Genomic DNA, 72089 nt, shown 5'->3' with positions numbered 1-72089 from the left:
GTACTTTTTTTAATAACAAATATATAAGCAAGACGACAAAACTTAAGTGACTGTAAAGATGGAAAACAGTCTAGAAAAAAACCTAAAAAAATAATTGACCTCATAATTCGCTTTCACACGCGTAAGATAGTACAGAGAGAATATCAGTCATGTTAAGCAAGCCAAATTAAGTTCCAAAAACACAACACTCCAAAGATATGTTTAACGACAGAATTGTGTTTTGAACGTGGCAGTAATTGAAAAACACATTCGCAAAGAAAACGGAATTGTTTATAGTGTGCAATTGGTGAACTTTACCCTTTGATAAGAACAGCAAATGACAAAAAATTATAATTGATGCAAGCTATACTTTATTGTAGTTTTAACATGGGTAGGCATTATTTTTGCACGAGCGCAAGTGAAGGCTAACATGACACGAATATAATACCTACCCAAGTTAAAACTGCAATAAAGTATAGCTCGCATCAATTATTTAGATTCTGATTAGGACAAGTAAGGTAATTTCTATGTCCGATGTGTTTAATTGTAGATCGTTTGTGTAGGCTCTTCTATGAACCTCCTTTTTTATTGTTATGAATTAAACCACTGACACTGTGATTTTGCAGAGGGAGGAGTTTGAACAGCCAACATGAACAGGTTGTCGTATCTAGGTCAAATATGTCAATTTCGAAATGCAACACATTACAGTCATAATAAATGAATTAGTAACAACATGTTCATCATTTAAGAGTTTGGAAGTGTTTTGAGTTAATGAAGTAATAAAATACATGCCAATTTGATAAAATTTATTATTCTGCAGTAGTCAATATACAAATGTGCAAACAAATTTTATTCAATTTAGAGTAGGGGTTTGTTCACCAAGCGAAATAAGCACGTAATATTATAATTGGAGACAATGTTACAGTGCAAATAGAACACAGAGGTGTGATTGATTGTAGACATATAAAAGGAGCTGTACTGAATATTGCCGAAAATTAAAAAATAGGAAAAAAGTTGAATCATGAATGGTTTAATGAGTTGAAATTAAATCGAAAAGATTCAGATAAAGGATTTGACAATTTTGGACATACCAGAGAGCACTGAGGTTGATGTCATGGATACTACCCTATCCAAAGTCAGACTCGCTCAAAAACACTCGGGATTTATTTAGTATTGGGATGAAAGAGTAACCCCAAGTAATGTAAAATTCTTCAACCTAAACACCAATTCCTAAAAAATTGAACCCTTTAACCAACGAAACCTCCCATTACTTACCCAAAACTACAGAAAATGTTCCCAACCCTCAACACTTTTCCCAAATAACCCTTAACATCCATGACGTATCCCCATATTCTTAGTTTTATTATATGATATTATCAAATAGATAAAATAAAACTTTCAAAATGACACATTTATTAGCAAAATATAATTTTCCTTTAATTATATTATATAAACATAACTACCAGTACACAAAATTACAAAGCTAAAATTACCATGTGTAAAAGTTAAGTATAAACCTGAAAGTTTGATTATGCTAAAACAGTCTCTACATGGGTGTGTGTTAAAATATATAGTATCAAAAGTGATTTAAACAAATGGTGTAGGTTATCCGTAAATACCTCACATTTAAGTTTCCAATTCTACAAATTAATAAAAGAAATACATATATAAATGAAGGCAAACAATTTACGTTCATAGTTAACTTTTACACATTGTATTACAATATTGTCATACTATCCTACTTTTTAAAGGCTTGGGGTAAATCAGGGGATTCCCAAAACTTGTGAAAAATGTTTCCAGCATCAGAAAGATTAGAGTCTGCAACTTTCGAAAATAAAGAACTTACTGACCCTGCATCAACTTATCTATTCATTCTTGAATATTTATCTAAGGAACGTTTGCTAAACCAAACACCATGTTCCATAATCTCCTTACTAGAAGCTATACCCGCAGACATTATAGTTATAGCACAACCTCCTCTAATGCCATGTATAGTTTCACCCTAAAAAAAATTGCAAACGGAGGCCCATTCCTAAAGAAGAAACTGGAGATTCTATAACACGAGAGTGAGAAGGGTCTAAAGTTCTAAAAAGATAACCTACTGATAAATCGATATCCATTTCTTCTGCTCCAGAAACATACTGATTTAAATTTTCAACAGGACAAATCAACTTATCGGAGACTGGTGAAATCACAAACTCATTGATTTTGCCATTCCCTAAAGTTTTGCCTACTGTATGACGAAATAAAAGAGCCTCAGAATCTGTCAACGTTTTCACCTCTTGAGCTTAACACTTGCATAAAGCACTGGCCCTATCTCCCGCAAAAAAACACCAAAGTAAAAAATGCTCTATCTCTTAAATATACAAAACGTTTACCAGGCTTTAACGTATGATCATTCAACTGTTCTGTTATGTAAACACTGATTATTTGTCAGCTTGTCTAAAATATAGGTTTTGCCTGCACAATAGGTACATGGGCTACTGCTTGTTCTAGTTTTACTGCTTCTAAATAGCGCTTTACTATAGTACTCGACACAGGGTTTCCGAATTTGACAAGACCAGACTCGGTCCATTCGCCCTTTCTTCCGAAAGAATAAAAAATAACCTTCACCTGACTCGCTTAAGATGATACAGTGCCAGAAGCTAGTCTACAAGGATAAGAACAATCCTTAAATTTCTGGTTTTATAAAAATGAACAACATAAATCATGTATTTTCGTTGTCCCTTTCGTAGCACGGTCAATCAAAAACAATTTTATGTCTTCTGGAGTGTCAGAAGGCAGATTTTTAGCACGACCTATTAAGAACGATTCTAAATCTTTCTTCAAAGAAACTTTTTTCATAACATTATGAAACTTCAACCTAGCTGCCCAAAGATCACATTTAAGTCCCCTCTTATCAGGAACAAAACCTTTCTTAGACGGTACAAGAAGGACACCGAACTCTCCTATTCTACCAAGAACAATATGGTCTATCAACGAATTAGACATCAATGGCCACCAAATGGGTCTAACATCCTCATCAGGAATAATCATAGTGCAAAATCTCACCTTTTGATCTCTCAGAAAACTCAAAACCGGAAGGATAATAGCAAAAGGAGGGAAAACGTACAAATTATCAGATAGACACAAAATCTGAGAAAACACATTGCCACCCGTAGAACCTGGAGTTGGATACGGGGTGAAATGGCGCAAAGGCACATCTACAGTATCTCTCATCACATTAGAGTCTAAAGACATAAGATCTATATGGTGCGGGCCAACATTTGCTCTATTAAAAGAAACTTATCTCTATTCAATATACAATCCTGGACAGACAGACTTCTAGAAAGTAAAACTGCAAGATTATCTTTAAAAGGAATGTAAAATAACCTCAAATCAACATTAAACTCAACGTGAAATTGAAATAATCCTTCATCAATTCATTTAAAGCCAAATCCTTAAATGTCTGCTTCTCCCATGCCTGCACACACGCCATATTATCAACAAACGCGTCCACCCTATGATCCTGGTTGGAAACCGAAACTGATTTAAGACCATTAATAAAAGCTTGTGTTTCCTTTAAATGAATAGCCCGTTCATCCTTTTCATCCTAAAAGTAAGAAAACTCAGTAGGATTGTCCTGTGAATAAACTAATGCTCCCCATTTTTATAAAGACGAGTCAGTCACCATAGAAACCTTGTAAATGATTTTCACCTCTCCAAGGGAAACACCCCTTCCAGCTTTGTAAGAAAGTCCAGTGAGAAATTTCATTTCTTAAATCCTGAGAAAGCTTAACATAACCACGGGTTTTCCCTGCTATACTTATAGCTTTGTTAACCTCCTTAGTATAGAATTTAGCACTAGGCAGCGCCAACAAGAAAGTGACACATTTCCCAGCAAACTTTTGTAAAGTATTCAAATCAACTTCCTGTGTAGCTAAGATTTTATCTTTCAATACTAAAAAACTGTCAACTTTATCTTCAGGAATCAGAAAAGCCAATCGGTCTGAGTCAATCAACATACCCAAAAACCTAATTACCGTACTAGGTACAAACTTATATTTTTCAATACTTATGAAAACACCTAACCTAATTAAGACTTCGCAAACAACATACAAGGACTTAAAAGCATTCTCCTGCCTAACTCACTGTACCTCATGAGGTTTCCCTATCAGCTCTCCTATTCATCTATCATCTATATACTGTAAACAAGGTACGCACAGGGATCTGCAAAACCCTGTAGCAGTCAGTCCAGTCATCTGATATATATATGCACTTGCCTTGAAACTTAAAGATATAGTGTTAAAGACAAAATAATACCAACCAAATTGCAAACCAAAATATTTTCTACTCTTCTTATCCAGAAAAATATGATCACAACCAGATTTGTCATCTAAACAAGACATCAAGTCGCATTAATATAAGAGGAGAACCTTGAAATAACACTAAAATGTACCACACACAGAAACGCATCGAGCATCAGACAAAATCCCACGAGAATAACAAATATAACATCAAAACCAAATACATGAAAACATTGAAATACGGTAATTATTTATTTAAACAAAGGATGTCCCCCTGTTTGGTAGGGACGAGCAGCTTAATCATTCATTACCTCATTCCTTTCAAAAATTTACAACACAACAATGTGTTGCATGCGCATAACTCATCTGTAGCTATAATAATGCTTGGAAAGTTCATGATGGGATTATCATATTTGATGCATTTAAGACAGCTACATATTTTTTAATCGTACTATAGTAGACTTAATATCATTTAAAATTATTAAGCTTCAATCATTAATCGTGTCATATTGTCGAACAGTTGATTCTTTCCTTTCAGTGCATAGCATTAGCAAGTACCCTTTTATCCCCATTATTCAGAAAAAGTATTGACTTTTTACCACGATAGTCCCTATTGTGTAACTTTTCTCGATGTAATAATTAAAGAGATATTAAACCATTTATAGATGACACGACAGTAATATTCGTGTTTCAACAGAGATAAATGTATCATACTTCAGATTCAAGTGTCAAGTTAATGGATTGTAGTCTTGAATTTGTTATACAATAACTTTGATCAGCACTAATATCTATATCGCAGATTGTTATCTAAAATATTTGTTGTTTGTACAAAAATCATGCCATGCATATTTGTTACTGTCACTAATTCAGTCAACATCATATATAATGATCCAAAACTTGAAGACACCTGGTGTTTTCTATTATCAGATTATCATAAATCAACGAGGCATTTAACCTTAAAATGTTATACAAGACGCCTTTGTTGTTTGTCAAAATTGAAATATAAGTATCCACCATATAGATGGTTTTTGCAAAACTATATTACTGTCATGACTTCACTATTTAATTGTGATTGGTTTGAATATGATACGTTGTAATACAAATAATGCAATCAGATAAATGAAATGATATAGACAGGAAGCCGAAGTCAAAATAAGTTTTGTCAGGAATAGTTGCATCGTTTTATTTTTATTTTCATTTTTATAGTTACTTGTGTATTCATCCATACCAACATCGGTCTTGCGAAATGAAAATAACCAATATACACACCAGTACTTCATAGGTATAGGAAGATGTGGTGTGAGTGCCAATGAGACAACTCTCCATCCAAATAACAATTTAATAAGTAAACCATTATAGGTTAAAGTACGGCCTTCAACACGGAGCCCTTGCTCACACCGAACAACAAGCTATAAAGGGCCCCAAAATTACTAGTGTAAAACCATTCAAACGGGAAAACCAACGGTCTAATCTATATAAACAAAACGAGAAACGAGAAACACGTATATATTACATAAACAAACGACAACTACTGTACATCAGATTCCTGACTTAGGACAGGTGCAAACATTTGCAGCGGGATTAAACGTTTTAATGGATCCAAACCTTCTCCCTTTTTCTGAAACAATAGCATAACATCACAACATAGAAAAACATACGATAAAATATTCATGTTAGTATATTGATGTAAACAATTGGAAATATAGTCAATAATGTGAATAGAGTTCAAATGTCATCGTAAATACTGTTTTGATTAAGATATGTACTTTAGTACTATTTTTCTGATTCGTTTCAAACCAATAGGGAACCCCTGTCAGACATCACAGAATGATTGGACTTTTCACTGAAATTTGGTACATTTTGCGTATATAATGCTTTTTTGTTATCGAAACTAGGCAATGCAGGGAAGAATACAGTTTATAAACACACACACAAACACAAAGTCTTCATTAATTGACAAATTTAATTTACAAGATGTCAATCAAAAAAGTTGCATCGGATTATTCGTTCGATGCTACAAATTTAGATACATGCATTGATTTAAGAAAAGCCTTGAGCGATGTTGAAACTTGCAAATCGTGTACTGTAAGGCCTACTCTAGTAAGTTAAACAATAAGCACAGAAACAAACCATGATGGAAGGTTGTGTGTCATATTTGGTTTAAGTTTTACGGGTTGAGGGTTAAAGGAGAAAAAGCAAATTGCTACATTTTGAAGAATTTGAAAATCAAAACAACTTTATATCACCGATACACATTAGCTAAATTATTGTGAAAATGAGTTTGTCCTTTTTTCTTTTTCAAGACAACAAATCTCGCAGTAGCATTAGAGTCCACGTTCAGTCCATATCCTTATGCAATTGTCAAATATGTCCTCTTCAATATATATTGCTGTGTACCTATTTTCAGCAAAGCAGTTGGTGGAAGATACTTCTTAATAGTTTCGATTGCAGCTTTTTTATCTTTAGCTCACCTAGCATACGAATGCCGGTTGACCTTTTCACACAAATTATGGTCCATCATCTGTTGTTTTCTCCTGTAGTCTAACAAGCAGTTACAAAAATCTTACCCTTTGAAACTACTAAGCCTAATTTAACGAAACTTGGCCACAATCATCATTTCAGAATCCAGTTTATTGTCCGATGATCTCAATTTGTAGATCGTATCTAAAGTTTGAACACAAGGCAAAATGCAAGTTTTAAAATACCTATGAATAGAAAAATCTTAAAGCCAAGAATGTTCATATTTTTTAGATCAACCTATTGTCTATTTACATCAAAACTGTCAGACAACTTCTTAAAATAGAGTAAGTGTCCCATCAATGCCAAATTTCATCAATTTCATGTCTGCTGATTGTTTCGAAAGTCATTCTAGATAGAGAGTACATATAGGTGCATGATCAGCTAGACAAAACCTACAAAAAATTGTACATGGTCGTTTTTGTCCTATTGGACATATGCGCTTCGAATCGTAAAAACTATAACAGATACATAAAGACTAAAATTAACAAATATAACTACCAATACACAATTTACACATATGTCTTACCACCAAAGTCCTCACTCGACTCCTTATTTAAGAAATGGACTTCAAATGACACATTATTGATCACTATAAATGATAGTAAAAAAATCATCAGCTAAAGATCTTAAAACAAGTTGAAATAGGCCAAATTGCCAGTCAACGTCTTTTCTTACTCATTTAAGGAAGTTTTTTTGGCGTTCTTGCTTATTATCTTGCAATCTGTAAAGGATAGATATTTAAAACAATGAAAATTATATGGAGGACGAGATCCTCGATAGTTGACTCTTTATATGAGTGTTTGGTCTAAAAGAGGGGAGGGCGGAGTGGGGGAATATAAACTATTTGTTCTTTTAAGACATGCTTATTTCCACAATTTTAATTCTAAAATGAAATCAATTAGTATATAAAGTCTGTATAAATGACTACAATATCTTATAAAGCCAACGATTCGAGCATGTGATAGATTCAAATACAATTGTCAGAATGTGCTGTCTGATATAAAAGTATGTGGGAAAAAATCCTTAATACTGTGATGAATGTTAAAAGATGAACGAACGATACCAAAGGGACAGTCAAACTCACATATCTAAAACAAACTGACAACGCCATGGCTAAAAATGAAAAAAAACAACAACATAAAAACAATAGTACACATGACACAACATAGAAAACTAAATATAAACATCACGAACCCCACCAAAAACTAGGGGTGATATCAGGTGCTCCGGGAGGGTAAGCAGATCCTGCTCCTCATGTGGCACCCGTCGTGTTGCTTATTTGATTACAAATCCAGTAAATAGTCTAATTAGGTAGGTCACATTCATGAAAGGGAAGAAGATTGTAGTTACGACGTTAGGAACATATCCGATATCATTTGTGAAACAGTTATTCAATAACGGTCAGCCAACTCATGATGGCGTCCGTAAACTTTACGAAGGGATGATTTCAACTTTACCATTTGAAACTCTTGGTTTAATAGTTGTGAGCAGTAACCCTCTATCGAGAAATTCATGATAGGAAATGCAAGCACGGGGATATCGTTTCAATTGGGACATATATACCCCGTATGCAGGTGCTGCTGGAATGTTGCTACTTAGAAATGGAAAGTTCACAATAGGAAAGCTGAAATCATCTCTTTTGTCGTAAAGTTTTGTTTTCAACTGACTCTCATTGTCAATTTCTAGATGTAAGTCAAGATATGAAGCCGACTTGACTGTATCTGTAGTATCCTTTATCTCCAGGTCGATGGGATAGATGCGTTCCACATAGTCACCAAATTTTGAATTGTTTAGTGAAAGATATTGTTAACTTCTTATCTGTCTTCCTAAGAATTTCCTGCATGAAGTCAGCCTCATAATAATAAAGAAACAAGTCGGCAAGTAGAGGGGCACAGTTTGTTCCCATTGGAATGCCGACTGTCTGTTGAAAAACACGTATAAGTATATTCTATTCAACACAAGGCAACTCTTAGTTTCTTTATTAAACATTATTATGTGGCGACAAAAAGTTATCATTTTTTTTCGTATACAAATTACTCTTACATGCGTACATATCTGATGGCATTTTATGGCATATTATTTCTTTAATATATTTATTACTAGCTTTTGAAAGAGTTAAATACTAAAAATAAAAATTGCAATGCAAAGTTTTTCTTTAAAAGAATAAGAAAAAAATGTGCTATGCCTCACTCGTCAAATATTTTCGTAAACAATGTCAAAGGGACTTTTGACTATTTTTTTTCTTTCGGCAAGGATTGTTTCATTATAAATTAAATGTTAAACTTTTTAACAGTCACATATAATCTATATAAATAAAAGCAACAGTAGTATACCGCTGTTCAAACTCATAAATCCATGGACAAAAAATATAATTAATAATAAAAAATCAAACAATACGTGTGTCCTTGATAGCAATGTCATTTGACTACCAAATCACAAAATCGTTCATCAAGAATAAGAGCAATTTTTTTGGCAGAGTGCATGTTTATCTTTTTATTGATGATTTTATAATGCAAGGATATAATAAAAAAATATTGTCTTATTTATTACTATGTGAGGATTTTTTCTTTACAATTAAAAAAAATAAATAAAAGTATGTGTTTCATTATATGATCGTAGGTCAAAAAGTAAGATATGTTATCAGATGTTAAGGTTCAGCTGTTTATCTAACCGTTACTATTTTATATTTCTAAATGTTAGACGTTCAGTTTAAATTCAAAACACACAAATTCCTTTTTTTTATCCAAACCTTGTAGCGAATGGTTAGTTGTAAGTAAAACAGGATGTTCTAATGTTTCGATTCGTTTTCGAAACTTATTTTGTAATGAAATTAATCGTAAGGCTAATTTTAATGAGGCAGACAACTTGAAAAGATATCCTTCCAAACAAAATGTCGACATTTTGACAGGCTCGTGTTATCTGTTCTTCGTAGTATTTTTGACCAGACATATGCAGGCTAATTTTTTACCTATTGTCCATGATTATTTCTACCCGCCTTGTTATTATATAAAATATTCATAGATCGAATAAGCTTGTCTTTTGTTTATGTGTTACATATTTGGTTTTCGTTAATTTTTTTACATACATAAGGCCGTTAGTTTTCTTGTTTGAATTGTTTTACATTGTCTTATTGGGTCCTTTTATAACTGACTATGCGGTATGGGCTTTGCTCATTGTTGAAGGCCGTACGGTGACCTATACTTGTTAATGTCTGTGTCTTTTTGGTCTTTTGTGAATAGTTGTCTCATTGACCATCATACCACATCTTCTTTTTTGATATAAGCATAAATAACTGTTTAAGATTCCGTTACTATTTCTGTGATAAATACCAAAGTTATTATAAATAACATTCTTTTCATATCAAGCTTTAAAAAAACATGTATACATTCCTACTACGTGAAATGCATTTCACAGAAATGAACAACAAGTCAGTTACTGGAAAATATAGGATTTCTTTTAATATTATAGTTAAAAAATAAACGTATGATCGTTAATACTCAACGTTAGACAACCAACATTTGGAATTCTCGTAGATTTATTATGAGTTTGCAAACATGGTAAAAATGAATGGGGTATCCAAATATATGACAACGGATTAAACGTTTATGTGTTAATTGTTTGTTCCACTAACCTCCCTCTTAGCATGAATAATAACGCAATATGGGAGAGTTAAAAAGTTCATATCTATATTTCCAAGTCGACCCTATAGCTACGATGTTTACATAATTCAACAATCGCAAATACACTGTGTAGAATAAATTGGTATGCTAAGGTTTCTATTTAGTTCTAGTCTTTTCAAAATTTGCCCGATCCAAAAAATAATATTTGTCAATCGAAATATTTTCATATCATATCAAGTATATTAATTAAAAAAAAAAAAACATTTACTGTACATACAAAAAACATTTACTGTACATACAAAAAACATTAGAAGAATCCTCAAAACTAATTTCGAATATATCAATATAACAAAATGATAACTTGGGCATTGATAGAAGGCTTCGTTTTTTTAGTAAAATAATGCTTCACTGCTGTTTCATCAGATCCTTTCTAGATAAATATTTATCAAGTAAATAGAGCAGTTGATGAGTCATTCGAAAACAATATTCAAGCAATGACATGTAAAATAATTGCATTGACATTTTATTTGAAAATTAGTAGACAACTCTCATAGATACTAGGAAACATGGAAGTTAGCTACCATAGTTTCCTGAAAAGCCTTGTTTTACAATGAGAAAAATCCATAGTCAGCCATAATAGACCCACAAATGACACATGTAAATCAGTCCAAACGCGTATAGTATTTGACAGGGGTAAGAATGATGGTCGGCGGCCAACCTTCCCCCTATATTGAGACAAGTTGATATTAATTTTGAAAAAAGAAATAGAAATATAATCTCTCTGTATGATATCCGAGGAATACAATAATTCAAATGAATAAATACCTTATTCGTGCTTTCATCATGTTAATTACGTAAATTGTTTTCAATTAACAATTTCCCAGTACACGTATACGTATCTATACCTTTATTTTATCTTATGCATTTTTTTATTATCAATTTCTTATTTCACCTACGTTTGTGAATACCTTATATATTCAATACCATTTATAATTGAATCATTCCAAAACTGAAAGTAGCTATATTAAATAAAAGTTAGACTGCTTTGAAGTATGTTCAATTTTTTTGTCTGATTCATAACTTAATTTTCTCAACATTTAATCATGTCATTATATTTCAGACTTTTTTCAATCATGATGGTTGGTAAAAAAACAACTCATGATATATGTCAAGATTAAATATTGTATTTACACCAGACGCGCGTTTTCAAAAGACTAATCAGTGACGCTCGAATCCAAAAAAGTTAAAAAGGCCAAATAAAGTAAGAAGTTAAAGAGCATAGTAACGTTCTTTTACATATAAGAGGGAGCCGGTATGCAGTCATCTGCTTACTCTTTACAGATATAGCAGAAGTCGTTGTTGAACAAAATATTCTCACATGACGTCCTTTAAATGCTTTGAGTACACACCCGTGGTAAAATATGGATATATTGTTAGGGCTGTTCCGATTGTACTCCCGATATGCTTTTTGTGGAGGAGCTTCCGGACGTCAAATAACAATGAACTCAGCATATAAGCATTTTACGTTAAAATACACGCATGTGAAACCGAAAATCATCACAACCAAGGAAACGTAAACATTGGTCATATAGGCAATTTTCTGTTCCGTTCTTTTACGTCAATTTAATAGTGCGTTTATTTATAGGAACGGTAAATAATGCCTTCAGCTTGAGGGCTTGGATCCAAAAAAATTGCAGCATTTGTCCTATAAGAATCTAAATAATTCGTAGGGGCTTGATTACATCGTGATTTAACCACGGGTTGTCCTTTGATGCCATTATTTTAACCCATCGTAATCGCTCATGGTAAAACTTTTGTCATAAAGGGCCAAGCCGTGGTAAAATCACGATATATTCAAGCCCACATGCATTATTTCTTTCATTTCGTATTTATTAACCTTTTTTAACAGTCTAATGAAAAGGTGTCTAAAAACCAATGAACTAAAAAAAACTACTTTGAAACGAAACAGAGAAAACGTGATCTTTTTTATTACAATATTAAGAAGTTGTGGAAAAAAACTATTTGATTAAAAGGATAAAGCAGAAACATTTCGACAATATCTAAACATGTATATGTTAAAACATTCAAACTTACCGCAGTCATGCTTCAGTCCTACGATAAAATGAATTGCGTGTATACAAATTTGAAGAAAGAATTGCGAACCAAAAGGCCAATCAAAGTTATACGCATTAATATTATTTCTCTTTCATCAAATTTCTAATTTAAAAGTGTTTTTTATAATTATACAGCAGATGATAATAGCAGTTTATTAAATATTATACTAGTATTAAGATGAAATACAAATCGTTAACCATTTAAAACAAGTTCGTCTACAATATGACACCCTTAAGTGCCTCAAATTGTAAATTGAAATAGAAAAATAATCTTATAAATGTTTACAAATTTCATTTTCAGTCACGATGATTATAGGCTTTGAAAGAATACATTTACGTAGTTTTTTGAAGCGTGAAACTGCTACAAAACTAAACAATATATATACCCGTGTGTTTTATTAGTTATCATTTCTGATTTCTACGAATCAAGGTTTAATCAAGATTATTATTATTTAGAGGGGAAAACTCAGATCAAGTTTCTAGAGTTCTGGATACTTACTCATTGATAACTGATAGTCAAGAAGGTAGTTCATAAACTAAAATACGGATGTTTACATTTGAAAATATTTTTTGAAAAAAAAGGAATAATTTTCCAGAAAGTGTGCAACAGGTGGTAAGATGAGAGGAAAAGCAAAGAAGTATAGATAAATAGAAGTAAGATTCACAACTTTAAAGGAAACCCTACACAATGGTACAACAGACTATATTCAGTATGGTGATGCAGATTCTTACATCCTCAAACTTAGAAACTAAATTAACCTTGAACATTCAAATGTGTATATCAGTGCCTTGTACTTGTATGATATTTGTCTTTATTTATTTATTAAAATATGAAATGTTCATGTCGAATTTGTCATCTCTAATAAGACTTTATATAACACATTAGTAAAAAGAAACACTCTCAGGAAAAAAAGAGCAACTATAAAAAGTGGGACATCAAAAATGAAAAAATATATCTTTCCTTTAAAAAGTATTTCATGGTAGAATTTAACATCAAAATAACAGATATCAACTAATTGCAATACAAACAAAACATAACTTATTTTATTGTTTACAGAAGCTCCCATTTCGCCTTAGTTAATTCTTGTGTACCTGGAAATTTGTAAACTGGAATTACTTTCATATATAGATTTTGACAGCTAAAATAAGACGAAATGAGAATAAGCCAAGGAAATCTGTATAATTTTTTTTCTTTCTTATTTAAACCTCTATTTTCATGTACAATTACTTAATCAAACTTACAGTACTATATCATGTTATGCAGTCTTAAAACGAAACTTTGTATGCATTCCAAAATATAATTTGTACAACTATGTGTTTTAAATATAACGTATTGTTCTTGGTAAAGGGTGTGGTAAAGTTAAAAATTAAAAGGAAAACTTTTCTCTCCATAAATATATCAATTTAAAGCAAGGTAATTGAGCGGTTAGTAAGTCTTTTCAATACAGTATAAAGGACAGACAGCTTTTGTTGATATTATTTTCAATTGTAACTTCCTTGGTGTACCATACACCGCAAAGACATGTCTAAAGAATGTTATCGTCTATATCAAATAAAACATGACAAAAACATTATACGATCTGTCACAATTGAAAATATCATTTAGTCTATCCAAATCGTGTTTAGGTTTTAGAGCTATCTTTAAAACTGCAACTTTGAATGTATACGACACTGGATTACTTCGTACTGTATTTGTCCTTTTGGACATTTCTTGATTCGAGTGTCCCTAATGAGTTATTTAAAGACGAAACGCGCGTCTTGCGGAATTATCGGGTTTTAATCCCGGTATCTATGATAATGATGATAAGTAAAATTTACATGTTTTTCCACTATGTAAAAACGCGAGTTAACAGGACGAAAATGATGGGATAAAGGAGCGTGAATATTTTTTCGAAGAGAAAATGAAGACACCCCAAAACAAGAATGTTTCCATAGTACACGGATGCCCCACTCACCCTTAAATTTTCTATGTTCATTTGACCTGAAAATCGGGGTAGAAACTTTAATTTGGCATTAAAAGTACGAGGATCATATCATAGGGAACATGTGTACTAAGGCTGAAGATGATTTGATTTCAACTTTATCAAAAACTGTCTTGACCAAAAACTTTAACCTGAAGCGGGACAGACGGACCGACGAACGAATGGACGCACATATATACCAGATACAAAATGCTTCTCTACTATCAAAGAAAGGGCATCAAAAGAAAGATGTCCAAAACACAAACATGTCCACAAATGGTCAGTCAGCACAGGAAATATTTCAATAAGTCATGAAACTGTCAAGACAGTAAACGTCGTTTTTGCATTGTCGTAACATTGGTTTATCTATTGTAACATAATGTATTTAATCTTGAAGTTTGAATTGTTAAAATGTATAGAATCAATTTAATCTTTAAATCTACGTTAAGATGTGGAAAACGAATTAACGTTACAATTAAGCAACGAATCAGTGTTATTAAGCATCCACAGAACTTTTAGAAGCATACATGTATGTAACATACATTTACTAGAAAAATAATGTTTCCGTTCATATGTAATCAATTATGTCATCATATTTATTCATACGGACAGTTGTGTACGTTGTATGCATTGTTTAACTACACCGTGTGTAAAGCATTTTGAAAATTGTAACTCTTAATTTTAACCCCTTCAATTCGAAGTTGCGACCAGTTCCGTTTTCTGAAATTTGTACAATTTAAATGTTGTATATTTGGATACATAAATAATGGAAAATTTTATGACAGCACAAACTTCAAAGATAAATCGAGATTTCGTTCTACTTTTTTTTTAGTTAGAAGTTGCATAGATATACTTTTTAAATGGCTGTCTATGAGAAAACCATGCAAAATATGAAAATAATTATGAAAGGTATTTTGGAGATTGTAGTGCATTTTGGTTTTTTTATAAAGTATTTGGTACATCTAAAAGACCTGTGGTTGAAAATTTACATTTTCCCTCAAATTCAGTAAATTATGGGTTATTCTATTTTTGGTCCTAAATTTGCTTAAAATGGTGTTAAAATCTATACATTTCTTGATTTGTTTAAAAAGTAATTCAAAATAAATATTTTTCATTTTTCTTTTTTAATCATAAAGTTAAGATGTTGTTCTAAAATATTATGCAAAAGGATTCTTCTATTCTCCCTCTGTATTTTCTGTATGTTAATTTAAAAAAATGTTTTTTTATAAAAATTAAATAAAAACTTGTACTTTAGATGGTTATAAAACCTCAAAAGTCACTCATTTTTTAATAAAATTTTGTATAGTGTTATATTTTAATATACACTAAATGTATGTAATTGGAATTCAGTTGCAAAATAATAATAGCAGAGTAAAAAAAAAAGAGTGATAAGGTAAAAACAATCAACAGTTAATTATCTCCCCTTGTTCCCAATGAAGGAACTCTTCATATTAGAGATAGATTAAGTATAAATAACATTAGGAGGGAAACTACTTCAAACAACAAAGATGACAGAATGATGACAGGACAGTTTAACCAATGTGCATTTGATGAAAATTGTAAAGGGACAGAGTTGTTTTCACTAAAAGAATGTAACAAAGACACCATAAGTCATTTAAGATTTTTCAAATGTGGGACAGACATGAATATTCCAGAATCACTGCTGATTCTGAATCGTGCTGGGTTGGGTCTCAGACTTTCAAATGTGATTGACAAATATATATGCAACCAACACCGACAACAGTATGGACTGCAGTGGAAGAGAAAGAAAAGAACTTGCTGCCATCCATTGCATGACATTGCAAAATCAGCTAAAGTGGCCAGAGGCATCAATCTCACGCAAAGCAGGGAAATTTGGCTCAAGTTAAACTTGAACATAGCAGTTGGTTCTGGTAAGAAAAATAATGATATGTTTATAAATATAAAAATGGCAAGATACTCGTCTTCCTTGGAATATATAAATAAATCCTGCTTATTGAAGATCCTGCCCCCCCCCCCTTTCTCAAAAAAGAACAACAAAAGAACAACATCAATTGAACAATTCATAACAAAAAAGACTGTACAGCGACAGGCCAACACTAACTCAGTAACTGATACAAATGGCAACTTTTATAGCTTGAATGTTTTATTTTTATAAACTCAATGCAATGTATATTTATCCCTACAATAACTAGTCCGAGATTACTTTGACGTCCAACGGCTGTTTTGCCAGACAAGCTGGGGCCGGGGTCCCACGGCCCAAGCTTGTCTGGCAAAATAGCCGTTGGATGTCCGAGTAATCTCCACTATACAATAACATGTATATGACAAAATGGAATATTTATAGATTATTACATGGCAAAAGCCCTCGGTTCGATATGGGAGTCTCGGGCTGATAATAGGGCCGATATGGAAAATGCCATGTAATAATCTATTTATCACATATTTAGCAATTGAAAATTAAACGAGCTAAAGAGTAAACATTGAATAAAGAGTGTTTATTTGTTTATTCTATTTCTGTCATTTGTTTTTGTATATACGTTCTTCATTCTTTATTTGTCACATTTTCAAGATTCCTCAATAATTTCCGTAACCACATCTGGTCCTTTCCGACAATGAGCGAAGACTTATTGTTACTAGCAAAGACGTCATTATATAGAACGTCGCTCAAAAAATAAAAGAATTATTTATTTCGTTTGAACGCTGATATTTTTTTGTAAACAGCATAGGGTAATATTTAAACATTGAGTAAGTCTCACAGATTGTACATGACTCTTCAAACAGAAAATTGAGGGCTTTTGCACGAGAGGGCCAATATTGATTTTGCACGCGAGGGCAGATATGGCTCTCCCATTGGAATAGCATAGGAAGTCCATATTGGCCCTGGTTCAGGCCGGTTATTTGCCCCGGGCATCAATATGGCTAGGGCAATTATGTGGTTATTACATATGCAAAACTCTATGTATTTGTAACAAATATGTGATAAAGTTGAGTTATTGCCTCCTGACCTACATTTCTACACTTTTGTGTGTCCAACATAAGGACACACTAAGGGTTAAGCACTGTTTTAAGTCCAGATATGAGGTATTGTTGGTTACATGTATAAAAATTTCCATATTTGGTACATGTATATATTTATAAAATAATAAAATCATTTAAAAATTTTACATAAACATTTACATTGTACATGTGTAAATAAAGGGATATGGAGGAAATGTACATGGGACAATGTACATTTTGTATATATTGCATATAGAAAGAACAATGTATCCTTTTTATGCCTACATGATTATCACTTAAAACATTCAGAACAGCACTATAGTGGCCCCTGTTAGGCAGTAAAAGAATGTACATGTACTGAAGAAAGGACATATTGTAGGCTACTGAATCAGAGATTTATAATATGGACTCTCTAGTAGATCATACTTACATGTTGTACCTTGACCTTTTCAGATTCATGATGATCATAAAAGTTAAGAAAGTGTTGTGCTATTTGTTATTTATGTACATGTATGTACTCTTAAATAAGTCTATTGTATGCAATCTTCACTAATATAATTATCAATTGAACTTTCATTAATAATATGAAAAACATCAAAGTGGTACATGAACAATATATTTTCCACATTATGTCTGTTGGTAATTTATAAATGCAACAATGTTCATTTTTTTTATTTACAGGTGTCTGTCGCAGATGTATTGAGTCTCACAAGAATGAGTTACAGATAGGAACACATATGAAAGAAGAACTAAGAGGTACATCTAGCTGTAAAAATGATATAAATTGCATTATGACATTGACATTATCAATTGTTGTTACATGTCTACAAAGATGAATTTTCAGTTTGATGAATTAGTACCATAAGAACCATGTTTAAGTTTGGTTAAAAAATTTAAAAGTGATACATAGATCATGCAGAGTTTCAGATTTTTTCCAGCTAATCAGGTTATAGTTTTTGGTTTAAATCAAATTTAAGTCCCATTAAACTGGAAACTAAAGCACATCACAAAAATGAATACCATTAATGGAAAACTTTACTTTCAAATAGGTTTATACATTGTAACACCCCCTCAACACTGTTCTAGGGAGTATATAAATCATCCTGTTTTTGTCTGTTCATATGTTTAGAAAGCAGAATTTATCATTAGATATACTGATACTGATAATTCTTTACACACTCTGTACTTGAAGATAATACTGTGGGACTATCCAATATATTTCAAGGGAGATAATGGAAATGACCAATATCAAGTTTAAAGTGTGACATTGCATCCTTTTCTGAGTTAACTCACATTTGTAGTTTTTATTGATAACCATAATTAACATGATTGTAATTATATGCAGATATGTATACTGTGAATTTAGAATTACTAAAATCTATTTATATTTTTTTTTATAAATTTTAGAAATATGCAGTTTTCTTGAAAATGCAACAGACAGGATTGATACAGTTGAAAATGTAACTGGTACAATAGGTATTTATCAATATATATAAAAACATACATAAAAACATACATGTATTTACATGTTAATACAATATATGAATTCAAAACAACAAAACAAAAATAAACATGTGAATAATCAACTGATAAAATTATGATTGTATATGTGCCCTAGCTGCTTGAAATTCGGTTGTGTCAGACACTAAAAGCTACATTATGACCAAAAAGATCTCTTCTTCAAAAGTTTATTTTAAGGATTGCAACCGTTTAATGTGCATTGCTTGATAACATCAGCACAATAGATAGCAGACCTTTTGAAGACATGAAAAATCAAAAGTAAAAAAAATAGGCATCTCGGTTTCTCATGTCTTATGTCATGTCATGGCATATGTCATGTTATGTGTCATGTATGTTATGTGTCATGTATGTTATGTCACATGTCATGAAATATGCCATGTCACATGTCATGTTATGTGTCATGTATGTTGTGTCACATGTCATGAAATATGCCATGTCACATGTCATGTTATGTGTCATGTATGTTATGTCACATGTCATGAAATATGTCATGTCACATGTCATGAAATATGTCATGTTATGTGTCATGTCACATGTCATGTCACATGTCATGAAATATGTCATATGTCATGTCATATTATCCATGTGTGAATATCTCATAATTCTAGTTAAATTTAACTGTATGAAGGTTATTTTGAATAGCCCTAAAATAATGATTTTCATATTTCATGCTTCATTATCTAAAAAGGAGTGACATAGACATAGACATACAATGCATAATATTTAGAATAATATTTTTTTTAGAGCTTGTGACTGGAAATGGTGAAAATGAAGAAGACAACAATTCTGAAGCTTGTTCTGCAATAAGTAATACAGGTATGATTTTTAAATGGTGTTTTTTAAACATTTAACACACAATGCTATAATTTAAGCTTTATGAAGACTTTTGAGAAGGAAATAATTAATACCAATAGTTGTTGGGATGTGAACTTGGCAATTGCAAATCTATATTGATTTAGATTTGGCTTTTGATCATGCTAATGTATTGAACATTTCTGCCATTTTCAGTTTATCTTTATTAGTCCCCTACCAACAAAGTTTAAGTGGACTTTAGGGTTTGCACTCTGTCCGTCTGTCTGTCTGGCAAATCAGCTTTCCACACTTTTTTGTCATGCTTGATGGTCTCTTGTTTGAATTGTTTTACTCTGGTCACTGACTATGGGGTATGCACTTTGCTCATTATTGAAGACAATTGCAACCAAAACCAAGGAGATAATACAAACTCAAAAAAACAAAAGAAATTAACAACAACAATAAAAAATAAGAAATAAGAAATAACATGAACTCCACTAAAAAACAGGAGTGAAATTAGGTGTTCCGGAAGGCTGTACAGTGACCTATGGTTGTTAATTTCTATGTCATTTTGAATCTTGTGAAGAGCTATCCCTTTGGCAATCACACCACATCTTCTTTTTTGAAGATATTGGTTAGAAATTTGGTATATAATAATTAATATAACCATTACAAGTAGGAGATCAGGTGCTAGTTTAGTTCCCTTCTGATGATTTTTTGCTGAGTTGTGGCCCTTGAACTTAGAAAAATCACATAAGTAATTTGTTTTCTGCACTTTTTTCATCATGCTGGAAGGTAGACTTCACATTTGCCATATAGTTTAACCATGAAAAGTTATAGAAAAAGTTGGAATTGAGTTCCGGTCGGGTATTTTTTTTTTTGCAGAGTTATGGTCATTGGACTTAAAAATTCACTCTGATGTTCTCAAATTGTTGGTTTTTTACATTTTGTTTTTTGATCTTTTTTAAAAACCAGCAGCCAGATTTATATATAACAAAAAACAATAAACAAAAAAATACAAATAAGAAACACATCAAGTCCATTAAACATAAATTGTGGAAATAAATCCATTAAACAATGATCATTGTGATGTCATATATAGCATTATTTATCAAAATCAGTATATTTTTTATTCTTTTTTACAGAATTTGCAGCTGATGGCAAACTTGAAGATATCATGATGGATACTGCAATGTCTATGGATTCAGGTATAATATCTGTTTACTAAAATTGCACTTTTTGTCTCTTTTTCATTTAAAAAAAACTATGCAATTTAGGTTTGTTTTTATTATACCCAACATACAAAGTTTTAGAGGGTAAATAGGAAGTACTCTGTCTATCTGTCCATATTTCCTGTAAGCACAATACCTCAACAAAAGGATAGATACTGATGAAACTTTACACAGATGCAATAAACAATCTGAGGATGTCCATGAAGAAAATAATCCTGGTCAGAAATATTTCAAGGGAAATAATTAAACATACTTAGTTTAATATTGCAATATGTGGCAACATATCTCATATGTGCAACTCATCCATAATGGCTTAATTCATATTTACACATTTGCAGTACACTACCTGAGAATGTGCACGAAAAAAAAAAATCCTGGTCTGAAATATTTAAGGGAGATAATTGAATGCACTTCTTTTAATATTGCAATATGTGGCAAGAGGTCTAAGTGTAACTTAAAAGCTTGATCAATATTGATGAAACTTTACACAGTTAAATTATACAGCCTGGGAATGGGCATGAAGGAAATAAACTGTCTGAATTTTGTCAAGGGAGATAATTGAACTAATTTAGTTTATTAAATATGGGATGTAGAGATATCCTTCAGTGAGTTTATTCTCAGTTCTATGTTATACTCTCAGAATACTAAATACTATTAACACTGGTGTGTGTACTCTTGTGACATTTGTTCTTGTCACTAGTCAAATTTTACCTCAATTTTGTCACCAATAAAAACATTCTGGCACTCATACCACATCTTATTTATAATATATATATGTACTATAATTATACCCACGCTTTAAAAAATTGGGGGTATACCTCTGTCTGTCGGTCAGTCCATCCATCCGTCCTTCCGTCCCATAAATATGTTTCGTTGCATTTTTTGGAGGAACTACATTACAAGGATTTCTGAAATTTGGTTTCAAGGTTTATATGAGGGAGCTATACTTCATTTTCAGATGCATCACTCAACAACTTCCTGTTTACCGAAATTTTCTTCGCATTTTCTCAGGATGTACATATCACAGCTTTCTGAAGTTTTGTTTTGAGGTTTATATTTATAAGTGAGATATACTGTGTGATGCATTTTAAGATTCATCACACAACAACTTCCTGTTTACCGAAGACTTATATATTTTAACACATAATAGCAAAGTTGTAAATTTTCGTCACAATTTTCTCAGGAAGTACAGATCACAGCTTTCTGGTATTTGGTTTCAAGGTTTATATGAGTGAGCTATACTGTGTGATAAATAAATGAACTGAAATTTGTATAGAAATGATTTTCAGATGCAATGTATGTGTGAGAAATGAATTTCATAAAATTGTTTTATTTTTCAGAACCTGATTTGTTTTCATCACAGACAATATCACAGGCAACAGCAACATCAAGTTGGTCCAGAGATGAGAGGTCACAGAAAGAAATATTTAACTGGGCAATGGAAGTTATGTCTAATGGGCAGTACCCAACTCTTAAATCTCAAGCATCTATAAAATTTGAAGAGCTACAGTATTCTACTAAAATGTACTATATAAGGCAAGCACGTTCAGCATTTGAAATAGTGTGTGAAAACATTGCTCCATCCCAAGGTTTAGAACTGATGACACAAGTATGCCATAGCATGAAATTGAAGACCTCAGAATCAAAGCAAAAAGATGCATTAACTGAGACTATCATATCAGCTTACAACAAGGCAGAAGATCACACTACCAAAGTCCAGGTTTTGTCTTTGATTGTGGAGAAGTATTCAAAATCTGAACTGTTATCCTTCATTCAAGGATTGACTATATATAAAATTGATGCAGCAAGAAAATATGCAGCAACTCATGGACCAGGACAATATGTAACTCCACCAAAGATAACACGCATACGCTTGCCAAAACAGAAAATCCATCATTTCATTGAATTTATTTCTTCCCCATGCTACCTTCAAGTTGTTGGATTTGGATCAAGACATCTAAAACTGTCATCAGGCTTGGTTGTTAAAGTACCAAAAGTAATAAGAACCATGATTGCATCACGACTCATCAATGCTTATACCAACTACTGCAAGGAGAACTCCATCATTCCACCATGTAGAGCAACTCAGTTCAAGATCATAAAAGCTTGTGCTGCCTCACAATTAAAATCCCTACATGGACTAGACAACTACATTAGTGATGGCATGGATAGTATTGATACTTTAAAGAAAGTGGTATCAAATCTTGGCACAAATGGTATGATAACAAGTAAAGTAGATGATCTGAATGAAAGTTTAGACACCTTAAAATTACATCTAAAGAATGAATTTCAAAATCACCTGTCATCACAAAGTGATTGCAATGAACATTGCATTCACTTAGCATTATCAGAAAAGGGTTGTGAACATGTGCACACAACAACATGTCAACCTTGCAGTAGGATGTACCAAATTAAAGATGAACTTCAAAACCTTATGACCTCAAATTTTCCAGACATTAACTCAAAAGAAAAAGAGGAATTTGAACATGACATCTCAGTATCAACAGAAAAAATTTGGGCATGGAGGGATCATTTAATCAGAACAGTGAATCAAGACTCCTGCAAAAAGGACCTACTTCAAAACCTACAATCACATGAAGTATTGATTATTGCTGATTGGGCCATGAAATATATTCCACAAACTTTCCGAGAAACTCAGAGTGAATGGTTTGGGAAACAAGGTATCAGTTGGCACATGATCTGTGCCCTTGTCAGAAAACCACAATCTGAAAATGATAGCAATGATGAAGATGATAAGAACTATGACATATATTCAATGGTTCACATTGTAGAAGAACAAAAGCAGGGTTGGCACATAGTATCTCAGATTTTCAGTAGTGCATTTAAAATGCTGAAGTCCATTCATCCACACCTAAGAGATGTTTACATCAGGTCTGATAATGCTGGGTGTTACCATGCCTTACCATTGCTGTCTTATCTATGGAAATTTCGTAATGATTTGTCATTGAATGTAAAGCAATACAATTTCAGTGAAGCCCAGTCAGGCAAAGATCTATGTGACTCAAGGACAGGAACTTGTAGGCTTCATATGCTGAATTTCATAAATGAAGGTAATGACATCACCAATGGTATGGAGATGAAACAAGCTCTTGAAAGTCATGGAGGTATAAGAAATACATACATTTCCGTGGTGACAGTAGCATCTGAAACACAACCAGTTTTGTATGGACAGATAAAGAACCTACAGATTTCAAAATTCAATAATTTCAGCTTTGAAAATGAAGGCATGATAGCATACAAGGCTTATGGTATTGAAGGTGAACTTGTAAAAGCAACAGATATGACAAGAATATCCAACAAGTTGATGATATTTGATACTAATTTGGTAAGAATTTATTGCTCAATTTATAATACATTTGAAAATTAATATAATTAAAAGAATTGAAAATAAAGGGATATGGAGTATAAATGTACATGGGACAAAATCACACAATACATACATGACATAGAAAAATGCAAATTGTCAATGAACAGGGCTTATATTCATGTTTTTCAACTTTACAATTGCTAGCTATAGAGGGTCTTTTAAAATGAATGTGCAACAGTAATTACAAAAATACTGATCATGATTCTACCACTTTTTGCCATGCTTACTCTATACATGTACAATGTATGCGATGATAATGTCACCAGTTCATATAAAAGATTAAAAAAATATATTTCTAAAAGCATGCTTCATTAATGGAGTAAGACCATATACATAATATACATAACTTATGTTGGTAATGAAAAATGTAAAATAACGATAATATACCTACACACATGTAGGATGTTGAAATTTAAGAGTTATGCACTGTTAATGATTTTGTTCAGTTTGATAGTCTAGTACAGAGATGAGTGTTTCATCTAAGGACAACTTTAAAATGAATTGCAAAAATCAATTAAAAGGGATGTATTATATTTTCTTAGTGTTATCAAAAAAAGAATACTCTTAAAGTTCTCATCATGATGTAAAAATTACTTATAGCATGTTAATATTTTTTACAGACAATTGGAGATCCAAAACAACCAGAAGAAAAACCAGCTTCCAAAAAAGCTATTAAGCAGAATTCTACTTTCCCATGCTTTGAACCAGATTGCCTTTTAGTATTCAAGAAAGAAGACCAATTAATAACACACATTTCCATTGGTAAACATGTATTTGACAATGAAAAAATTGATAATATTTCCGATACATGTAAAAGGCTATGGTATTCTAATTGTCAGGATATTAGATTTTTAAATAAACCTTTGATGTCTACTGTTGGGTCAGAACAAATGCAAGTTCAAATTAATAACAATTACAGTCAGGCTCCTGGTTATGCATTGAAAAAGAGGAAAAAGGCAGTCAGATTTTCACCCAAAGTGAAGGAGTATTTGATTGTGTTATTCAATGTTGGGGAAGAGTCGGGGAAAAAACCTAGTCCATATACAGTTTCCAAACAAATGAGAAATGAGACAGATTTGCAAGGAGATAGAATATTCTCACCATCTGAGTGGCTTTCCCATCAGCAAATTAGAAGTTTCTTTGGAAACCTGTGCATGAAAAAACAGACAGTGGACAAATCTAAAGATAAATCTGTCAAGCTTGTCAAAATTGAAGATAACCAAGAAGATGATGAAGACCTTCAAAATGTTCTTAGCAGTTTAGAGGCAAATGAACACAATACTATTTTGTCTGAAATTGTTTCTGTATTGACTGTTTAGGTTATTGATCATACATGTACCTTTGAAATTGTTTTCATCATCATTGACCTGTTAATTGAGAATTATTTTAACAATTGATATGAGATATATTACATTGAAATTTAAGTAAACTCTTAGACTGTTCGAAAAAAAAAAAAATTTTGGAAGAGTTATGGAACTTTGGCCATACTATATTAATTATAATACAACCATGACACCTTGATTCTTATCAATTAAGACAATAGTAATGAATACCTCTAAATATCATATATTTATGCATCCAAAGATAAACATAAGATACTAGATTGTACATCAATTTAAAAAGTTGTTTTAAATAAGTGAGTACAGTTTGATACATTAATCTTTTCTAGTTTTGTATTATGATATAAGGTTCAAAGAAAAAAAAAGAGTTTAAAACTTCCAAAAATATAATGACAAGTCTTCATAACATACTGATAATTTTATTGTAAAATGAACATTATTAATTGATACTGATTAATTTAATGTTTTACTCTCTTGTGTAACTTTATTACCCTTTATATAAATTTGACGATTTTTTTACACCTGTTTTTTCACCTCGTCCATTGATCAATGCAGATGATCCATCACAACTTTGGATCTAAATGTTCAGCATGTCAGACATTTATCAGACTATCTGCAAGTGTGTACTGTACTCACACAAATAATTGATTTTGTAATTGTAATTTTATCAACAGCAATAAAATGTGTTGCAAACGTCATTTTTTTTTTACCATTCAGATACACACTTTATGTCCGCAAAACTTTGATTTTTTTAATATGTTAAATTTAAAAAAGATTTTTTTTGGTCAATATTTTATAAAGCTGACTTCAATTTAATCATATAACACTTTGTTAAGACTTAATAACCTTTCAGAGTCTGTCAGTAATGCAAAAAAAAATATTTCCTTGGCCAGTTCAAGCCTCCCCTTATGTTTAGCTAAGCTTCTCATTATTTTTCCATTAACTAAATCTTTTTAACTTAAAAGTACCTTCTTTTAAACATGTTTGAGTTTGGAATCTGTTTAATTCAGCTCTTAATTTAAAATGCATTATTTTTTTAGGTATATCAGAATTTTCACTATGTATTGTCAAAATGCCTAAAAAAGGGGGGGGGGGGCTTTTGCTGATATCATAATTTCTCTAAAATTAATTTGCAACAAAATTCCATTCATTACATTTTAAATCCTTGGAAATGGAATGCTTATGAAAAAAAAATAGATCATTTAAAGCGTTTTTTGGGACACAGTGCCTGTTTTTGTGTTTTTAGCTAAAAAAGTCATATTTGTAAACAATTATGCATTTTCCTCGCCTGTCTTTTTTCTTTATACTATTATGTTTTATGAAATTGTGCTATTTATACTTCATAAACATGCTTTGGGTGTTATAAATGTATTTAAACTTCCAGAAGTGTTATTGTATTTTTTTTAATTAAAGAAATCAATGAAATAGGTGCATTTGATGAAGTGGATCTGTTAATGAGCTTGGTAAAATCCATTGTCCATCCCGTTACCATGGTAACCATTGACCTAGGGACATCAAACTATCATGACTTTCATATGAGGTCAACTTGATCATTTAAGCAAAGTTTCATCAAAATCTAACAACCTTGCATGGATAGCCATCTGCATGGTTTTCTCATAGACAGCCATTTAAGTATTTATTAACATAATCATCCTAGTTTTGCACCCTTCAATTGAAAAAAAATCATAACGGGGAATTTCAATTTTTAGAAATATCTATCTGTCAAATTCCTACCAATTTAAAACTACAAACGCCTGACATGGACATTGATTTTAATCAGTGTATTCCAAAATCATTTAGCATACATTGAGACAAAAGGTGGAACTTGCATATACTATACATAAATATGTATACAATTTTAGATCGATATTACACGAAAAAGGTCAATATACAATAAAACCTTTATTTAGGGGAATTTCACCTACCAAAGATGGGTTGATAAAACTGGGGTAGGTATAAACAAGTAATATCAATATCGAGGAAAAGATGATGTTTTTGTGGCTACGACAATAAGAACATTACAACCAAGTAAGGATAAATAAAAAAAAATACGACCAACAATGACAAAAAGAAATATAAAATGTCAATCATTTGCATTTTGGGTCATTGTTTTATCGTACATACAGTTGTAAAAAAGGATTCAAACGTATTTTTTTACTGGTTTCCGAAAACGTGTATTGTAACACTTTTTCAAATAAATGCGTAGATGATGCGTACTACTGTAACACTTACCTGCAATAACATACGAATAACCACATTTATGTTATTAAGCATTTAAAGTTCAATTGAATGTAATACTATATTGAAATATATCAAATAAAGCAAAATGTATATATAAAAACTTGATTTATAATACATGAACAAAGAGCAGCGAATCAAAAGGAAAGCATCTGAAAATAATTTGTGTTTAAATATTTCAGAAAAAACATATTCTAAACATTATTGCAATTGTCTTTTAATTGGGTACGTCATGTCATTAATTATGCAAAAAGCAACCATCGGGCTCTTTGAAATATTTTTTTCAAAGTCTTTAAATGGGATTTAGCTACGAGATGTACAATGTATATAATAAAAAGTGAAATATGTTTGTTTTGTTCAACCATTAATTAAAGTGAAATAATGAAATAATTTAGTTGCATCTAGCAGCCAATATGATTCAATTTTCTCAAATAAAGTTCAGAAACAATGATGATGAATGATTCACTTACAAATGAATAATTCAACCTCGTTGAGTCGGTATTCGTGTGACCTTCAATTTACCTATTAGATGAGATGGTTTACATCTGAGTTATGCGTGTTCAAAGAAAAGAAAACGAGGATTAACAGATATACACTAAATACACCCGAAATAGTAATACATAGTATTGCCTTGTAACTTGTTTAGTTTAGACTTTTTTAATAATTTGGATATAAGCATGTTATCAATCTTATATGAGAATTTGAGTCACATCGGTTAATAGGAATTTGGCAGCTTATGCCTCTTATTATATAGAGAGAAACATTCGGAAATTATAGCGTCTTTAACCATTTAACCGAAGAAATCACACGTGTGCTGAGCCAAAATTTATATAAAAGAAGAGAAAAGTCCGGGGCAATATATTTTATGCCTCAATCACACATATGTGTTTACTAAAAATGGAGATAATTAAGGTTCAAAATTTGTCAAATAAGAAACATTCATTTTCTTTTATAGGAATGTGTATGACCGAACGTTATCTTAATATTTAAGATAGCACTATGTGTAGAACCAGAACTTTTTATAAAGATGCAATATCTAAAACTCAAGGTTACCGTAGTTTGTCATTTCACAGAGTTATTAACGAAGCATTTAAAAAGTAAAATCACAAAAATACTGAACTTAGAGGAAAATCAATTCGGAAAGTCCATAATCACATGGTAAAATCAAATAACAAAACGCATTAAAAACGAATGGACGAGAACTGTCATATTCCTGACTTGGTACAGGCATTTTAAAATGTAGAAAATGATGGATTTAACCTTGTTCTATAGCGCTAACCCTCTCACTTTATAATGACAATCTCATCAAATTCCGTGTATTTACATTGATGAGTTAAACAAACAGACACAATAAACAAAACATGTGTACACCAGTCATCATCGTATAACAATTTCAAAAGGAACAATTTAACAGAACTCAAACGCATCTACTATCTACGAATAGTTTGAGTGTCTGACGTCAGAAATTTGTATACGTCACATAACTTTGTCGTTCAATGGGCATACAAACATTTTTGAAATTTTACATAGGCAATGTTAGCCTTCAGGGTTAAAAAATCAAAAATATGTAGGAACAAATTTCAGAGATAGACCGAGATTAAAACTAGTCCAAAAGTTATATATATAAATTATAAGAATCCAAAGTAAGTTGATTCCACTTCGCGATAGAATGATATTGACGTTTGTGGCTAAACGTATATAGTACTTCATAATAGAAATATATCATAATGACATATAATAGAACAATATCATACTGACGGGATCTTTTAAAGTACATAGTCACGTTGTAAAAACAAAAGAAATACAAAATGTCGCATATACAAAACAAACCACTAAAAAATGAAAGCCAATACAAACACATTGAAGAGATGTATAAGTACCGAGCCACGTCAAACGGATATCACATAAAACCATTCAACAGTAAAAGTAATATTAATAGTAGAACAAAGACAAAAGAAAGAACAATAAAACAAGTTGTTAGGATGATAAACAACATCAGTACGCAGAATATATACATCAAGACCATCGTGTATTATTTGAGAAGTTGACACGGAATATTTATCAACAAGGTCTTCCGATGAACTTTTTTTAGAAAAAGGACGAGACGTTCTTTGACATACCCCTGGTTCATCAACTTTCTACTCAGACACTGATGACGTTTTACAAAGTCTGAGTAGAAGCTGCAAGCTCTTGAATATCGAATAAGTTTGGAAATATATATCCCATATGCAGGTGAAGTTGGTATATTACTACTAAGGTGGGGGAAATTTAAAATTTCGAAATTAAAATCGCCTCGTTTGTCATAGATTCTTGTATTGAGATGACTGTGTAAGTCAAATTCGAGATATAGGTCTAAAAATGAGGCGGAGGGAGTTCTTGTGGATATATTAATGGAACCCAATCAGAAAAGTTCGGATTGTCTATGGAAAGAACATCATCAATATATCTGAAAGTGTAATTAAATAATCTGGCTGCTTTGATCCTCTTGTTTTATACAAGTGTCTGGAGAAACTCCGATTCATATGAAAATAAGAAGAGGTCGGCAAGAAGAGGCGCACAGTTTGTTCCCGTAGGAATGCCTACAATTTGTTGGAAAAGTCTACCTCCAAATTATACAAATATGTTGTCGATAAGAAACTCCAGCATACTGCACATTTGTTTTTCTGTGTAGCATGTTTTACCTTTTTGTTTGTCACTATTAATGAAATATGCCTTATGAAATCCCAAAGTAATAAATTTATAGCGTTTGCTACCATTTTTATGTTGAAAGGCAATGTGGATAATTTTTTAGGCGATTTTTCAATTTTACATGGGGAATGGTGGTATACAGGATTGAAAAATCAAAAGTTTTGATGGAACATTAAGATAAGACATTTCAAAGGTTTTATAATTGTGATAACAGCTTTTTGTGTACATATATATCTTAAACATAATATCGTTCTTTATATAGGGAAACAGGGCATTTTTAAAGGTTTCATAAAAGGTAACTTTACAACAGGTTTGGCAAACTTATAGAAATTATGTTTTTAGATAAATGTCTAGCAAATAAAATTAGCATTTGACAAGTCTTGTAAATACAGCATAACAGATTAAAAACAAGAATTTGTCCAAAGTACACGAATGCCCCACTCGCACTATAATTTTCCAAGTTTAATGAACCATGAAATTGGATAAAAAATATAATTAGGCATTAGAATTAGAAAGATAATATCAAAAGGAACATGGGTACTAAGTTTCGAGTTGATTGGACTTCAACTTCATCAAAAACTACCTTGACCAAAAACTTTAACCTGAAACATGAACTTTCATTTTCTATGTTCAGTGGACAGTGAAATTGGTGTCAAAAGTTTAATTTGGTTTAAAAAAGATCATATCATCAGGAACATGTGTACTAAGTTTCAAGTTGATTGGACTTCAACTTCATCAACAACTACCTTGACCAAAAACTTTAACCTGAAGCTGGACAGACGGACGAACGAACGAACGGACAGACAGACAGACAGACAGACGGACGAACGAACGAACAGACAGACGGACGCACAGACCAGAACACATAATGCCCCTCTACTATCGTAGGTAGGGCATACAAACACATTTAAGGTAGCACAATACATAGATTTGTTTACTTCCAATCATTAACCTTTGAAATGCTGTAACTTTCTTATGAATGCATAGAAAATAATAAATGAGGTATATATAGATAGATAGAAAATAATTTTTTAAATGAATGCAATATTTTTATCATGCAATCATTATGTAATTAGTGGCAATATCTGGGTAAGTTCACATGAATGAATTTAGCTCTATCATTTCTTTAACTATACAGAAAATTTTAACGAAATCTAAATCAACACATCATGGGCTTCAAAAGGGTGTCTCAGATTTTCTCTATGGTATTCCATTCTCTCACAAATCTCTAATTAGTGTAAAACTCCTAACCACATAAAAGAAGATAATGCTTAATTAGGTGTAAACATTGTTCTATACATTCTATCTGAAATCTGAGACATCATTTTGTACATAATGGCCATAGGAACAACATATAATAAAACTCAACCCTCTAGGGATACATATGCAGAAGCTAATTTCATTTGAAAGTGGAAATTTGGTGAGAAATATTTTAGATAGAGTTAACATTATAATTGATTACATACTTGTTGTATAATACTAACATTGCATTAATCTGAAAGAGTAATCTGTTGGCTATTCAAAACTACCACTTTTATAAATTTTCAAGAATTATTAAGGAAGTTACAGCATTTTAAAACCAGTCGGAAACCAAGTTGAAATAGAACAAAAGAATCGAAGCTCTTTATTAGAGAAGGCGATAAATGTTTACTGTATTGTTTACTATAGTGACAATTTTTTTTAAAGTTAATAGAATCAAACAAAACTGCAATTTTCTTCTCAATTACGAGGTGTTTTATTTCAAAAACACCATTTGCATAAGTTTTCAATTTATCTAGTACATAGTTAAGTAGAACAATTAGATATCAAGTCGACGACATGGGTATCTTTCAAGTTGGATGACAAAAATGCATAACCTCCGATTTTTTTTAAAAATTACCACGGACGGAAAACATATCAATCTATTAGTTCAGTAATTTTCGTGTCTGCCCTTCCATTATGTGACTAAAGAAAAAAATCCAAAAAATAGGTAACAATTGTATCGAAAAGAGAAAATCGAGTGCACCTTTTTATGTTAGGGCGGGTTTGAGTTGAGTATTTTGTCTTGATATCGTTCAAAGTAAGAATATTTCATACATCGTGTCGCTTCAGATTCTATCATTTTTATATATTAAAGCTACAGGTTGACTTTATAACACAAAAAAGTAACAGTACTAAAAGATGAAATATACGGGTCAAGTGAAATACCTATCTAACGAGTCACAAAAACAAGGAAGGTGTGTTCGAATAGCTATTTTTTTACTGAAAGTACTTGACGACAGTATATAAGTTGGATGATGAAAATGCATATCTCCAAAAATTCTAATTTTGTGTGTGTGATAACTAGGGTTTATAGTCTTCAACCACTAAACAAATCTAGTCTGCCCTTCCACGGAACATTTAATTAGAATTTTTTTAAATATTTATGATTTTTCGAAAATTCCACCTGACAACCGATCAGACAATAGTTTTGAGTTGAATCAATGCAGACAAGATCATTAACTGATGCTCATTAGTTAGTTGACATATAATGATCGTATTGGTGCAATGTGGATACATTTATCGGTTTCCAAGAGCAAAATTGGTAGCGCGTCATCGCTACAATGGCTTCCATTTCTACGATTGTGAAAAAGAACTGGCGTAATGGGGAGATAATTTTGACGAAGTAGGATCCTGACTGAAAACTATGGAGTTGGAGTTATTAAAATCTTTGTATTGTGCTACCTTAAATAGTGCGTGTTTCTATAAAACTCCCTTATAGTACATTTACACAGTTTGGAAAAATGAACATTGAGATAATTTTCAATACATACATCTTTAGATAGAAATTAAAGTGGGAGAATCAACATACCTTAAAATTTAGTTTATGACAATTTCCGCTGACTCGAGATGGGATGGCTATAAGGCACATATGCCACTACACATTTATCAAAAAATCTAGAAATCCAATTACTTTTGAGTTTGATATAAATTACCGGCCATTGCTTAATCATTCATTCCATATTATGTTAAAATGTGTTTGTATGCGGCTGAGGAATATTAATAAAAATTTACAATGGATTATAGCAAAATATTAACATTGTATCTTATTGATCGGGATCGATAAAGGGGAATATATAGATCGAAGGGGCAGCTTTAATACTGAATGATTGCTAACAGTCAATTAAAGCATACGCTGGAAAAGTCCAAAATATTTTTTCAAAGATGTAGTCACTGATATAGCTGGTCTGCTTTATGTCTGGTCTTATATTTATTTCTATGTAACAAAATGTCATTATCAGCTACATACCGATACTATTGATTGAGTGGTGTTGGTTTCAAGAAAGTTGTTTAACTTACGATTTCAAACGTTTAAGTTAGTTTAATTTTGAGGTTTCAAAGACGCCTTTGGATGTTGTACGAGTTGATAATTTAGTCTTAGATGCATTATTTTTTATTAGTTGTTAGTGGCTTTGAACTAAATGTCAGTTAACTACGAGTACTCTCAAATCTGTACCTCTGTTTTTGTTGTTAAGATGTACAAGTACCCGGCCAAGTCCACTTGTATTTTTAACCATCTGATGAGTTAAGCCTTCTTCATCTGATTTTTAAAGTTCATTTTTATGTTGTACTGTTATTCAACTGTCGTAGGTTAGGGGGATCCCGCTAACATGTTTAACCCCGCCACATTTTGTATGTATGTGCCTGTCCAAAGTCAGGAGCTTGCAATTCAGTGGTTGTTGTTTGATTATGTGTTTCATATTTGTTTTTCGTTCATTTTTTGAACACAAATAAGGCCGGTATTTTCTCGTTTGAAGTGTTTTACATTTTCATTTCAGAGCCTTTTATACCTGACTATGCGATACGGGCTATTGTTAATTTCTGTGTTATTGCGGTCTCTTGTGGAGAGCTGTCTCACTGTCCATTATCCATTTATATTCATGATTCTGTTGACAATTGTGCCATGCACAGATGCCCACGGCTATTTTCTACTTTAAAAAGTTGAAAGTGTACTCTTTTTTCCTCTATTTTGACATAATTGAATGCTTTTCATCACAAAGTTAGTACGAGTAGTTAGATACGCGCATGATTGGTGCAACTGTATGATCAAGACAGTATTCCATTTCAGTAGCACATTTGCCCATCCCGCTTTAGTCGGGTCCATGTTTTGCTTAGTTTTGAGTTTTCCTGATGCGTTGAGTTTCTTCTGTCGTTGTTTACCTTTTCGGTCATCATCATGATGGTGTGTTCTATTATTATTTATCTAAAGGTTTCACTATCAAGAACGATCTTTCAATTGAATTAGGCAGGGATACATTGACAACATATGCTAAAACACCAATATGTGCCTATAAATTATTATGAGTTGTATACATGTATGTGTTAATTATTTAATCAAACAATAAAATACACCTACCTTTACTTTGCCATTTTCAGTCTTAAAGTATCTACTTACAAATTATTATTTTTTCATATTTTAGCTTTTCAAATTCGGTTATGCGGCTATACAGTGTGGAGACACGTCTCACTTTCTTAACCCCCTAATTTGAATTGACAAGTTCCTGTTTCTACGGCTGGTAATTTTTCAACAGTATGATTTAAAACATCTGTTTTTTGCTGTTAAGATTTCAAATGTATTTGGGTTTAAAGAAAAAAATAGCACGAAAGGCTACATCAACTCACTACGAAAGAAATTCACTACATTCATAATTCAATTTAAAGCACATATGAAAGAAATATTTGTGTACATAAAATGACTTTAAATGGCTTTTAATGGTGTAATCACAATAGTATTCACAGACGGAATCTTTTGGTAGAGCAGTACATATTCACGTTGTTTTAAGCACATGACATTCATTTATTCAAGAAACTCGTGGTTTGATATCTTAAGAATATAAAACAACTATCTGTCCCCAGACGAAGGCTAGTTACGTATCTTACTTGTATCACATACCGTTGAAAGGTGTAACATCTTAAAAAAAATATTTCCCATTCCATTACCAGGGACAACATGTTACAGCACACCATAAGAACAAACGTTAGTAACTAGATTGAAATGAGATCGACACGAGATCAACACATCAAAGATTAAAACAAAGACACAAAAGACATTAGATTTAAACGAAAATAGATATCAGAGATCTTGCAGTTATTTAAAGTTAGTGTAAAGCAAGTGACAATCAAAATTCATTATTCGGAGAGAATCTGACAACATCGCAGCTTGATGAAAATTAAATGCGACCAAGTGACAGACTTAAGATACAAAACTCTACTTTTAAAGCTTATTAGGAATAAGAAACACAAACACAAATAAACTTGCTGGCAATCTCGTAAGCCCAAAAAAATTAAAATCCTGCTCCAAATATGTAGCAAATACTTATTCTCAATATTACGAATTAAAACACAATATTGAATTTAACTATCGGGTCTGTCATATGCTATGCAACAAGCTACCATTTGCCTCTTTAAATTATTTTACCACAATCTTTAACATTAAGAGAAATACTCGGAAGATGCAGCGATTTAACCATTCAACTGAGCTAAACACATCCGTGCTGAATATAGATTCACTAAAAATTGAAATAATGAAGGTTCAAAAATCGTCCAATAAAAACATTTTTTTCCGAATAAAAAGCAACACAGGACCACGGGACCAAGTTCAAAAGTGGCCTAAGATTTTTTTTCTGGTTTCTTCTGTGTAGAGTCATAAATTAATCCCTGTCATCCATATGCTGAAAAATATGTTTTTTACCGTAATATTTCGTGTCTTATAAATTTAGTTTTAAAAAATCATTTAAGAGGTTCTAATTGATCAAGAAATTATATGTGTATAAAGCTTTTACAAAAAGTCCGCATGTCCTTTGAAAAGAGCATCTTGAGTGTGCCAATTTAAAAATAACTTAAAACAGCCCTTGGATCGTGTAAACTTTCCAAAAAAAACGTGTATGGCATATGGTGTAATGGTGTATGGTGCAATGGTGTATGGTGCTATGGTGTATGGTGTATGGTGTATGGTGTATGGGGAATGGTGTAATGATGTTTGAGGAATGGTATGATTGTGTAACGTGCGATCGGGAATGGTGTGAATGATGGTGTACGACATTTCATTGGTTGAAAACGAAGTTCTTTTTATTTTTTTTTCTCGAATTGTAAACATAAACAATAATAATTAAAAACCAATTGTTCAGAGAACAATTGAAGGTCTTTCCACTGAAAATAATGTAATTTAATATGAAAGTTGTAAAATTAAGTTTAAAATGTCATTTCAATCGTCAACTGATAGGTTATTGTACGCTGATTCCAGAAATATATGGTTTCTATACCAAAAAAAAATAAATAAGGGAGATAATTTGTTACTTCCGGTTTGAAAAATGTTACTTCCGATAATATTTGAATATTTAATTGACACTGATTCCAAAAAGATCTGGTTCTATATACTTTTTACTAATAAAGTACAAAAAATAGCTACTTCCGGTTTACACGAGGTCACTTCGGGTTGTTTTTTCAAGGTTAAATGGTTGGATACCTTTCGCCAAAAGTCTCATGGATATATCATGTATACATATGAGCTGAAGGCAAAGGTCAAAAATTAGAACGTCAAATTAATCTATGACCTTGAGATCAATTTCAAGGTCATAAACCAAGGACCTCAAATCAAAAGGCCATAGGTCTTAATTATATTTGGTTAATCAGTTATATCACCATACACGTATTTTTAAATACAAGAGGGGAGAAAACTCACTTTTACGTTCGACGTACCCTTGCAATCAAAATTTACATGTTACGACATGTCGCAACTAACAATTTAGAAAAAAAAATTTGTCGATATCTTATACGGTTTCTGGAAATAAGTGGAAATAAGCCAAATTCAAAAATCAGAATATGACCTTGACCTTTGACCTTGACATAATTTTTATTTTTTTGGACCAAGGACCTCAAATCAAAAGATCCTTGGTCTCTAGCACTTATGGTTTACAAGATAGAAATGCATATCACTTATATCAAATGCATAAGGGGAAATAACTCTCATATGGAGCGTTCATATCACTTCGGTCAAAAATGGACAAATCATGCGAAGGATATAACGAGCAATTTTGTAAAATAAATTTGTCATAATATTTTACGGTTGCGAAGGAGTTGCGCTAACAAGGAAAACAGTGTTTGGGGAGATAACTCCTACAAAGAAAAGTATTCGTTTACGCAGGGTAAATTTCAAAAGCGCATAAACTGTTGGATATCATATACCAAATATCTAAGCGATATATTGCGAAACAAATTTTTATCGCAAGAACAAAATTAGGCGGAAGAAAAAAAAAAAAAAAAAAATAATCAGAAGAAAAACAATAGGTCTTTCCACAGAAAAGTGGAAAGACCTAATAATTTTAGTATTTGAAATTTAATTGCTTTATGGGTAATTTCGGATCGTGTAGATAGAATGGGTAATGGTGTATGGTGTAATGTGTAAGTTGTATGGTGCAAAGATGTAACATGTCTAGTGTAATGGTACAAGGTGTATGGTGTAATGATGTATGATGTATGGTGTAATGGTGTATGGTGTTAGTTGGAAGTTTACACCATCCAAGGACTGTAACAGGTTTGTCAAATAATGAATATTATTTTTCTCTGATAGACGTTAACCAAACAAATTGAACAGTTGACGAATCTTGTAAATACATAATAATAAACAAAAACAAAGATTAAGGTAATGTTTGTTTTTATTACCTCTTTGACTTCCAAGATATAGGAAAACGCTGTACATTTGACTATCAAGAATCGGCCTGGCGTGGTACGCTAACAAACAGCGCCATGGTAACCTTTAGAACAATTGATATCAACGTCACCCTATTTTGCATTGTTCCTGCATATGATTGAAGAAATAATTCGTTCATATCATGCTCTATACTCATTTTATAATGGATAAACATTTTGGCGATATTTTACATGACTATTTTCACATTCATTTACAAAATCCTGTTGCATTTCTTCATCTTGAATTTTAGGAAACAAATTCATTTTTCTAGACGTTAAATATACTTCCCATCACATTTGCCGTTGTCCCGTCGAAAAGTCGCCGGTTTCAACATTGCAAGATCTGGCCAAAGGGACGTTACTCGTACAAAACGTTGCAACATTTCGCGGAATCCGCTAGACAGCGTTCATTTACTGTTACTTGGCCTAAACCTTGATGAGTTACAGATCAAGTTTAAGTTTGATTCCGCTCCACTTATTTTTGAGAAATAATTGTTGAAAATCACAGTTATATAGACTTTTTTTCTAAACACCTTTATATATTAGGCTGATTTTTGGTATGTAAGTTAACCATAATGAGTTACAGATCAAGTTTAAGTTTCGTTCCGCTCCACTAATTTTTTCCGAAATAACGGGCTTTGGACTTTGAGAAATTGTTCAAAATCACAGTTATATGGACTCTTTTTCTAAACGCCATCAGATATGGGGCTGATTTTTGGTATGTGAGTTAACCATGATGAGTTACAGATCAAGTTTAAGTTTCGTTCTGCTCCACTAATTTTTGCCAAAATTGCGATCTTTGAACTTTGAGAAATTGTTGAAAATCACAGTTATACAGACTTTTTTTCTAAACGCCTTCAGATATTGGACTGCTTTTTGGTTTGTAAGTTAACCATGATGAGTTATAAGTCAAGCTAAAGTTTTGTTCCGCTCCGCTAATTTTTGCTGAAGTAACAGGCTTTGGACTTTGATAAATTATTGAAAATCACAGTTTTTTCTCTATTCCCCTCCAGATTTTGAGCTGATTTTTTATATGTGAGACTATCAGCATGTTTGTGTCCACATTTGTTTATATTAAAATTGCAGATTTAACTTTTTGGGTCGGGGCCATTTGTGTCGTTTTGACACATCTAGTTTCAATAAGATATAGAAACATTTTTTCCAATGGATAAAATAATCATCCTATGTTTTTCACTTTTGAAATGTTTTTGTTAACATATAATTAAAGAAAACAATACCCTCCAGAAGGGAGAAATGTTTTTTGCCTTATTTCCTTTCTGTTTCTACTTATAAAAGACAGGACGAGATTGTCTCCCCTGGATTACTGGAGTTTACTATGGAAGGGAATGCTGATAAGCTGTACTGTTTATTGGAGGAAGGAGATATAGTTGATACTAAGATAAAGACAAAAAAGGTATTGACTTCTTAGTTCAACTGTACAAGACCCTCATGGGTAGTCAATATAAAAAAGAAGATGTGGTATGATTGCCAATGAGACAACTATCCACAAAAGACCAAAATGACGCAAACATTAAAAACTATAGGTGACAGTATGGCCTTCAACAATGAGCAAAGCCCATACCGCATAGTCAGCTATAAAAGGCCCCGATAAAACAATGTAGAACAATTCAAACAAGAAAACTAACGGCCTTATTTATCTAAAAAAACGAACGAAAAAACAAATATGTAACACATAAACAAACGACAACCACTGAATTACAGGCTCCTGACTTGGGACAGGCACATACATCAATAGTGTGGCGGGGTTAAACATGTTAGGTCGTTTATCACCCCCTGTAGTAGTTAATGACACATCATGCTTAAAGTGGTTAGAATAAGGTCACATTTTTGTTGCAAGAAGCAGTATTAAGACTCGATGTATCACATTTTTTTTGTCAATAACAAATTTGATGATCTCCTGATACTTGGAGACTTTTTGGCACATCATAGCTAGTCTGGATCATATTTTTTATATTTTGTAAAAATAGAATTTCTGATTCAATGACATTTATATTGGTAAATAGAATATTTATGTGATGAATTTCCCATAAATAACAGGAGGAAAGAAGCATACTAAAATCATAGTCATGATACAAATAAAGAAAGAAAGAAAGAAAGAAATATATATGAAAGTGCAAATATAATTTGCAAGAATAAATACAAGAAGACAACTTACAGAATTATTTTTCCTTTGTAAGGCAAAAGAACAGAATAAATGTGACAGAATATTTTGTAAGATCTAAAACTGGTCTGTGTTGGGTGAAACACAGATAATTCATTTACTATGAAGTTTGATAGGAATTGTATTCCTTCTAATTATGTTTAGTATATACATTTATATGTCTATTAATTTTAACATTTCAGAGTGCATTTGAAATTTGGCCACTGTACTTGGCAATAGAAAATGGATATCATGATCTGGTCACATTACTGTGCGAGGTATGTCGTTATGCCCCCACCATTAACAAAGGTGGCATCAAGAATTACATTTGATCTTTCTTTGTATGTCAGAGCTTATAAATTTACATAAGATATAAAAAAAAAGAAGATGTGGTATGATTGCCAATGAGACTGCACTTTACAAGAGATCAAATGACACAGAAATTAACAGCTATAGGTCAAAGTACAGCCTTCAACAGTTAGCAAAGCCTATTCACATAGTCAGCTATAAAAGGCTAAAAAAATAGGTTCACATATCTGTCTCAAGTCAGTAACCATGTCAATGCTGAATGGTTTCGTTTTACTTTATTTGATGTTTTTTTTGTCATCTAGGGTATCAATTAGATTAAATGGCTGTAATGTATATAAACAATATTACTGTTCTAAACTATAGTCAATTTATATCTTTAAATATTGCACATGGAGTCATGAACTTGTCTATTGTTGAAGACCAAATGTTGCCCTCCTTTTTACGACTTTTGGTTGCTGCCCTGGCAAAGATTTACTTGTTAGTTGTACTAGTGTTACCTTCTTTTACTTACAACTAAAGAAAATGGATATAGGATTTGAATATTATATATTACCCTGTTTGTAAATAACATATTGAATCATGTAGCCTCCCATTTATCTGTTCAATTTGTTTTGCTAAATAGTATCATAGCTTCTGTATTATAAAATTATTTGATTTTTGGATCTGGAACATTTATTTATCATATACTTAGCATTTATATGATAGCTTTTGCATATATGTAATTAGCGGAAGTACACAAGCCATAATTTCCCACCCGGGCTGATAACCCATATCAGGTGCATCTCGTGCAAGTTACTTCCAGTGTTTCCGGTATCGGTTGTTTATTTTTCCATTGTAACGTCAATTATTTTTTATGACGACGTCAAAATTTACGGGAACTTTTGTGGGGATAGTTTAGTACTTGCTAACAAATGTCATTGACAATCATGCATCATTTTATAGTACAACAAACATGGAGTAGTGACTGTAATGATCATCAAACTCTTCCAAATTGTCAATGTTTCAAAATGCCTCTATAGGAAATGTTATCATAAATATATAAGGGGGTAGTGATGCTGTCGTTTGACAATTATAGTATATTTGATTCATAATTTAACTTCTTTATAAAGTGTTTGACTGCTTTATGTATTGCATTTGTTTATTTGCCTTACATACAACTATTGTCAGAAGTATATGATACTAGTTATCAAAGGTACCAGGATTATAATTAAGTAAGCCAGACGCGCGTTTCGTCTACATGAAAGTCATCAGTGACGCTCATATCAAAATATTTAAAGCCAAACAAGTACAAAGTTGAAGAGCATTGAGGATCCAAAATTCCACAAAAATGTGCAAAATACGGCTAAGGTAATCTTTGCCTGGGATACGAAAATCCTTAGTTTTTCAAAAATTCAAAGTTTGGTAAACAAGAAATTTATAAAAATGACCACATTATTGATATTCATGTCAACACCGAAGTGTTGACTACTGGGCTGGTGATACCCTCGGGGACGAAAACGATTAATACATGGCCTTTTCCATATCAGCCTTAAGCTTGGTATCATCCTTCGACCCATATCAGCACCTCGACTCTGTCTCGGGCTGTTATAGGGGTCGCGGGATGATACACAGGCTGATATGGAAAAGGCAATGTATTAATCTCTATATAATGAGGTGTACAATATATGAGATTTTTAAATCTGCCATACAAGCATGCCCTATGTAAGGATTTTCAAATTTCATAATACTTACTTGAACATTGATATTTTCATAATATGAGCTGCGTCAGATAAAAATCGACCTATGCAAATGAATATCAACATACTTATTACCGGGTACTGGTTTAAAAATTTCTATGAAAAGGCTGTAGCTGTTTGAAAATTGAGTGGATATAAGCACCATATAAAATAGATCAACATTTATCTTTTATTTCGTATTTGAATGTTCAAAAAATCCATCAAAGTCTTTAACATGTACATATATATCTCCACTTGCATCAGGTGGATTTCTATCTGATGCAGCTCTTTTCGTTTTATGGAAAATATAGACTGAAACTTTATAGTGCCACTTTTATTCTTTTAAAATACAGTACAAACACAGATACTAATTTGTTATTTCAGAACGAAGCTGATCTAAGAAAGCGCCACCTAGCTACCGGAAATACTGTTTTACATTTAGCTGCAAGTCTAGGTCGTTTAGATGTTATAGAATTCCTGTTAAATTTTTGTAAGCCTCAATATGGAATTGATGTGAGAAGATTCTCAGGAAGTTCCAAAAAGAGGCTCAGTGTCAATGCTTTAAATGGATATGATAAGACAGCTCTACAGTTAGCAGCTGACAATGGTAAATGAATAGACCATGAATAATTTTTATAGTTTTGATACTAATTGCGAACCAAAAGAAACATTTGTAAAGAGTCATCTTATATTGGCCAAAATTAATCAATGGTGGATTTCTCTAAGAAGAAATTTGAAGTGCCAATAAATTAACTACACAAAAGACAATAGCTTTTGTGTTTATTCAATTGACAATAGAACTGACAAAAGCTTTAACGATATTCATTTGATAACAGTAAATTGGTGAAAAATACACTGGCTATCAACCAATCAAAACCCAGGATTCTTACATAAGGTGTAATTATTCTAAATATCATTGCCTTTTTCAAGTGATTGTTTGATTATTTTTATATTAAAAATGTAGAAGAGAATCAATAACTGGTAGAACCTCAGTACCAAATTATGGAAATCAAACAAACATTTCATATTATACCAAATACTAAATTTTGTTTACAGACTTTCCACAATTTCATAATTCCAAGATAATCAAACTTCTAACTATGTCCTACTCTATATGCAAGTGATAGCAGTTCATCCTTCGAATTTATCATCTGGAATTTACTTTTTCTTATACCAAGTTAAATTTTTCATATACAATGTGTGTCCATCTCTCTAGGTTTTCTGAAACCTGTCAAATGTTATTGAACCAAGGATCAACAACAGCTCTTCTGGATGCCAATGGTTACCTTTTCTCTGTACAAGAGTTATGAGGGTGTGTGGGGTGAAATTTTATCGCACAGACAGAGACATACAGATCTGATCATAAATTTGATAGAAAAAGATTCAAAACCAAATTTTGAAACACTGCAAAAGGCTCGGGTGGTGAGAACTGAATAAGAACAACTTATTTTTGTACTTTTATATAAGTGGTCAATTATAATTTTTGAGAAACAATTGACAATATTTTGACTAAGGCTTTATTCATTATTAAACAGCTTGATATACATGCTATAGTGTAAATTTAGACTTAGAAGTTTGAAATTGATTGGCATAAAGGTTATAGAAATCATTCATGTTTCAAATAAAAGCAACAGCAGTATACTGCTGTTCAAATGTCATAAATTAATTGGGAGAAAACACATTTAACTATAAGTGGAAAAAAGCAGATCAATAGAAACACTGAAGTGCACCAAAAATAATTGTCAACATACAAAGACAGTTTGAAATCGAACATGTAAACAAATAACAGGATCACATGTGAAAAAGTATTCTATCTTTACTTTTTCTTTGAGATACATATATTTAATGGAAAGATAGCAGAAAATCATTTAGTATAATTCCTACGTTTGTCCATATATTATTATTAGGGTGTAACTTAGTGGCTATACGTGAAACTTGTCTAAATTGAATCTCTTTGGTACTCTTGATTTTGTTCGGTTTTTGCAAATTTTTGGTTTAATTAGATTCACAACACATAACATTTGATACCAATTTACTTAAAAGAACATGCTTGGTTTATACCAGTTTTTAATATGTATGCCAGTTTCACTTTAGACAGGTTTCACTGTATTAACTTCCTATTTTCCCTGTTATTTACTGGAAATATATGGGAGAAAGAAAAAGCACAAACATTTGGAAAGCTAATGTTGTTGTAAATTTTATTAACAGCCAGGGTTTGATCACCATGGTAACACTCCACTAATGTTAGCATGTAAAGTTGGTAATGTTGATGTAGTTCTGTTCCTGTTACAGTCTGCTGTTTACCCACAATGCTTTGCGGAAGATGATAGCCTCTTGTAATATTTTTTTGTACCTTTCATTATCTTTGTAAAAGAAATAAACAATAATTGTAGATAACAAATTGGATAATATGTTATAATAAGAAAAAGCATTGTATCAAATGAAAAATAAATTCTAGAGTAAATTTGATTTAAGATTTGAAACCTAAGCATCTGTTAAGATTATAAATTAATATTCTTATTGAATATTCTAGTTAAAGAGAAACTCACAGTTCTGTTTTAAAAAAGTCGTATGTTATTTTCTAGAATTAATTTAACTTGAAATTACTTTACACTGATGATAATAATAAAATAAAATTGAGAATGGAAATGGGGAACGTGCCAAAGAGACAACAACCCGACCATAGATCAGACAACAGCAGAAGGTCACCAATGCAACGAGAAATTCCCGCACCCGGAGGCGTATTTAAGTAGTCAAGTGACTTGTATTTAAGTAGTCAAGTGAAAATAGTGGATAACCAAATATACCAGAAATAACTGAAACTGACTTATTTTTTCCATAGAGGATAACTCAGATAATGATTCTGGACATGGACTCTGTAAGAACTGATAGTCAGGAAGGTAGGAAATAAAACTATAACACAGACTTTTTCATTCAATTTCATTTCCAAAAAAAGTCTGGACCACATGCACAGCTTTCAACATAAAGCCTAATATTTTGCTATCAATTTTCCAGGTTAATTTCTTTTTCAACTTTGAAGGTAGAAAAGTATCTACTGTAAGAAAATTGTGGTATGCCGATTTAATGAACAAAATAAGAATAGAATATCAATTTTGTTTGAAGCATAATAATAACATAAAGTACTTTGTTTTATTTGTTGTAGGTGATCCTCATTGTTCTTATTATCCAGTTATAAGAAATTCTCAAGGAATGAGGTAAGAAATAAAATTGAGAATGTAAATGGGGAATGTGTCAAAGAGACAACAACCCGACCAAATAAAAAAAACAACAGCAGAAGGTCACCAACAGGTCTTCAATGTAGCGAGAAATTCCCGCACCCGGAGGCGTCTAAACAAATATATACTAGTTCAGTGATAATGAACGCCATACTAATTTCCAAATTGTACACAAGAAACTAAAATTAAAATAATACAAGACTAACAAAGGCCAGAGGCTCCTGACTTGGGACAGGCGCAAAAATGCGGCGGGGTTAAACATGTTTGTGAGATCTCAACCCTCCCCCTATACCTCTAACCAATGTAGAAAAATAAACGCATAACAATACGCACATTAAAATTCAGTTCAAGAGAAGTCCGAGTCTGATGTCAGAAGATGTAACCAAAGAAAATAAACAAAATGACAATAATACATAAATAACAACAGACTACTAGCAGTTAACTGACATGCCAGCTCCATACTTCAATTAAACTGACTGAAAGATATTGATTTCATCATATGAAAATCAGGCACAATCCTTCCCGTTAGGGGTTTAGTATCATACCATCATAACATATATGAGAAGAACATAACTCTTGTACTGAGCTTGCATATAGATTTGTGTCTCTAGGGTAAAGTGGGGTTAGCTTTGCTGTTAGTTATAAGAATCTTCTTTCAATATTGACCATTATTCTTCATATTATAAATATAGATATAGGAAGAGGTGGTATGAGTGCCAATGAGACAACTCTCCATCCAAGTTTCAATTTATAAAAGTAAACCATTATAGGTCAAGATACGGTCTGCAACAAAGATCCTTGGCTCACACCGAACAGCCCCCACCCCCCCCCCCCCCCCCAAAAAAAAAGTAAGTTTAAAACCATTCAAACAGGAAAACCAACAGTCTAATTAAAACAAGAAATATGCACTTGTGGAAATTGTTTTAGACAACCAACAATAAAGCTGTACACTATGATATAGCCCAGTTTTGCTGAAAATTGGCATTAAACATATATTATTAATCATTTAAACATTGTATTGTTTTCCTTACCAAGGATACATTAATTTTCTTACACAAAAAATCTGAATATAAAGTGACCTTTAAAAATCCTAAACAAAAAAGAAGAAAAGAGTTAATGAGAAGTGTGACAGATGCATTGGTTATGTACTCTAATACAGTTTTCTATAGATGCTTCAGTGAAAATAATTGTTTTGAAATCCGCTGTTGTCTATTTTACTTCAGTATATGTTAATCTGCTCTTGCAGTGCTCATTTTGAGTGGTTGCTATGTCTACACTTTATCTAATCTTTTCCGACTTAACATTGTAGATCTGAGGTTGTTGAAATCAGAAAAGTTGAGTCTTTACTGCAAGATATTAGTCGACCATCAGGACTATCAATATATCATGGTAGTATACATATAGTTTTGAAATACCACTGCCTCTTACATGTAAATTGCTAAAACCAGTCACATGATCAATTTGCATGATTCATTTACAATTTTTTAAGGTTTTAGAATTCAGTAAAGCTATGTATGAAAATGTCTATATCAGTATAAAAAAACTAGAAATCAGAACTAGAAAACTATGTGAAAAATCACGCTTTTATGGCAATGTTAAATACAACACTAAAATTACAACATAATACGACAGGACTATAGTATAAATAATTCATATGGAATTAATTGAATATAGAATTAATTGCTAATACATAAATTCTTTCATGTATAAAATTGATAATGGAAATGGGGTATGTGTCAAAGAGACAATAACCCGACCATAGAACAGACAAGAGCAGAAGGTCACCAATAGATCTTCAATGCAGTGAGAAATTCCCGCATCAAGGTGTCATTCCCTCGTTTTTAGATTTTGACATAGCATAGTCATTTTGTTTCCAGCTTTTTATATTGTTTTAATATGTCTTTGGTGTATTTTGCCTCTCTTTTTGCCTTTATATAATAAGTATTTCTAATAGTCACCAAAAGGAGAAGTAAAAATATGTAAATTAATTTGGAGTCAGTTTGTTTTCGACTATGAGTCTCGATATGGGTATAATTCAAGGAAATTTTGAAAATGCTGCAATGACCTTTTTCTGACGAACTATTTCCATACATTTCTGATTTCCGACGAATAGTGCGGTGACAGAAGTGTAAAAAGACGTCTAGATCGCGAGTTTCATCTCCCCAAATAACACACGGCTAAAAATGGTCTTAACTTAAAGACAAATATGTCTTCTTTCGTTTTTGCCCTGTCGTCAAAATTTCGTACGGTCACATTTTTCTAAAAAGTCGTTTTAATGACTAGTAGTATATTGGAGAGTTTCAATTCCCCTTTTTCAAAATGAAAAATTGTGTATGTTTGCTTAAATTTAATTGAAATAGTTTTTCCTGAAGCTATTTTTATATGTCAAAATATTCTATTCCGTATTTTATTTTATTTTAATCTATAAAATTTGCGAAGTTTGGACTGTTTAAAATTGAGGTAATTTTAATTGCAAATTTAGACACAAACTTCAGTTTCTTCTTCATAGTAGTTTATCCCATTATATTTTAAGCAAATAGTAATTCATAAAACTAATAAGTGATAAACATTCGGAACTAAAATATGAAAGAAACCTTAAGAAATCAATGGAATAAGAATGAGAAAAAAACTTCAATTTCAACACGGAACTGAATCACTTGCCTTCCGTCACATTTTGTGTATTAGTCAATAATTTGCTCTCAACTGATACATGGAATTACTACCTTTTTCGTTATTATAGACACATATTTTCATTATTGTACACTAATATAAGCCACATACGTTGTTTGAATATGTTTATATTCTATGTTTTTTTGTTATAAAACAACAAATATACTTTGTCAGAAAAGTCTTATTGTAAAATCAAAATGATTGACGTATAGTTTCAGTAAATATTCCGTGATATATTAAGTCCGTTGCAACTTGCACCATTTTAGTCCAAAGAAAAGACAAAAGTCGTTAAATTTTATGCAGTGCTTAAAAAAATCCACTGAAATTTGAATCAGATGAGCGTATTAAGAATGTTTTATCCGTGTTAGATAGGGTTAAAGTTAAAACAGGTTCCCGTCCATCTTTTAAACTTCAAGCACTGTCATTTTGATAGCAATACAAATTATTTGCTAACTTAACGAAAAAAAAAGAAAATCCAAACCCATGAAAGCAGATATCTCAGATCACGATACTGCTTTTACTAAAAAAAAATTGGCTATTGAAAACAATTTAATTGTAATTCCCATGACACCGTTACTTGATAAATATAGATATTTCCTTCCTGTTGATTCAGATTTAAAACATTCTACTTGTAAAATGTAGTCTAAACTCATTTCGGCTGTTGTCTGCTCTATGCTCGGGTTGTTGTCGCTTTGACAGTCACCATTTCCTTTCTCAATTTTATCATTTGATTTTTATGGAAATTCAGTTGTCAAACAATTTCAACAAGTTCAAGGCAAATATAACAATATTTAACAAACAAACTATTTGAGATGCCATATCAGCTGCTAGTCAATTGAAAACTGACCTCGGAATCTCAATGTCAACTGTAATAGATACAAATCACGGACAAATGTTTCATTCCGCTCATGTATGCTTAGAATAGACATCGAGACTCTACAGAAGAATTCCCAACTTCGGATGAATCGTCTCTTCCTTCTTCAATTCAGTCAATGCCTTCGTATTTATCGCAATTCATTTTATGGTTACTCGATGAAATTGCATACAGCCAAGACTATTCTCGGAAAATGGCACCAGAGAAATTGCGTAAATGCTAATCAACTGTTGAGTCAGTCGTTTGTGTGGCATTTCCCTCCCCCCTCCTTTTCATTTAGGATTGGCATTACAAATGTACCATGAGTTTTGTTTAAAACACCTTGTTGAAACTTTGAATGCCAATGGATTTTATGCTTTTAAAATTGAAGTGCGACGCTAGTACGCTACCTAATGTGTTGCCAACCATGAAATTGAGCGAATTCAAGATAGTGTGTTCGTATCTGATTATGTTTCCCCAGTATCTTTGCAGACAAGCATATGGCTGCCATCGCACTTTCCAAAAACCCCTTTAGAGCTCTGTTAAATTTTGGATAAATTGATAGGGATGGTTTGAAGCTGTTATTTTTAAGGAACCAATGTCTTAGATTTCCTACAATACCTTGTCTGTACTTGTAAAGAAAAACTCAAAATAAGGTGTTTGCTTTGAGCAGAACCTTTCATGTGCACCCCTGTGACCATGAGTGAAATGTGTAGAAATATTAAAACATGTCTTGTGACGGTTGATGAAAAAGAAGATGATGGGGATGACGGTTGATTATGTATAAAGCTTTCTGCACTGGTACACACGGTCCCAGGCCCCAAGTTAGGGGAGTGTTTAGGGGCGCGCCCTTAAAAAAGTTATACCTCGCCACATTCTGTATGTGTCTGTTTAAAGTCACGAGACGGTAATGCAGTGTTTGCCGTTTTTTTCTATAAACTATATTTGTTTCTTTCTTATTAATTTTGTATATTAATCAAGTCGATAGATTTTTCGTTTGTTTTACATTATTCATTTCTGGAATTGAAGACTATGCAGTATATCTTTTACTCATTGTTGAAGTCCGTACGGGAGCTATAATTGTTAATTTATGTCTCATTTGGTCTCATTTGGAGAGTTACATATAATTGTCTCATTTGCAATCATATAATATCTTCTTTTTCTTATATGAAATACTTTTAAAATTTATGGTACGTTGCAAGGAAAAAAAGGGGGGATATAGGTACAAAAACTATGATATAATAGATATTTACCAGAGTTAAATACACAACAACAGATTATACTATGGAAGTAGTAATAATTGTAAAAAACAACCAAAAACAATGAGTAGTCTATAAAAAACCTAAAGTATCCACACATTCAATTTGAGGTCATATTTGACTGAAGAGTTATATTGCTTTGGTTTGATACCTCAACCAAAATGATAGTTTAGAAAAAATTTTAAAGTATTGGCCTGCATGACACTTGATTTTTTAACCGAAATTGAAATTTGTCATAAGGTTAAGGTGCTAAAAACATTTAATAGGTTGAAAACTTGATTTTTGAAGTTTGTTTATAAAACGTCGTTTTAGGATTTTTTTTAATAAAAAAAATCTCAATGATTAAGGTTAATGTATAATAACAAACTTAATAAAGCCAAAACAGTATCATTTTTATTTAGGTATAGTTTAGAAATAGAAAAAAATGTCAAAATTCAAACCCTCCCAAATTTTCAAAGATTTTTACATATGACCTTTGACCTCAATTTGAAAAAAATGTGATCATATCAAGTGATGACGACAGGCATAGTATTATAGTACACGATTTCCTCTTTCCAATGATATATTATATAGGTGTGTGTTCGGTGGGGAGATTAATTTCAAAAAAAATTGCCTTCAGTCACCGCACTAGACGTACTTTATGTATCCGATAATGCATTTCATTTTATGTAGCAAATGTGAAAAAAAGGGGAAGAATAGATACGACCTTTAACAGTTGTTGATAGATCCGAAGGCTGCCAAAGAATATTTTCATTCTAAGTAGCATTACTGCTTCGTCTTTCGTAGTTTTAAAGCTGAAAAAGCCAAGAGCATGTGTTCGCCGAATAAAAAATTACTGAAGGAAAATCATTTAAAAGATCTTCAAAAAGGTGCAATATACTTTAAAAATTTGGAAGAAAATGATCTTATTAGATTTTATTAGCTTTGAACTAGCCTTCAGTACTGCAATTATTTTCATGTCGGTACTTTGTGTCTGTTGTTGTTTTCAAGTTAGTTGTTTTAGTGCCTCGAACCGATCTTTTGATTTAAGCGAATTGCTACAGATTTTTACAGTTTGTGATTTGGTTGTGCTGTTACATCACTGTCCTGAGTTAAGGGAAGGGTTGAGTGCTCACAATCTTGTTTAAACAGCGACATTATCTATGTGCTTGTTCAAAGTCAGAAGGCTGTCGTGCAATTGTTGCCGTTGGTTCATTTCTTTATTATTTGTTTTGGTAAGATTTCACGTTTAAATTGTTTCACATTTCTCATGTCGGGGCCTTTTATTGCTGACTATATAATATCAGATATTCTCATTGTTGAAGGTCATACCATTGCCTATGATTTGGTACATTTACTTCATTCAAGTGGATAGTTGTCTCATTGACAACCATACCACATCTCCTTATTGTTATATTATTTTCTTTCTAAAACTAAGATCCGAGTGCAGAAAAAAATGGAGGACGCCAGACAAATCCGACATAATTCTAGTTATTCGACCTACGAATGGAATGCGATATGAGGTGGTCAACATATCAGATCTATTGTCAACAAATAATGTTTTGAGTGAAACAACTGTAAACAAAATATTACTCCGTTTTTTTACATAATGGTGTTAATAAACTCATGAAAGATACCAGGATTTAAATTTTGTATTTTCGCCAGACGCGCGTTTCGTCTACAAAAGACTCATCATGCAGTGACGCTCGAATCCCAAAAAATTAAAAAGACCAAATAAAGTACGAAGTTGAAGAGCATTAAGCGAGACATGTTTATCAAGGGATAATGAAAACGAAACAGTCACTGTGTTTATGTGACTCATTCTTCAACGATAAATACTAGTGGTGGATCAAGTTTAGGGTGCCCTCTGGACCAGATGTTTGAAAGTCTTCGATCCATCACTTTGTATACCAAGAACAATATTAAGTTTGTTCTAGAATCGTCGATTTCAGATGGTTAAATTTAAAACATTTCTTTGTATTTTGCAATAAATCATATGTGTAAAGTTATAATGGGGATAAAGAAGGATAACTAAAAGATTATTTTTAAGTCTATTTTCAAAGGATTTTGAGTATCACATGGTTATACATTAGACCTTTTTTTTTTAAATATGTTATACGCTGTGGGATACGCTGTTAACCTTATATGACAAAATACATTTTACAATAATTTTTATTAAGCTTATACCAATTATGATTAACAAAATGAAATTTTTCCCCTTACGTTTACACATTTTTGTTCCTAATTTTTTAATAGTGCACTTTATTACACTTAGTACAACGGTTAACGAACATATATACAAATTACCTGTAATTACATTTGAAAATGCCTGTACCAAGTCAGGAATATGACAGTTCTTGTCCATTCGTTTTTGATGCGTTTTGTTTTTTGATTTTGCCATGTGATTATGGACTTTCCAAATTGATTTTCCTCTGAGTTCAGTATTTTTGTGATTTTACTTTTTACTTGTTAATCAATATTTGTCACATCTGTTTGTACATTTAAGTTGTCGAACTAGTTGTCAAACACCAGCATTGAAATCTCTAAAGTTTTAATTTGTCAAGTTAGTTATCAAACTGAAGCGATGAGGTCTGTTCTAATAGTTTTGCTTCTCGTTTGTGCTTCTCATGCATATAATTCATACCCGACCAGAAGACGAATGGTAAGTGCATTTAGAATCTTTAATATAGTGATTGATTGTTTGGTTGTTTCTTGTTTAAAATCCTGTGTTAAATGTCGAATTTCAAAAAACAATTGTACAAGTTATTAACTGTTTATTTAACAGAATGAACCAGAAAGTATGATATTGAAAATGAGAATAATTATATGCCAGTATCAAATAACCCAATGATGCCGTAAACTCTACAACTATGATTCTAATTTACCAGTCAGTGACTGATTTGTGTTTACTTTTTCACTAAGCACTTCTACTCAAAAATAGAAATAACACATTTGAATTGTTCAGTAATGAAACAAAGACTGCACAGACAAAACATAGTTACTTTGCTGTTGGTAGTGCAGTTCGCCTTATCTTTAGTTCTCTTTTAAAGAAAATTTTCTGTGGACCGATGTTTCACTTTTTTTATGGCTTTGTCGGTTTTTATTCAACTTATGAGTTTTAATGGCCTTCTTGGTATTTAACTCCATTAACCACAAACATTTATTATTTGAATTTCATATTGCTCTTGATTTTTTTCCCGGTAATTCATCTAAGGAACGACCATTTGATTTTCTGGAAGAGGAAGCCCAAGATGATTTTTTGAGGATTTACTATTTATTTTCATCTGTTGTTATGCATGATTTTTTTTCACCATTGTACACAACTGTTTCTATTATTTCTGTTGCATATTATTAATTTCTATCCTGTCTTGTGCAAAGTTATATATTCTAAGTTTTTACCAGGGCAAGTTATTCTTTATTCAAATTCCTTCTGCCCCCAGTGAATCGAATAGCCCGAACCAGTTGCAAATACAATTGATTTAGCGATAAATGAGTTCTGCTGCCAGTTATGCAAATACTGTAAGATGAGTATATTTTTACTTTTTTCGTAACAAGAAATCTTAAACTGCGTTTTCAATGAGAGTTTTTTTTTCATTTTTGGATTTCTCATGTCAAATCATGATATAAGAGTTTATGAAGATTATAATGTTAAAGATATTTCACTTATGTATGTATATATACTAATCTGAGTTGGTTAACCGGAGAGGTGATCTGGGAAATAAAAAAAGTCAAAAGTCAGGAAAAGTTAGATAGAAAATGGAAGTAAAACCATCTGTATAGTGTTCAAAGCTTTGAGGGATACAATTTTGTCCCGTTAACAATACTGGTCTATCCCATATAACTTGAAATAAAGGGTACAACAGAAACAGTCTATATTGACTTACATCTAAAAGTTGGTAATGAGGGTCAGTGGATAACAAAACATTAAGACAAAACAGAGGATTTCAGTTTTTGAATTGTAAACTTTCCATTTCTGTGAAGCAATATTCTAACAGAGCCTACATATAGAGTATATCTCCCAGTTGATATGATATTTCTAGATTATAATAGCATTTTGGGAAAAATTATAGCAAAACTATAGAAAACTCAAAATATGGACAATTTTATGTTAAAGGGGTCTTGACTTCTTTTCACAGCTTCCGAGATACTTACTTTTAACCTTTTTCAGTTGGACAAAATCACTTCTTTACTTTAAAATTCATGACCTAATTTGTTTACAGTGTACTTTCATCCCCCTACTTGCTATTTGAGGCATAAAACGTGAAGGAATAAATTTGGAAAGAGTAAAAAAAAAATAGCAAGTAACACACTGTCCACACTAGGGACTATATGTGTAGACAACGAAAATCAAGGGACCATACCTGGGTTCCCGGATCTTTATTGACTATGGTTACCTCTGGTCACATTACACCGCTGTTCATATATTGACCAAGGTTATCTCTGTTCACCTTGGACACATAGTGATTATGTTAACCTCTGGTCCAGTTACAATGATGCTCTGGTCACATTACACACTCATTTAATCATGGTTACCTCTGGTCACCATGTACATTTTTCACTATTTTGACCTCTGGTCACCTTACAATAATGCTCACATAACAGAGTCATTCACGTTGGTTACTTCTGGTCATCAAACACATATATTGATGTTAGTTACCTTGGGTAATGTTACACATATATTGAATAAAATTTCCTTTGGTTACCTTACACAGATATAAACGTTGGTTTTGTTTAGCCACCTTTTCAAAAATGTTTATTTTGTTTACCTCTGATGTCCTAATAAATATATTTTTTTGTTACCTCTAACCATCTAATCACTCAGATTGACTATGTTTACCTCTGGTCACCTTTCAATCATGTCCTGGTCACATTACACACGCACATTTAATAAAGGGCAATAGTTTGCAATTGTATATGATTCTGTTTATTACACGGCATGTCGTGTTAAAATTGTAAATGGAATTTAAAATTTAAATTTGAATGAAATTTTCTATAATCATTGCGTTTTGTTTTTTTCACGTTTTTCGTAGGTTACCTTCAATTTTATTGTCGTACATGTATTAGTAATGCCCAATCTTTAGTGTATTGTGTAGTGTTTGTGGACTGTTGTCTGGTTATCTTTTTGGCTATTGTATTCTCTTCAACTTACGTATTTGATCGTTTTCTTGGTATCTTTTGTCTCTCTTTTTTTATATTTTTGAATAGTCAATTATAATGATTAAGTTTAGAGTTACCAAAACACTTTGCTAGGTAAATTAACGAAAATCAGTAAATATGTGAAATTAGTAAAAAGACAAAAAGCAATGCTCTATCAATTTTAAGTATTTTTGTCATATAGCTCTTCAACGGTTTCGGTACTTATACATCCTCGGATTTCAAATGTTTGGCTTTGAGCGTTCCTGATGAAGAAAAATCCAGAAAAGCGCTTCGGACGCATTGAAAATATTAAACGTGTTGTTTTCATATTTTTACATCACTGGGTCGATACCTCTACTGGTGGACTTTCAGTCCCCGAGGGTATCATCAGCTCAGTAGTCAGTACTACGGTACTGACATGATTTAACAAATTGTTCTAAAATTGTCCGTTTATAAATTTTGAAATTATTAAGAAACTAAGGTTTCAACTCCCTCAGGCATAGTTGACTTTAGATGAATTTGGCTATCAATTTTAGGTATTTTTGTCATATTGCTCTTCAACGGTTTCGGTACTTATACATCCTCTGATTTCAAATGTTTGGCTTTGAGCGTTCCTGATGAAGGCAAATCTAGAAAAGCGCTTCGGACGCATTGGAATTATTAAACGTGCTGTTTTCATTTATTTTGTCAATATATTATGATACTATAGCTGAATAAACTAAATCTATTATAACACTTGTCATTTGACATGTATATCACAACCTATGATGTGTGAAAAGTAACTATGAGTATCAAGATCTGATTATTTGTAGATTAATTCAACACTTTTAGTATATAAATGTAGTATGATCTTGATCATGAAAAAGCATAAAAAGATATTAATTTATTTGTTGTATCTTCTAAACCTATAACGCTGACACTTTAGACAATATTCAAAACAATTAATGATGTAAATATGTTGAGCATACACGTGTACTTTGGATCGATCTGATGAGCTAAGCCCTTTTCAACTCATTTCATAGTTTGTTCTTATATTGTACTGCTACACCATTGTCGCAGGTTATTGAGGGTTGACGCATTCCAAAATGTAAAATGTTTAACCCCGCCACAATCTGTATGTGCCTTTCCCAAGTCTGGAGCCTGTAGGTCTATGGTTGTCGATGGTTCATGTCTGTCATATCTGTTTTTCATAAAATTGTTTTGTTATAAATAATTGAATTGTTTAATATTTTTCATGTCGGGGCCCTTTATAGCCGACTATACGGTATGGGTTTTTCTCATTGTTGAAGGCCGTATGGAGCCTTTAACTGCTTACATCCACTGAATTTAATATGAACGTTTGTGGATGGTTGTCTCAATGGCAATCATATACCACATCTCCTTATTTTGATGTGAAGATATGCAGCATAATTAGTGGAAATAAATTTTACATAGGATGTAACTGTTGGATCGGCGCATGAATTCAAAGAAGCTGCCATTGGACTGTTTGGATGTTCATTTCAAGTTCATAAGTACTATTATTTCTAGTAAATAAATGTGAAAAACTATAGGTTTCCGAACTTCCTTCAACAATGAGAAAAACAAATACTGTATAGTAAGCATTATATAGCATCATAAGGACAAATGCAAAACTATGCAAACGAGAAAGCCATTGGTGTGATTAATGATAATAATATCAACGAAAACAGATATGACAGACAGCACCCAACACCAACCACCGATTTACAGGTTTCTATTATTGAACTGGTACATTAAATTCGTCCGGTTTTAACATGTTTAACAGCGCTAAACCCTCAAAACAGCCTACAACAGACGTTTAAAAAACACAAACACAAACTGTACAACAGTTGGAAATAGATAAACTTAACAGTTTGGTACAAAACACAAAAACAAACATAAAAGCGAAAGACAAAAGTTACTTTGTGACAAAGCGAAAAATGTATGTACAATAATTACGACTTCCAACGTAAAGTAAAAACAGGATTATTCTATTTTTAAAACCTGCCAAAACCGACTAGCAACTGGAAAACAACTGTCATATTCCTGAATTGTTGCAGGCGTTTTCACAAAATGGTCGGTAAACCCGGGTTTTTGTACATTTATTGTAACTTTATAAAATGTTGGATCATTCGAAACAAGGAATATATAACCTTAGTCGTTTTAAAATGCTCCTTAACTTCGTTTTTGAATCGATCTTAAACTGTTTGAGTCGAACGCTACTAATTAGTCTAATTTGCACGAGACGCATATCTGGCGTAACCACATTATACGCCTGGTATCTAGTGTTTAAAGCCAGCTTAAACTCTCACTTGCATGCCAGTCTTTTTATAGTTCCGTCCTATTTACAAAATCGTTTGAGCAATCCAAACAAACATATAAGGATATCATGACAATAATTGGAATCTAGGAGACAACATTGTGTAAACACAAATAAATGGTATACAACAGAACTTTAATAAAATTAACAAAACAAATCTACTATTATATCCAGCAAAGACAGCAGCTAACACAGTTTGAAGTTGATAATAACGAAACATGTATCCCAAAAAATTGTGACGATGCTGATCTGTTGATGATCTTAGACCGAAGCCTCTTTGGTGCGTTTCATATGAGTTTTGAACAGCGGTATACTACTGTTGCCTTTATTTTCCTTTATTCATTCAGTTACAATTATTGTCCATTAAATGTAATATATTTTAATTTAATGTCAGATATGAGTATTAACTTTGGTTTAATGGAAGGAAGTTTTGAAAATGCTTTAATTGCCTTTTTTTCTGATAATCTATTTACATACATGTCTGATTTCAAGAAAAGTACTTTATCCATAAGTTAATGTAATTCATTTAATGTGGCAAATATCAAAAACAGTTGGAGAATGAATACGACATTTAACAATTGCTGCTAGATCTGGACGCTGCCAAAGGATATTTCGTTTTAGTCTGAAAGTTAAGAAGAAGACAAACAAAAGCATTCTCAGAATAGAATATTAACCAAGGAAAATTAAGAAAAATCTTTGAAAAACATATTCGAAAAGGTGTAAGAAACTTATTATCTTCCTAACTCAAAGATCACAGCCTTGAACAATATTTAGGACGACAGATAAATCCAACACATCTCTAATCATTTGTCCGACGTATGAGGTGGTCAACTGATCAGAATCAGTCAACAGTCAATGATATGTTGCTCTGGTCAACACAATGTGTGACCTCCGTGACTCTTGGAGGATCCATGACAGGGGAGTTTGACCGATCATTTGTACTTTTGCATTTTCTCGTGGGCCGTCCGGACCTGCTGTTTGAAAGTCTTTGATCCGTCACTAAATAATACCATGTACAATATTTAGTTTTTTTTCTAAAAACGTCTCATTCATAGGGTTCAATTCAAAACATTCCTTTGTTGTTTGCAATAAAACATATGTGTGATGTTATAAAAGAATCCATAACTCATAAGAATAAATTGGGGATTATTTCTAAAGTAATTTCTAAAGATATTTTTTAGTGACTGCTGTACCCCAATTTTTTACACTTTTACCTATCGTGTCGGTTTGTTTTGCTCTCACATTGTTGTCAATATAATGGAAATTCTATGCAAATTTCATGGAAGTGAGAGGTTTACCTATCTATAAAGCCAGGTTTAATACAATATTTTATACATAAGAAAATGCCTGTACCAAGTTAGAAATATGACAGTTGTTTTTCAATTATTTGATTTGTTTGAGCTTTTGATTTTGCCATTTGATATAGGACTATCCGTTTTCAATGTTCCTAAGAGTTTGATATTTTTGTTTTTTAACTTTATCTCAATGGATTTGGAGTATCACATGGTTATACATCAGACCTTTTTCAAAATTGTGCACATCATTGCATTTGACACATCATTTAAAAATAACTTGTTTATCAATCTTTGTCACATCTGTTTGTTTATCTTAGTTGTAGAATTAGTTGTCAAACACTAGCATTGATATCTTTGAAGTTGTAACTTGTCGAAAAATCTATTAAACTTTAGAAATGAGTTTTTTTCTAGTAGTTTTGCTTCTAGTTATTTTCTGATCAGGCATACAATCCATACCTGACCATGAGAAGCGAGGTGACTGTATTTATAAGCGTTAGTATATTGATTGATTGGCTGCATGTTGCTTGCATAAATGCAAGTGGAAACTGTTGTATTCAGAAATAAAGATAAAAATCTTTAACAAAACTTTTAACTTAACAAAATAACTTGACAACTAGTTCAGCCCTTTTCAACTGATTTTTAAAGCGTGTTCCTACATCAGTCAGGGGCGTTACTTAAACAAGCTATTTTTTTAAATAACTTATATAAGTAATTTTTTATTTTAAAAATAATAAAATTACTTACTTGAGTTATTTTAATTTTCAGTAGAAACATAGACTAAATGTAGTGTTCATGATTTTAAACAACATTGTATATCATAAGATAAATAATTTATCAGATTTGAGAGGAGTATAGAGATAAAGGGTTACTTTGAAAATAATGACAAAAATATTACTTGAATAAGTTAATTTAAACATTTTTGAAAAAAATAGCAATTACACTTATCTTAGGCACATATGTAATTAATTAAGGTTACAAATTATAAATAACTTCAGGTCTCAATTAATTCACAAGTATCTATCTATTTATATCAGTCTACCTTCAAGATTTTAGAGGAAAATGATAATTTAATAGTCCCAAGAGACCAATCTTTGAGCCAGAAGCCTCGGTATGAAAGATAAGTGCGTCAGAAAGTTAATTGGTGTATCTGATCAAGAATTAGTTTTTATATATCAAGGGAAAAATAACCAGATAACTGTGAACATTTTTTAAAGCTAGTAAAATCTGTATTCTTGGACACCTATAAAAATAATATTCTAAAAAATAACTTATATAAGTTATATTTAAATTAGCCTCGTTTTCAACATTACTTGTATAGGTAATTTTTATTGTTACTTGTTTAAGTAATGCCCCTGACTGTACATGTATGTTCTGATGTAACCACACTTTCCCAGGTTAGGGGAGAGTCGAGCGCTCACAAACATGTTTAACCCCGCCACATGCTTTATGTGCCTGTCCCAAGTCAGGAACCCGTAGTTCATTTGTTGTCGTACGTTCAGGTCTGTCATTCTTGGTTTTCGTAAATTGTTTTGTTATAAATTAGGCCGTTAGTTTTCTCAATTAAATTGTTACATATTTTTCATGTCGAGGCTTTTGATAACCGACTATACTGTATGGGATGTTTTCATTGTTGAAGGTCGTGGTTACCTATAATTGCTAACATCCACTTCTATCAACTTTGGTTGATAGTTGTCTCATTGGCAATATACCACAAACATACTGTTATGTATAACTATATGTCAATATCAAATCACCTAATGATGACGTTAGGTATGTAATTATGAAGTGAATGATGTTTGTTTTCTTTGTCACTAAGCACCACTACCCAAAATAAAATAAGCACTTCATCAATTTGTTGTGTTTGGTATTGAAACAAAGACTGCCGCGCCTACTGTGTGGCAGCGCTGTTTGCTTAATCATTAGTTCTCTGTATAAATTATAAATGTTCTGTAGACCTATGTTTTCATGATGGTTTTATCAGTTTTCTTCAACTGATTGACATTCGTGGCCCTTTTGAAATTTATCTCGTTTTAACCCACACATTTGTGATTTTAATATCAAATTGCTCATGGATGTTGTTTTAAATCATCTAAGGGGACAACCATTTGATATTCTTGAGGGGGAAGCCAGGAGGATTTTTTGCGGGTTTACTATTCGTTTTCATCTGTTCCTTCTTGTATTTCAGACACCATATTCAAGACACAGACCATCATGTATACCCGTTACAAAGAAGATTATTGAAACAGTTAAAGCTCCTATATTAGATTTACCTTTCAGGTATTGTTATACGAACATTTGGGGAAGTAGGGTTAATGGTATTTGGAGAGTCAAGGGAGACTCAATTATTCAGAAGTAAATGTGAAACTGAAATGCACTACCACATGTTCCATGCTTTGTCATTTTAATAGTGTAATAGTGTAAGGCAAGCTTACAAAATCAACAAATCTTTACTGACACTTCTCTTTGGGGAACAGGGTTCAGGGGAGAATACTCTCGTACATTGGTTGCTGGGAGCGTACATGTATGCATGTAAATAAAGGTGCTGCCGAAATTCCAAATCCACTTTGCAGTGTGATTGTTGATATGTTTTCGACCTGTATGTGCATTAAAATATTTACCAGTGGATGCAAGTAACAATTGATTAGTCAATTATTTATTGATTCATATGTTTAATAATTATTTCATTGTAAATTTTAAGTAATTTTTTTTATAATTGCACATGTTTAAGTTGTTTATGTTCTGTGTCGATCTGATGGGCATCTTCTTTTCGCGTTTGTTTACCGTTTCTTTTATCACGGGGTTTCCCTTCGAATTTGCGCTCTGCAGTTATACCGCATTTATAACGAGAAATGTCATATTTTAAGGCACACAATATAGAAAATCTGTCGGAGAAGTACTAGAAGACACTAATTACAATTATAGCAGTATATTTTTTGAAGATATTAATAAATTATAGAATATTCCAAAAGTTCGTCTTCATTTGTTTATTCTTTATTTTTGTCGGCCATTTTTACTTATTCTCCTATTTTGTTCGGCCAAGTGGTTTTTTTCTACTAATAAAAAGTGGATCACTTGCACTAATTTTGATACACATAAATGCGCAGCATTCTGCCGTTTCTTTACCCCAAAGAGGTGGAAGTTTGAATAAGATAAATTTGTTATTTAAGTTTTCTAAAGTATTTGCAACATCATCATGATCATGTCAAATAGCACCAAAAAAATATACGTCATGTGTACGTTATCAAATTTTACCAGTCCGTCCTGGCAGAGTATTTGTAATCAACAGTTGTAATTAATTTACAGTGAACCTGTAATGTTTGTCCCCTTAAAAAAACTATCAATGATTATCTATCTAAAGTAAAAATATACTTTTGTAATTTTGTAATTTTGTTATTTTCCTCTGATGACTTATTCTGATGTTTTATTTTTTTAGTCAAGCTGTGTTGGCTGGAAATACTCTATACCTGGCTGGACAAATAGGAAGAGATCCTGTTACACTTCAACTGGTTCCTGGCGGTATAATTCCGGAAACAATACAGGTGAGCACAAAACGTAAATAGGATACGTGTTCCATACAACAACTGCTTGATCGTTTATCGACTTGGTTTCCTGTTGTATTATTACTGAAAACGAAAAACGGAAAAAAAATTGACGATCTTACATACAAAAAAAAGAACTGTATCCGCTTTCCATCCGTCTAGTAGTCTATATTTCAATACTGGTTATAATTTATGTGATTGATACGCTTTGTTTACAAATGAAATGATACCCATACCTATAGCACATGTTTGTAGATATATTTTTAATCATCTATTAACCTCTTGATCGAAAGGCCAAAAATAAAAAAAAAAAATTAAGATATCCAAACCAAACATAGCCAAATTAGAACAACCTGAACCGTCTAATGTAGCATTGATTTAAGTATTTGCAGTCTTAGTTTTAGCACAATGACATATTACGTTTGTGAACTGGTTATTTGTAAACAACCTGTATTAGTTATATTGCACCAACATATTAGATCATTTTATTTGAAATTTGCATGTCGTTTTTATCGACTTACTATGCAAAGGATGGAGCCTTAAGGATACTTTCATGTGTTTAGGCTGTAAGAACAATATTCTTTATCTGTTAGAATAAATATCAATTTACTTGAGAACTAAGGAAATATTAATTTGCCTTGTAATTTAACAGATCGAAAAAAATTCCCACCATTACGGGACAAAATCATGAATGATTCATTGATCAAAAGGAAGTACAACATACATTAACCAATAAATCTTTCTTTGTGAGAATTTGCTATATTTTTTATAAGTCCAATAGAGTACATTTAATATTATAGCATGAACAAATCGACCTTTCACTATATATCAAATTGCCAAACGGAAGCTGAAATTGTACCACGTGACCTGACCATTTTTGCCAACGGCACCTAGACTATCTTCCTGCATCATAGAGCAAGAAGTAAAAATACAAATGCATTATTATTTTATCTTATACTGACATGTCCTTAGCATTGTCAAAACCGGCGTACAGCTGCATAATTTTCATTCCATAGATATTCAGGAATATTGGTGCAGTATTAGAGGCTGCTGGTGGTAATTTCAAGGATGGTAAGTTCATTCGTTTTAATAATAAATATTATATAATAATAATTATAATAATAATAATAAAAGTAATAATATATTTTATAGAAACTGTCAGGCCATAAACAAAATCAATTATACACAGTGATTCCTATACGTACTTTACATTATATAAATTATAATATGTTATAGAGCACAACCGCGGGTCCGTGACTGAATAAATTAAAGTACCTCCGATGTATTGTTAGCCTCTTTTTTTGTATTCGTCTTGTCATCTGATAAAGTCATGCTGATTTTAAGGTACACAGCGTTCTCTGCTTTAAAATCTTTCTGTTTGAACTCGTCGACCCGGAACTTGTTAATCATTGGTAATATCGATTATGTGGAAAACAAAAGAGCCTGTAATGGTGTAATGTTAATCAACACCATTGTCCTGTATAAGTTATATGTAACAGTTGAATTTTGGCATTTGTCATTTCTACGTCATGCCGGCTTACATGTTGAAACGTACCTACGCCGTATTTGTAGCCTGATTTTTTAGGCTTTTTATTATTATCTGATAAAATCATCAATGATCATACTGATTATAAGGTGTACAGTTTTCTCTGCTTTCAAAACCTTTCTGTTTTAACCCACCCTGAATTTCTTACTACAACCGGGAACTACTATTAATATGGTATCGGATGCGACCCGGAACTTGCTAATTTTTGGTAATATTAATTATGTGAAAAACAAAAGGGCCTGGAATGGTGTTGTTTTTAATCGACACCATTGTCCTATATAAGTTATATATAAAGTTGATTTCTTTGATTCGTCGTGTTTACGCCATGTCTACTAACAAATTGGAGCTCATTATTTTAGTAGTATAAATTGATTAATTATTTGGAAAGGTTTATAGATTGTTGATTGCTCCTTGCTTAACACCGAGGCGCAAACAGTTCATGCATATTAAGTACGATGAGAAATTAGACTAATACAAAATGGTAGGTCACTGGACGGGGACTTAGATTGCCACTGATAGGGAATGTTGGATAGGGACATGAAAAAACACCTACGAATCCCTTTCGCCTGAGAGTTGTTGCAATTATTAAAAAAACGGACTGAGACCATGGCATTCACTGTGGATGGTGCATTGAATTTCCCGTCAACAGTCTGACAGGACCCATTCGGAATTGGAGTAAATACGTCAGATAAAAGATGTTGCGAATGTTCTATGTATGTGTTCCGTTGTGCAACACGTGCAAGTAACTGTTTTTTTCTGCAAAATGTACGGAACAGAAATATGAATATTATATATTTGAAGGCACCTAATGAATCATTGATATATGTATGTACTAAGTAACTATACGATTCTTTTTTTTAAAATACCAGGATATTATCATCGATACTGATTTACTCTGATTGTACATTAAATTATTGTAATGTATTGGTTTGTGAATTTCATTCGTTTATGAATGCGAAATATTTTTTTCTTGTTGAAACAAAATAACAGTACAACGATTATATACATAAATAAGAACCGCATTATGTTTGTTTGATTTCAGTTGTAAAAGTAACAGTTTTTCTGACAAAATTAAGCGACCTTACAGCATTTAATACAGTCTATACGAAATGTAAGTGTAAAAGTTAAATATGCATTAGGGTTAGATAAGAGTCAATTGCTAACCCGTCATTGCGAGAAGTATATTCACTTGATATTACTTATCACTGTATTTTATAGGAGTAACACGACAAATGTCACATGTAGAGCAGGATTTGCTTACCTTTCCGGAGCACCTTATATCACCCAAGTTTTTGATAGGGTTCATGTTGCTCAGTATTTCAATATTCTATGTTGTGGTGTGTTTTGTGTACAGTTGTTTGTCTGTTGATATTTTCCTTTTTAGCCATGGCGTAGTCTGTTTATTTTCGACTTATGAGTTTGAATGTCCCTTTAGTATCTTTCGCCCCACTTTCATACCATGAACAAGATGTAACTCATTAACTAACTCGAATAATTCAAATTAAAGATTACCTGATCAGTGCCCTGTATTCATTATCGTTTCTCGTCAATTAAGGGATCGGAGTGAACGGAAGTAACAACTGGAGTATTTAGGTCCATTATGTAACCTAGAGTATGCCAACCAAGAGGAAGTAATCCGATGGAATCAATCCAAACGATGATGACAGTTGGCGCCGACAAGATACATTATAAGTATGCACCACCCTAAGTACTGTACTATTGTAAGCAGTGTTGAAATTTAAGCTTATTCAATCTAATACCGATCACATTTCGATCTTTAATAAAAAGATTATAATTTGTTGATTCTGGATCGCTATTGTGTTCCAACTCCGGATTAATCAAACACACCAAGACTCCGTTATCCATTCATTCATACACCCTGATGTTCCAACTCATCATTAAGCTGACACTCAAAAATCCGAAATACCATCAATTCTTCACCCAGGTTTTCACCGGGATCAATTTCTTTTTTTTTGCCTCTTTCTACCAAACTATATATGTTTCGCCTTTATTATTTGCCTTTTTTTTTGTGGAAAAATAGGGACCAGAAAAAAAATATTGATAGTTTACAAACAATTTAAAAAGAATGATTGAGTAGCACAACCCCATACAAGATCGTTTCTTGCACAACAACCACTAACCCAATCGGGACCAACCCATCCCAACACCATCCCCCACCCACCCCACCCCACCAAACAAAAACAAAATTTTTTAGGTCTATAGAGAAAACTTATAAATCAATTTATCAGAGACTAACTATGATATGCCATCAACTACCGGAATACAGGAACAATTCTACTAAAGAATAAGATTTCGATATAAATAAAGACAATCACTGACTTTAAAGACAAGAGCGTGGAATGAGACGGGATTGAAATTATCATAGTTATTTGAACACAAACGCTCCTCTTTTGATAAGGGTCTTGCCGGGTCTCCTTCTTTTCTGTGTTCTTTAATTTTTTAGGTCAATATTCTCTCTTTTTTTTTGCTTTTTTTCTCCATTCTGTATCTTTTTGTCTATTATTCTCTCTTCTGTAAATCCCACCCATAACCTCATCTATATGGCGAGACGGTTCAATGCCATACTATGAGTTAAATTTATTTAATGGCATATCTATAGAGTATTACTCATGTAGAAATATTTATAAAGATGTATCATTTTCAGTCTTTCCAAACGATTTTCCGGCTAGAGTAGCTGTTCAAGTAGTAGCCGTACCTCTCGTAAGTAATTGGGGTTTTTTTAAAATTTTTTGAGGTATTGTTAAAGTAATTGATCGGCGGATTTCCAACTTATTAACATAATTGTGCTCCTCGTGTCCACTATGTCTGATAGTTTGAATAAGCTTGAGATACCATTTCACTGCATATTTAAGTTCATCATAAGTTCTGTATTGTTCTTTTTTATATATATTAGCAATGATCTTGATAGCGTGTTCTTTTTTCATTTCATAACACAGATGTGTCATGATGAACTGCAATGCAGTATTATTAAATCTATGAAAACTGGCCAATTATGTCCGAATCTAACTTTTAATGTATCGATGATGTTCACTGTACATTTGTTTATACTACCATACTTATAAATAGATGGATGAACAATGTATCGATGATGTTCACTGTACATTTGTTTATACTACCATACTTATAAATAGATGGATGAACAATGTATCGATGATGTTCACTCTACATTTGTTTATACTACCATACTTATAAATAGATGGATGAACAATGTATCGATGATGTTCACTGTACATTTGTTTATACTACCATACTTATAAATAGATGGATGAACAATGTATCGATGATGTTCACTGTACATTTGTTTATACTACCATACTTATAAATAGATGGATGAACAATGTATCGATGTCGATTGAAACAGGAGTCTAGGTAAACACATATAGCTGTATATATCTTATTTATACGATCATATTCACTATTTATAAATGCCCGTACCAAGTAAGAGAGAAAGAGGGGTGGGGTGGGGGCAGGAGGGGTTCTGATCCCAAAATCTCGAACTTAATTTGCCAAAATCCCGAATTCTCGATCTTAAAACACTGAAATCCCGGATCCCGACAAAAGATTAATCCCGAAATGATGAAGAATGCCTCTTACCTCAGATTAACAGGTCAATCATACTTTTTTCAGTCAGATTATATATAAAAAAAGAAGATGTGGTATGATTGCCAATGAGACAACTATTCACAAAATACCAAAATGACACAAACATTAACAATTATAGGTCACCGTACGGTCTATGCCTTATATGTCTTTTGATAAACGTTTGCTATAAAAATGTAAGTACGCAAGGCATGATGACGCTTTTGGAGAAAGTTGATGACCTTTGTAACATGCGTGTAATGAAAGAAGTTTGTATTTTGAAGCCGAAACCGACAGTTTAAAAAATATATTTGATAAATACCATCAGTTTTTGTTTTGATTTGTGCTTTGATGATTCTAATCTGTTAATTGCTTGATTTCGTGGTGATTTAACGCCGTCTTTCGACAGTAAAACTGAAATCATTGTCAATTCAGAACGGAGTCTAACACGGTCCGCTTTTTAAAAGGCGATCATATTTTAACTTACAACTCCAGTGCTTACTTATAGCAATAGTTATATAGTCAGTGATGAGTATAGTTATCATTACGAAAATGACTTCAGCAGGGCGCATTATATGCACTCCATTTAAATAATAATGCATACTTTGCTCAAGACCTTGACTGGAATTCAAGTATGTGAAGATGTTTATGCTGTCCAAAAACGTTAAATTTGACTAATATATTTTAAAAGTATTAAAAATTTGTATTTTAGTATTTTCTATTGTACGAAAGTGAAATGTATCATATCAGGGTTTTTGTTTTCTTTTCTTTTTTACATTGAAATAAATTCAAGAAAAAATGTTGGTAAATTTTATGAACGACAGATTATATGTCTATGATTTCCAGAAGACGTTTTGTTGAAGAATGTAACATTACAGAAATATTTCCTTCATAGACGATGAATTTGTTTTAAAAACGTCAATAGCAATCCTTCAATCGACAAGAAATCTTGCGGTTTCGACCGGATCTAGATATGTTTATATTAACCATGAAACTAAGTTCAGGAACTGAAGTATTGTTTGTTTGGTGGTTTATTTGGTGATGTGCATTTTCAGTATCGGAATGATCGTTGTCATCATCGTTATCTGATGAATCTGTGTCATATTCATCCTCCGTATCCTTTTGAACCGGATGTTCTGTTTTGCTTTCCATCGTTGGTTCGTGATGAATTTCTATTGGTGTGCCTGTCTGGTTCGACATCTGGTACATGTTAAGAGGCAGAGTACCATATTTGTATGTTGTCGTTTCCTGTCGAACGGTTATTTGTCGTACACACTTTCCGTGTCTATTTGCCCTTTCATATAGTTGATTTAGGTTATCACGACTTACAGTTATTTGGTCTGTTTTTTCTAACGACGAAATTGATAAGAGTCTTACGCTGTTTTCTGGAATAGGATAATATGAGGACTCTTTCGTAAAATAGAAGGCGGACCATTTAGTTATCTGTTTGACGCTCTCTCTAAAGATTGTCCCGAATCCCTACAATATTGGAGCTTTGTTGGAAGGTTCTGCTTAACATGACTGACAGCATGAAGGTTTTCGACAATAGTTGTTAGACAAGACTGCTTGTTAGATGTGTATGATGGATTTGTGAGAACTTTGTTTTCCAGAAGACGTTTTGTTAAAGAATGTGACAGTGCAACTGACTCCATGGTTCTCGACGAAATTGTTCCCTCTGGTCCATTTTTGTTGTTGTTGTTAGATTGGTGAGGTCTTTTACATTTTGTTCAGCATTTTCAAATAAATTGAGTGCGTCCTCAATACCTGCTATGTTTTCTATTGTCATATTTGTTGGTGATTTTGTTCCTTTTGCATGAACACCAAAGGTAAAGTAAAGTTTATGTAAACTTTCTAGAAAGGTAATAGTTCCACTAATTGTCGTGACTAGTTTGACCGACCCAAATTGACCCTCACACAAACGGGTATTTGTAGCGTTCTCGCATGCAATACCCATGGGCTGTCCGAATGTGGAATGTGAAGCCGAACCATCTGAGCATCTGTCGATCCCTGTGCCAGCAATGACAATTGTATTTCCGGCTGTAAAGCGTTTGATCTTTCTTGCTTTTGTATCTGTGAAGGCTATTCCGTTTCTGAACTTAGTAAAACCATAAATTTCTTGACAGTCATCTGTGTTGTTTTGCAATACATTAACTACATTTAACCCGTCTAAATTGACTACCATTAATTCCCCGTTTCCATCTAAGCCTTTCCAAGAAGCATATAAATAGTTTCAGAGCAGCATAGATCAAGAATACGCGAACATTGGTTCGGATACGTACACAGATTAACAGCATATCCCTTGTAACCAACCCATCCGCTTTAATGTTGATTAGATATACAAGTCTGTTTGCATCACTACTGCAAAACATCATGTCTTCAGCTGCCTTTGTTATAATCCCCGGCTGGATGTCTTCATTCATATATAGTTCATTCTTGTGGGGTCTTGTTTGTTTAACATTTTTCAGATGGTTTTCAATGCGATTACGTAAATCAAATATTGTACCTTCTGTTGACAAGTTGAAGGTTTCAGCCGTACTCTTTAGTTGGAATTTTGACTTTTCTGATTTTAATGATAAACCGACGGTTCGGGTTAATCCAAAAACTAATATATTTATACCAAAGTGGCATACAAAACATATACCAGCTAAAATTACTAAACTTCTACAGTGAGTGATTTCTGTTGTTTGAAGTTCTTGTATTTGCACATGATTGTGAAATCTAGCTTTCAAAATATGTGATGATTTATTTAGTGCGTTAATGTCACAGAATGTTACATAGGTTGTTGCACGCGATGGCAAGTGGGTGTGGGTACATTACTGGTTTGTTGTTCTCAGTAGGTCTGAAACGTTTAGGTATCATGTTATGGACAATCAAATCTACTGATCGCAGAATGTCGCGGACTGCCGTACTACTGATCTTTATAACAGTGCCAACAGACATTCTGTCTTTGTTTCTTACACAATCGACTGTTTCCGTAGTCTTTGTCGAACATCTAAGCGTGTGGAGCATAGACAGATTTGCCCTCTCCTTGTTGAAAAGCAGGTACCAATTTGAAAAACTGCATTTGATTGATTTTCCAACATGGACGCAGTCAGGAAGTATCGAAAGAACAGACAATAATGGATGAGCGGAACCATCCTCTATGTCTTTTTTCAAAGCCTCCAATGCAACTTTGTTCAAAGATTTACTGTCCGATGTCAAGGCTAACACTGAGCACTTTATGCAAACCTTTTCATCTTCTACACATTTTCTGCAGGACCTACGAGAAGGATGAATACTAGTTTTGCCGACTGTGATACAATGATCACATACTTTTGATTCACGTATACATGTTTCACAAATGGAGCTGCATTCATGGTTATATTTGACAATATTGTCGACATACTCGACGCCTTCGAGGCAGTGTAGACATAATTGGCATGTGAGCATTATGTTAATGAATAATTCTTTCATAAAGGTACCTGTTTTTCCTGCCTTTGTAAGGTAATCAATAGCTTCTGCTTACTTTGTTGCATAATGTAGTGAAATAGGAGACGGCAGCCTCTGTGACAATGCTCCCTCTCAGAACTTCTGGTTTCGGAGATGGATTTGCATTTATGTATACTACATCATAATCCCGACTGCCTCCTATTACTCGTTTAGTTCTATCGTTGACCTCAAATCCAGTCTTTAGTGCTGTCCCATCAAACGCTAGACACACCGAATAGACCTGAGTATTTGCATTTTTGAGCAATGGTTCTACGCTTTCATTGCCATTAATAAGTTGTAGAAATGTACTCAGTAATTTACCAATTACTCCATTTGAGGTTGTAAAGTCCCTTTTCACTAACTGTCTTACTGAACGACTTGGTCCTCCTAGGTTCATCTTGTGATTTGACAGGTCCTTTTGATAGGCAGACCCTTGTGAATGACAGATGGGACCTCTAATGAAATTTGCTGTGTGTCTTCCCTCAAGAAATTCCACTGTATTGTGAAGCTCTGTCACATCACTGTCATGTTAATGTCTAGGGTTGACTTAAAGACAGGGTACAAAAAGTAACATCGGAATCATTAGATCATTAGATTCAGTGGAACTAACATCTTCATTGTGTTCAATTTCATGTTGATTT

The 72089-nt window shown here is 32.4% G+C and overlaps 1 protein-coding gene across 1 annotated transcript; it reads left to right on the top strand.

Moving 5' to 3' along the window:
• Positions 1–53131: 53131 nt before the first annotated feature.
• On the top strand, positions 53132–67757 carry LOC134694187 (2-iminobutanoate/2-iminopropanoate deaminase-like). The gene is made up of 7 exons (XM_063555184.1): positions 53132–53209; positions 61481–61572; positions 62729–62834; positions 63851–63905; positions 65423–65491; positions 67046–67101; positions 67728–67757. Exons 1-7 carry the CDS (start codon positions 53132–53134, stop codon positions 67755–67757), a joined length of 486 nt encoding a protein of 161 aa, XP_063411254.1.
• Positions 67758–72089: the final 4332 nt, after the last annotated feature.

Source organism: Mytilus trossulus, chromosome 13 (assembly GCF_036588685.1).
Source record: "Mytilus trossulus isolate FHL-02 chromosome 13, PNRI_Mtr1.1.1.hap1, whole genome shotgun sequence".
Classification (NCBI taxonomy): Eukaryota; Metazoa; Mollusca; class Bivalvia; order Mytilida; family Mytilidae; genus Mytilus; species Mytilus trossulus.
Note: the sequence above shows the minus strand (reverse complement) of the source record. Positions and strands in the feature narration are given on the sequence as shown.

What these genes read in the sequence shown, in the direction of transcription:
- LOC134694187 (XM_063555184.1), top strand. Translation starts at nt 53,132, where the DNA reads ATGAGGTCTGTTCTAATAGTTTTGCTTCTCGTTTGTGCTTCTCATGCA. An exon ending in TAATTCCGGAAACAATACAG is followed by an intron (nt 62,835 to 63,850) that starts GTGAGCACAAAA and finishes TTCATTCCATAG; the next exon opens with ATATTCAGGAATATTGGTGC. An exon ending in TGGTGGTAATTTCAAGGATG is followed by an intron (nt 63,906 to 65,422) that starts GTAAGTTCATTC and finishes GTTTGATTTCAG; the next exon opens with TTGTAAAAGTAACAGTTTTT.